Source organism: Arachis hypogaea, chromosome 15 (genome assembly GCF_003086295.3).
Source record: "Arachis hypogaea cultivar Tifrunner chromosome 15, arahy.Tifrunner.gnm2.J5K5, whole genome shotgun sequence".
NCBI classification, from domain to species: domain Eukaryota; kingdom Viridiplantae; phylum Streptophyta; class Magnoliopsida; order Fabales; family Fabaceae; genus Arachis; species Arachis hypogaea.
This window is the reverse complement of record NC_092050.1, coordinates 132342396-132403343: the sequence shown is the minus strand read 5'-3', so window position 1 is coordinate 132403343 and position 60948 is coordinate 132342396. Positions and strand designations below refer to the sequence as shown.

At 35.6% G+C, this 60948-nt stretch overlaps 2 protein-coding genes and 1 long non-coding RNA gene across 3 annotated transcripts in view; all 3 read left to right on the top strand.

Annotated features, from left to right (window-relative positions):
* Nucleotides 1–13137: 13137 nt before the first annotated feature.
* LOC140179543 (uncharacterized) lies at nucleotides 13138–15288 on the top strand. Its single transcript, XR_011873053.1, has 2 exons — nucleotides 13138–13456; nucleotides 15081–15288. It is a non-coding gene; the product is annotated as an uncharacterized lncRNA (long non-coding RNA).
* Nucleotides 15289–25956: 10668 nt separating this feature from the next.
* LOC112750742 (probable pectate lyase 3) lies at nucleotides 25957–30063 on the top strand. The gene is made up of 5 exons (XM_029292968.2): nucleotides 25957–26255; nucleotides 27897–27930; nucleotides 28253–28910; nucleotides 29116–29358; nucleotides 29536–30063. Exons 1-5 carry the CDS (start codon nucleotides 26066–26068, stop codon nucleotides 29752–29754), a joined length of 1344 nt encoding a protein of 447 aa, XP_029148801.2. The 5' UTR covers nucleotides 25957–26065; the 3' UTR covers nucleotides 29755–30063.
* A 29583-nt stretch (nucleotides 30064–59646) lies between these two features.
* Nucleotides 59647–60948, top strand: part of LOC112750741 (pectate lyase) — a 2603-nt gene continuing 1301 nt past the window's right edge. Inside the window, exons 1-2 of the mRNA XM_025799565.3 lie at nucleotides 59647–59999; nucleotides 60294–60948. The exon at nucleotides 60294–60948 is cut by the window's right edge and continues 3 nt beyond it. Of these exons, the coding sequence (XP_025655350.1) occupies nucleotides 59776–59999; nucleotides 60294–60948 (879 nt within the window). The 5' untranslated portion in view covers nucleotides 59647–59775. The remainder of the gene's footprint in view (nucleotides 60000–60293) is intronic.

Sequence of the window (60948 nt, the reverse complement as noted above, 5' to 3'; positions counted from 1 at the left end):
CAGAAATACGGACGTTACTATCAGGAAGACACCCACAAATTAAAAGTAGCGGCAAATTTATATGGTTGTGGTAAATTTATATGGTTGTGGTAACTACTTGTAACACTTTGTATTTTTGTGGCCAAATTTTGTGGAATTTTTAGACGATTTGATTTGTTTGTGGCTAATTTGAGATAAGTTCTCTCAATTACCAGAGACCCAATTATCACTGTGGCAAAATTAAACGATTTTTACTTTCAAATTCTGCGTTTAATTTTGTGTTTTCCTTCATCCCTCTCAAAATATTTTGATACAGTATACATTTTCTAAATTTAAATCCTAACCTAAGGTAAATTCGATTTATCAGGGTGCAGATTTTTTCAATTTTTTAATAATTTGTTTCTTCTCCTTCCTTTTGACTGCTACCACTAAAAAAAAGTATACTAATCGTTTGATTTTAGATGTTGACGATGATGTGCAATTTTCTCACTTCGTATGATTCTTAAATTTTGACATATCTCTTAATTATGTGTTTTTTTACTTAGTACTAACTATGATGATTTGGTTAATTTCTCTTTTTTTATTTAATAGTAATTTTTTAACATATTATTCATTACTTGTATAAAAATCAGATTGTAATATAACCAAAGAGACTAAATTATATACATATAATTTTATTATTTATATTTTTTAATTGTTATATTTTTTATTCGTGTTCTTCTTGGTCAAATACAGTTTCGTGTCCAATTTTACCGTATGTATTAATTTAAAGAATTTGATAATGGAATAAAATGATTCAATTGAAAATGAATGTTAAAATTATAAAAAGAATACATGTTTATCTTTGATAAGATAGCTCTAACTAATTTTAGAAAGTAAAATATATTTACCATGATTGATTGGAATAATAACTAATTTAATTACTCATTATTTAATTACTCACTATTAATTTATGGCAACATTAATGAACAAAATCCTAACTTTTAAAATTTAAAATATTAGTTTTATACCTATATTTTATTAATTTAATAAAAAAATAAATTAAAATTAATTTTATGGAAGTTCATTTTCTAACTATATACAAAATTTTTATTCTTTTTCAATCCAAAAGTATTAAATTCTTATGTTTTAAGTTTATCTATTTTAATTTTTATTGAACGAGTTCAAATTTTGCCCTTCTTCAAGAGTGCCCCTTCCCCAGCCTCCAATAGTCTCAGAAGAGAAGACTAAGCTAAGCCATTTAATTTTAATTCAACAAGTCAAAATTTTAAATTCTAATTAGTATGTGAAATTTTTGAAATATAGTTTAAAGTTTTAAATTTTGTAATTTGATATTTTTTATTAAAATTAAATTTTACTCTAAATTAAAAAGTTATAGTTACTTCATTAAACAAAATTCAAATTAACATCTATGATAAGATGAATGAAATTTTTAACGGCAATATTAAGCTCAATTTTTATTTAGTAGTCCACTCACCCAGTTTTAACAATAACTCCTACCCACTATTCTCTAAATTCCTTATTTGTTAGTTCCTGCAATTGATTCAAGTTTGATAACATGCAGTCAATCCCTTTCGTAAATAACGTTTTCTTTAGTTTCTCCAAATCGTAATTTCTTAACTCCTGCACTCAGATCAAGCTGGCTAACCTTCAGAACAAATCCGTTTCCTTCAATCCCTGTTTAGGTTCTGGGTACGATCACACCGAACGTTTTGTGGAAGAGCAGAGACTACGATTTGCAGTCGAGTACTGTCAGTTCGACTCGTCATAGAAGCAAACAAAATTGGCGGAATTTGATTCTACAGGCAAACCCGAAGATGACTTAAAGAAACCCTAAGTTGCTCCATTGCACCTCCTTCACCGTCACTCTCTCTAGAGGGCAATGCTATGAATCTTGCCTCTCTAAAACACTGTAATACGATGTAATACGAGTCTTGTTGTTAGTGGAGATGAGTGCGTTATCTGAGGCATGACCAGAAACGATGAATTTGGGTAACTCTTTTGAAAGTATGCTTAATAACTCTTTCCCAATATTCTTTGTGTAGGAACTAGATATGCGTGTATCAATGCTACAACTTTGGCTCTTGCCGGCGGTGCTGTGATCCCCATGCATGATCTTAAAACTTCAGTGCCGGATACCTTAATAGCACCTCTTTACTTGGTATGCATCTATTTTACGTTAACTTTTCAATTGGCTAAATTCAAGTTTGTGTTTTTTTTTTTTAAACTGCTCCACTTTTGATTTAGCTTTGTTGTTTTGTAATTATTAAAACTTGTACAAATATGGACAGATTTAAACTATGTAGAAGACAGTGCTAGAGACCTTTGATGTTACCGTTGGAATTTTGCCACCAAAGTTGGATAAAGTGACACTTCTTCAGGTTAATTTTCATGGCATCATTTTGTTTTTTATATTTCTTTTAGTCAACAATGAAAGTTAATTTTAGACCTTTTTTTGTTATTCCAATATGCCTTTTTTTTTGTTGCTGGCGGTAGATAGATTTTAAATTATGAATTGACATTTTGAAAAATCTTATGTAACTGACAACGGAAGGCTCCAAAGAAGCTGCAAATTACATCCAAGAAGTAAGTATTGTACCTTAATTTTTATGATCATTTTCGATAAGGTCAAATCATGGCCTATTAATTTCTTAGCTTAATTCCTGATCTATATCTTACTTAGCAGATTTTATTGGAGCGCACAAAACAACCGGAGTATTGATGGGGTGTATAATTCAGTGGCTGAAGTTATGTCTTTTTTGCTATTTACCTAAAAATATTTTTGCATGTGGGTTGTCTGTATAACAAGAAATGCAGAGCTTGATAAATTCATTGTCAGCTTTTAGTTTACTATATCATTTTAGCAAAGTTTGATATTTATTTTGTAATAATTTTATTTGAATTTTTTTTAACATTAAATCCATTTAATCTAGGATATTTGCTTTTCGATACTAAGTATTTTTTAATTTTATATTTTTATACTATGGATAATACGTATAGGAATGTGATTATTTTTTTAATATTATAAGATGTAATTTTATATTAAAGAGCATTTTTATTATGGTATTTTTTTTTAATTTAACTTTTATCGTTAGCCACGGAAAAAAGTGTGGCAAAAAGGCTCGGCCTGGTCAATTTTATTACAGGTAAAGTGTGGCAGAAACAATTATTTCGTTGTGCATGCTTTTATTTTGCCACGGAAAAGATTGTGTCTAAACGTGCCAAAGTTGTGGCTAACAAAATGTCTCCACGGATATTAAAATCGTGGCTATTAGAGTAAAAAACGTGGCTAATTAAAAACGCGTCGCCCTCTTTAGCCACGGATGTTTATTTGTTATGAAAGCATAATTGCCACAGTTTTTTAATCCGTGGCTATACCCCTTATTTTGGGTAGTGGTAGAGCTTTTGTGAACAATGTGAATAATGAGCTCTAAAATTAGCCCAATAAAGTAAAAATACACTAAACATCTAAATTGTCCACCTAAATCTTAATATTAGGATAACCATCCACGCAGCTAGTAAATTGAACATCCGGTATATCCATTGATCACATTGTTTAATATTTTCATTGTCTACCTATAATTTTCCTTTGAAATTTTAAAAGTTAAACTAGAGTAATTTTAAAACGGTGATGCTAGGTAGCTAAAGAATAATTACAATATAAAAATGTCATGTAAAAATTTTTATTCTTTTGATAAGGAAGTGACATACATCTTATCATTTATCCTCTTTATCACCCACTCTTTTGCTGTGTACTTGGAGTCATTAATGTTCTTTTCAAAATCAGTTTCAGTTTTTCCCAAATCAAATTCCTAATATCCCTCAATCATATTATTATCCATTAAAATACAATAATTTTTTGCAAAAATTATGGAAGTTAAATTAAAAATTTTTAACAACTACTATACAACTTATATTTTATATATAGATTATTAAAATATATATATATATATATAAAAACAAAAATTAAAAAATACATTTTTAAAAATAATTAACTCGTCATATTAAAATCAATAAATAAGCATACATATGAATATTAAATAAAAATATTAAAATAATTAAAATTATGACCTATTAATGCACATATAAGATAATTTGAAGAATACAATAAGACATATAGTTTAACATTTGATAATATTAATTATAAAAATTTATTAATTATAGACATTATATGTATGAAATTATGAATATTATAAGTACAAAATTATAGATGTTATTATATGAAATTATGGATGTTATGTGTATGAATTTATAGATGTTATGAGTAAATTTATCAATTGAATAAACTAATTTAAGAATTTGACATTTTTTTAAATTCAATTATGATAAAATTTAAAAATATTTGTGTTAACTTTATAGTTACTTATGCAATAACTAAAAAATGATATGTGTATGGATGTAATGTCTAATAAACATGAATTTAATTTTTAGATATTAGTTGTATGTAATTATGGATGTTATGTATATGAGCTTATGAATGTTATGTATATGAACTTAATACAATATAATTATAAATACATATAAAAACACAAAAAAGAAAATTAAATCAGTTTATTACCATACCTCATCAAAACTAGTGTGGTTTTCCATATTCTCAAAAATTGGTTGACTAACAATAATTTCGACGGGTGAGTCCGTCTGTTGTTCAAATTCTTCAACACCTTCTACCATAGGTACTGTATTAAGGTCGAATTCAAATGTCATACTATTTGCAATGATAAAGACGACTTCTTATAAAATTTCTTGGCCTATTCTAATTGTGCTTGCAATGGTATTAGAGTTGTGAATTTTGAATAAAAATAATTGAATTAACAGAAACAAAACCATATTAGGGTAGCTTTTAGGTTTTGTATCTCCATTGAATGATGATACAACTAGAAAATTGCTTATTACAGATGAATTTACAGACAGATTTGGTCTTCATTACATACAGATTTTTGATTACCGACGAAATTACCGACGGATTTTGTCCCTCTGTAAAAGCCTCGTTCAAAATTACTTACTGACAGATTTTTTTTCCATCGGTAATTTATCGACAGATTTTTCCTCGGTAATCATCCCCTTTATTTCGCTAAAAACGTCAAATTTTTCGACAGATTTTTTGTCGGTAATTTACCAATAGATTTTTTTCCGTTATCGACAGATTTTTTTTCGGTAATTGTTACTTCCATTTCGCTTAACTCTTCCAATTTTCTGACAGATTTTTCATCGGTAACTAGCGTCAGATTTTTCGTCAGTAATTGGAGCCTAGGAAAGCATTTCCAGCTCTAAATACGGACAAATTTTCTGTCTGTAAATCCATCTGTAAGGTAAAACATAATTTTTTTTAGATTTTTTCATTGCAAAATAAATTCTTTAGGTTTCTTTTCTAAATTTACTCCATCAAACACACTGTAAATTGAATAAAAGAATGCCAAAAATCACATAAATAAACATAATATTCATTACATCATACCTAATTAGCATTCAAGAACAAAAGGACTCATGATTAATTGACAAAGTATGCTAAATAAAACTATGGTATTGTAACTTAAATTTTCAAACATGATATACAGTCAAGATTTGCACAATTCCTATGTCTCAATTCGCTTACTTCTGAACTACATAGGTAGCATTTTGCAAACTTATCAACTCCAGAAATTTGGGTCATGTCTGCTTCAGTTGTGGCCTGGGAATAGTACACAGACAAAGAGAGAGAGAGAGACACGAGAGTCAAATACAAATAAGTTTCCTATCCATTTTGCAGGACCTTCATTCTTTAAATAGTGAGAAACGCCTCCTTTCAAGGTATACAAATTCTGAAATCTTTGCTGCCTGTGAAACAACATCAAACCAAAAGGCCGAAACTAGCATTGAAAAACGGGAAAACAAAGATGAAATATCAATTCCCCGTAAGTAGAATTGTTTTCCTAATCCAAAGGAGATATAGCAGGCAGGGCTCACATACTATTACTAGAATAAAGAGGTAGAATTGTATAAAGAGGTATACAAAAGCGGAAGAATTGTTCCACAAAAAAAAAAAGGCGAAAAAATTGTGCAGAGATCTGGAAGAGGCATATAAAAGTGTATTATATTAATATGTAACAATGGACAGATAGATATAGAAACCTTTTAAGTTTTAACCGTACCAGTGCTTCATAAGATACCAACTAGTTAAGCTACTTTAGATACATTTCCAAGCATTTATTTACTGCCCTCAACTGTTTATTACACTGAAGATGTAGAGCTAAAATTCAACTCAGTAGAACTCAGCTTTGAACAATGCATGCATATAAGTTATAAAATTGCAATTAAAAGTTGAAACTAATAATGTGAGTAATGTTTGTAAAATTGAGATATAAATATTGCAATTAAAACTAAGGGTTAAATTGAGGTTCGCATATAAGTTTAAAAACCAGCTTAAATATTGTCTCAAAGTTTTATGAGGCCAATAATACTTCTTTCAAGTTTTGACTAATATATAGCCAACAAAGTATGAATTTCTTATTTTCTCATGTGTTGGTTCTATATGACTACTACAAAACAGTTGATCACGTATCAGCAACATAGTAGTATATATCTAGAGTGAGTTATTAGCTTAGCGAGGAAGTGAATTGAGTCTTGAGTTAGATTAACCATAAATTCAAATCATGAAATGCTTTTTTAGAAAGGGACCTTACTATTTACGATGTCAGGTTCTAAAGACTTACACTTTCGCATCTATTATTAAAGAAAATAAGAAGTCCAACATAATAATAGGAATGTTATATTCACCATTTCGTATTTACACGTTTTGTATATATTGTCTCTTTTAGTATATAAAGTGAAAGGGAGACAAACAAAAAAATGTAAATTGGAAGAGAAAAGGATTAAATTAGAACTATTCAGATTAGTATAGAGTGATCACCTCCAAAGTTTGTCCATCAAGGACTATATCCATATGGTGGAAGCACCAAAAATCAACCCCAAGTTTGTCTATGAATTCAAAGTTTGCTCTCACTGTGTAGTAATCTTATATGCACTAGCTATTATATTATATATTAATGCCCTAAATCATGGCATAAGAGATTCATGAAATCATAGATTAAATGTAAGAAATCAGTAAATACCAAAGTAAATAAATAAATAATTATTTTTGCTTGTAAAAACTCATAATATTAACAAATTTATTTAAAATAATATTAAAAACATCCCCCTTATTTATTGGTAGTGCCTACTTTTGCTGTTGCTATAGAAATTAGAACTAGAGAGAACCAAAATTAGAACCAGAAACAGAACAAGAAATTAGAAAAGAAGTAAGAACAAAATTAGAACAGATAGAACCAAAAATTAAAACCAAATTAGAACAAAACCTAAATCCCTAACAAAAAATCAGTACAGAAATCAATGGCAGTGAATTGGACAAGATGCGACAAAGCTCGACGAAAAATGACAAACCGGAGGAGAGGCGTCAGTGTTAGAATATACTGGAGAAGAGGCTGGCTTCGAAGTGGCAACTAATGCTCATAGAAGTTAGAATACAGTGTTATAGTAACTAACGAAATGAAATACATGCTTATATGAATCTTTTTCAGTCCATCCTTCGTGGAAGCTATTTTACTGTTCTCCCATGATGAAATGGATGAAAGCTTCTTTTGAGTTCTGCGAAATAAATTGATCCAAATCAGCAATAAATAGCTTGTTAGTTAATATGAAGAATGACATAGCTTTAGGTCTTACTTGTTTTCTGCTCTTGATTTCTCACTTTCTTCCCAGGCTTTGATCATTGACATCCTCTTCTCTGTTGCAACTCTTGCAAGCACAGCATCTGAATACAATCTTAGCATATGAAAATAAATCCACATAAAAATAGAATTCGAGATTCATCCACATACACTGATACATACCTCTGTTGACAGAGCCCTCAGAGGGTTAACAAAGCAAAGTAGGATAAACCTAAAATTGGCATAGAAATTGAGCCCTACACAACAGAATCGCAAAATCAGAGTATACCTGAAATTCACGAAGGGAGCAGACACAACGAGAGCGACGGTGGAAAGAGCTCGTGTGACGATGGCGATGAGAGCGGCGACGGAGAGAGCTCTGCGATGATGGCAACGAAGGGAGCAGACGCGACGAGGCAGTGGCAGAGAGAGCTCGTGCGACGTAAGGGGTGACGAAGAGAGTCGTGCGACGCGAGCGGCGGCGGCGGCGGTGGGAGAAGCTTGTGCGACGGAGAGAGTGAATGAAGGGCCAAATTGAAAGCTCGTGGGAATGAATCTGAAATTTCGAAAATTGTGTTAAAATTAGGGCAATTAAAATTTGGGATAGATTTAATAATTGATTAAGACGGAATTTTTGTCTGTAATAAATTTGAAATTAAAATCTTAATCTTACAGATAGAATTTGTCGAAAATATTTTAAAAAAAGTTTTAATTTTTTACCAACAGAAAATGTGTCGGAAATCCATTGGTATTTCTGACAGAAAAATTCTATCTAAAAAATTTATTTGTAATATATTATTTTCTAGTAGTGGTTGATTGGGTAGAGTGAATGTTCAACCTGCAACCTACTCTATCCACTGCGAATTAAATTTGTAACCCTACTAATCGAATTGAATCGAATTAAGTATACGCAGGTAAAATATATATTGACATTTCTATTCACACCAGCGCTAACCAGCGCTAATAAAGTATGATTTTAAATTAATTTGATATGTGTTATTGGCATTCATACTCGTGCTTATTTATTAATTATAATCCGATCAACTAAAAATCTTATTTAAAAAAATTACTTCATATTTTTTTATATTTTATTTTATTTTATGACAATTGGTATGTAAGTAAAAATATGAGTACATAGTGAAATTAGTAAAAATGTATTTAATTTATATTCGTAACTTTACATACATAATATTTATAATTTTATATTTATAATATTCATAATTATAATTATATATATATATATATATATATATATATATATATATAATATGTCCATAATTAATAAATTTTTTCAATTAATATTTTCAATTTTTAATTATATCTTATTATATATTTAAAATTATTGTTCCCACACGTGTGCTAATGTGTCATAATTTTAAATTATTTTAATATTTTTTATTGATATTCATATGTATGTTTATTTATTTATTTTAATCTTATAAGTTAATAATTATATTTAAAAATTTGTTTCATAATTTTTTGTCATATTTTATTTTTTAGTTTATATTTTATAAAACTCTATATATAAAAATATGACTTGTATAGCAAAAGTTGTTATAATATTTATAATTTTATATTTATAACATTTCTAATTTTAAACATAAATATTTATAATCAAGGAATCTAGACGAATTTGTTTATTATTTATTTTGCAGGTACAAATCAACAATTTTTAGATGTTTCTAATTTTCAATAATTGTGACTAATCGAATTTGAGATATTTAAATGCTTTTATAAAATATGTTATGGTGATTTGAGAATATTTTTTAGGGTTAATGATATAAAGATTTGGAATTTTCGTTTGTATGAAAAATTGTATAATTGTGGTTGTAATAATAAAAGATAGTTTTTTGGATTTGATTCACATAAAATTTAAAATTAATTCTTGGTATAATTAAGTGAAACGAGACATTTATAAAAAAATTAATTGTGTTAATTAAATCAAAAAAATAATTTACATTCTCTTATAAGTGATGATGATGATTATTATTATTATTATTATTATTATTATTATTATTATTATTATTATTATATTGTTTATGGTTTTTTGGCTAAGTAGCATTACTGAATCTAGAAAGTTGGTTGGAATCATCCTAATATAATCAATTTAATTCTCTCAATCTAATCAAACACACACCCACAACAAAGTGAGGTCGTTCTAGATTTTTTAGTAGGTTAACTTACATCTACTTATCTACTTAATATACTAAAATTGAATTTCTCCCAACTAATAAAGGAGACGTGTCGATCTCTCATGACTTCGTTTTTCCTTTAAAATGAACTTTCCTATTCTCTATTCTAAATTATTTTATAAAAATTATATTTATTATAATTATATTATAATTAATATTTAATGATTAATACATAATTATACTAATTTAGGAACATATATTTATTTTTAGAAAGTACTATTTTCATGTAATTAAAGCATTCTTCTCTCTTCTAAAATTATTTTTAGAAAAATATCTTTATTGTAATTATATTACAATTAGTATTTAATGAATAATGCATGATTATACTAATTTAGAAAAATATCTTTATTTTTAGAAAGTACTATTCTCATGTAATGAAATCACTATTCTCTCTTCTAAAATTATTTTTAGAAAAATATCTTTATTATAATTATATTACAATTAGCATTTAATGAATAATGCATGATTATACCAATTTAGAAAAATATCTTTATTATAATTATATAAAATAATCTACTTAATATACTAAAATTAGATTTTCCCCCAACTAATGAAAGTAAGGTGTCAATTTCTCATGAATTTATTTTCTTTTCAAAATAAAGGTACTATTCTCTCTTTTAAATTTATTTTAAAAAATATCTTTATTAGAATTATATTACAATTAGCATTTAATGAATAGTGCATAATTATATATACTGATTTAAAAAATATCTTAATTATAATTATATAAAAAGTGAAACATAAATTTATAATTCTAATTGCTATAAATATGATACTAACGTTCATAGTGGTAAATTGATATTGTAATAATTAATTTCTATAATTATTTTTGTACTACTAAAGGCTATATATAGTGTTTCTTTGTGGTTAGTGAGTCTAAATCTAAGAATCAAAGCATTTTTTTTCTAATCTGTTATTCTTTTTTTATTGGACAATTGTTTCTAAGGAGCTTTGTAGGTCAAGTTCAAGTGACATCCCCTCTACGTTTTCTACATTTGTCAAAAAATATTCGAAGTAGAGCATATAATGAGATCGAATTTTCTCAATTTAGGTTCAATTTTGAAAATTCGTGCCAACCTTAAAGATGCAATTCAAAGATTGGTACTATTTTAAATTTTTTCTCTTAAGCTTTTTGTATTAAAAATAATTTTATAACATATTGTATTTTTTTCAGAAACTACCGGTCTTTTGGTGCATTAATGCAATGCCATTGAAGAGAATAAAAGTCAATTTAATTTGACAATTTTAACAAGAAGATAGTCTGAATTTGTACCGATTCTAAGTATTCGATCTTATGATGTTATTTCGGTTGGTTGTTACGAGAATGACTCTAATCTATACGTATCTAAGGATTAGAATAGATTAAATATTATTTAAATAATTTAGTTCTGATATTAGTAGTTGATTAAATTAGTTTTAGAGAAATTTAAATTGTTGTCTCAATTTATATATTATGACTTTTATGGATATGTTATTTTTAAACTTTTTAATATGATTTTTTTAAGTTTGTTTTCTTTTTTGATATATGTATCACCTTTTTTTTTGTATTTTAGATTAGTAATGCAATTATTAAGAGAAATGTAATTCATCAATAAATTAGAATGATTAAAAGTTTAATTAAGATTAACTAACATCTGTTTTAGACACAAGATTGATTAATTAAGATTAAGGTGTGAAAAAGAAAAAAGAGTCACAATACGTGATTATGCTTTCTTACTAATATATAAAAATACGTGAAAGAAAAAAAATTAAAATATCATTATTTAAAAAAAATTGTTAATCATACATATGAAAAGAGATTAGAAAATATACATGAATATAAAAAATAAAAAATTATTACTCGATTGTAGAATAAAAAATAATCATATATATAAAAAAATAATCATAACAAAAAAATAATGAGCATATGTGACTTAAATTTTTATATGTACAATTAATATTCTATTTAGTCAACTAATTAATTTAATCAATTATTTTTTAATTTATTTTTTTGAATTCAATAAATCAAATAATAAAATCAATTATACTAATTATTTGTATTAACTAACTGATTTGATTAATTCTTAAAAATATTTTTATTTAATTTATTTTATTTATTTAAATACATGAATTATAACTGATTAGTTATTTAATTTTATTACGATAAATATCAAATTCTATTTCGAATATAAAAATATAAAATTTTATTCCTTCCATTTTTATTTTACCACTATAAAAGATCATATATGCTAGAAGAAATTATCATTCATTTACCAATTACTCTTTTATTAGGTAGCTTTTACAACAATTTTTTTCTTCCTGTGAGGCATCGTCGCAAGAAGGCAACTATCGTGGACACAAACCACCACACACTCTTCAACTCCCGTGCTCATCATTCAGAGCAATATATGATGTTATCCATGAAGTATTTATAGACTATGGTGTTATTATGTATGCATAAATAAAAATTTTCATAATTAAACTTAAGTCATTTACCTGTTTGTATGGTATATTATAGTGTGAAATTACTTTCAATTTGTGTTGTGCAATGATATTATGGTTTAATTTAAGCTTTTGTTTTAGAACTGTGTTATGATTTTATCTCATCTTTTTCTCTTAGATATCAAGTTAATGTATTTTTATTTATTATTATTGAAACAGATGTTGTAAGACCCCAGGTTTTTGAAAATTAAATAATTAGCTATTTATGAGTTATTATAATTGTTGAGTTTTGTTTTTAAAAAAATTAATTCTAACAAAAATAATTAAATAGAATTTTAGGATTATTAAAGTCTCATTCAATTATGACTTATTCTATTAGTTTAAAATATTTATTAAAAACTATTTTAATAGACAAAATATTTAAATTAACTTTTTTTTTTTATTATTATTATTATTATTATTATTATTATTATTATTATTAAAGTTTAAAAGAAAAAAAAAAAGAGAAAAGAATGGCCGAAGCCATTAAGAGAACAAAGAGAGAAATAGAATGTTATTTACTATGCTTATTATACTTACTATGCTTACTATACTTACTAATATATATATATATATATATATATAAAACCAATGAGGTATGTCCTTTTTCATGACACCTAACCCTTTTCTTAATAAAAGCTTCAGCACTAATCCATTCTTTCTTTTAAATCATGAACAAGTCAGTTAAGAAACAAAAAGAAAGGAAACGTGGCTTGTATATATATAACACTTTGACACCTAATGAGTTTTAGTATTACAAAATTCTCATTCAATACCCTTAGCTTTTAATCACATTCATCTCTTTCATATCACCGAATGAAGGAAAGAAAAAAAAAAAAGAGAGAAACACCGTGAGAGAGAGAAGAGAACGGAAACCATGGAACCGTGAGTTTCTAACTTCGATTACTTGCGATCCGTAACTCCAATAAAAAATCTAATCCGGTAAAAGTGTTCGTATCTTTTTCCTCTATGCGTTGACATTATTTTTGTTCGGTGGAAGCTGACGGTAACATAACTCTCCTTCCTCTTGAGTTCGGCCAATTGGAGTTCTAGGAGGCACAGACGATTTCTGACGCTTTCCTCTTCAGCAGCTCGATTAAAAAGTTTTTCCAAAGTTTTTGTTGATTTTGATTTCGTATGAAGGTAGAGGATTTATTTTAAAATTAATCGTTTAAATTTATGAATGCCATTGAAGTTTAGTGAGTAATTGCAAATAATTTATAGATGTCTTGCGTGATTAATTGATGAATTGGTTGAGTTGTGACTGAAAAAAGTAATTAAATTAGTGTTCTTGTTAAATTGAAAGATGATGAGTTAGTTATTAAAGAAATTGTTATGTTGATAATGGTTGAATGGAGTTGGATTTGAGATTAGTTTGGGAAGTTAGGAATCTGAGGGAGCCCACATGGGTAGTAAAGTCCAATTTTAAGGGAAAAAGTGTTTTTGTTTTGAAAACCTGATTTAAATATGTATTTACATTAAGAAGTGAACTTTATATTAAAAATCTGATTTACAGGCTTATGGTGGGAAATGATTTTGAAATTGAACCTGGTTAGCTTTTAAATTTATAAAATGATTTGGCATTGGATTTGGATTGTCAGATTTATCAGGAATGGTCTTTGAGGATCGAAAATGATTTGGTTGGGACCCTTGAAGGGTGGCAAAGTCCGAATTTTAGAGGAAATGCTGCAGAAATTTTTATAAAACTTCGAGGCTTTGCTTAAAGCGTTAATCAAAAGAGAATTTGATTTAAAACTCATTCTATTTGGTTTTCAACTTAGCAGGAAAAGTTATGTTTTAAGTTTATTCTATTGAAAAAAGTTTTTTGTTTAAGTAATAACTTGAATCCAATTTATTAAGGAAAGGAATTTTTATTAAACGTTAAAGAAGTTTGGCTATCTAGGAACTAATGTTTTGGGGTATGATAAGTGAAGGAATATGTGGTGATGCGGAGGTGTAAATAATAATAAGGTGATGCGGAGGTATGTATAGTTAAGCAGTGATGCGGAGGTATGAGTATGTAATTGGTGATGTGGAGGAATAATGAAAAGTCATGAGTGGAATAAACAACTGGTAGCATATTGTATGTTGAATGGGCATTTGTGCCAAATTGCTAATGCGAAAGGGCCCGCCTAACGGATAGCCTGAGATTGCTAAAGCGGGAATGTTCGCCTAATTGATAGCACTGTTTCTTACTGTGATACACGTTATTATGATGAGGCCTAATTGACACGGGTAACCGTGATGCCAAGGTGTCTAATTGATACAGTAAAGAAACCATATTCGGGGTTCGCTCCGAGTAACGTCGGGTTGCGGGTAGACAACCGACGCGTTAGGGATAGACATGCATCATGTTGTTTGTACATTTGCATTTGATTGCGCTTGCTTGTCTTATTACTTTGTGATTGTATTGTTTGTCTTGTTGTGACTTGCTTGTACATTGAATTGAATCTCTTACTTGCACTACTTGTTTGTGAGTGTATTAAAGTAATTACGAGTTGACATTTGACTGAGGATTAATATGTGGCTGAGAGACAGAAAGTGTGACTAATTTTATATTTAAGTTTTGTTTTGAGTTAAGAGATTTTAAAAGGAGGTAATTAATTATCTAAAGTAGAACCAAGAGTATTTTCTAAGGGTTTGATAAAAATATATTTTTATTGAGTAAAGTTAATTATTTGCATTTTATTTCATTACTTTTACGGCATTCCTATTCCCTACTGAGAACGTGTAGTTTGTTCTCACCCCAAATCTTACACCCTTTCAGAGACTCAGGTTCGGAGATTCAGTAAAAAGCTGCAGACGATTAGTAGATTTACTTGTGATTCCTGTTGTTTTTATAGAGTTCCCTCGCCCTTGTTGTTTCAGGGTTTTTATTTTATCCAGAGGGATAGGTATTGTATTTGAGTTTTACATTGAATTTAATCGTATAACCTCTATTATTATTAGTAATTATGTGATTATTATTATTTGAAGATCTTTTGTTATGTGATTTTTAATTACTAAAATCTTTTTCTGAAATTTTCTTAAAAACGGGAGCGTGATATCGACGTAAAGGCTCAATATTAAATAGTTAATAAGGAAAACAGGTTAGTAATGCCTTACTTTTGGCACGATCATGACGTGCTAAAAGTTAGGGTGTTACAGATGTGATATAAAATTTGTAAAAAAAAAAATAAAACTCTCACACTCAATTTATTTTATTGTAGTCTTTTATCTCTTCTATTTCTTTTTATTTTATTCTTATTCATTTTATTTTCTTTTTAAATATCATATAATTTATTATAATTTATACCAATTAATTAATTATAATTTATTATATCAGTTAGTTTAATTCATTAATTTATAATATGCATGATAAAATAGATTATTTGTTACTTATACATTTATTCTTCTAAAATCTAAATCTGAATAATTATATTTTTAGTTTTAGTTATGAACAAAATATTATTAATAATAAATAATAATTAACCACTCATACTTTTAATCAAAGTATTTGGATGATTTTTATATTTATTAATATTAATTGTTGATTATTTTTCGTCAACAAATTGTATTATAATTTTATGTTAGTTCATAATTGATTAATGATTAATATTCATGAAGCTATGTTATTCTAAATTTTATATTTTATTTAAATGTATTTTAAACACAAAAATGTGTTATTTTTAATAATATCATACTTTTACTTTTTTTAATTATTCTAAATAAATATTTTATCAAATACTAATTAAAGTCATCCTTGCATTAGCTTTTACTAATTTATTATCTAACTATTATATAAAATTAAAATTGCATTAATGAATTTAATATTAAAGTTAATTTGGCTTTTTATTTAGAGTATTTTTTAATTTTTTTTAGTCTAATCAACCAAAACTATTCAATTATAAATAGTCACTTCTATCTTATTTTATATTATTAGCTAATTAAAATTACTAAAATTTAATAATACAATTCTGTTTTATATTTTTATATTTAGTTCAATCCATCTAAGCTATATAGTAATCATTTTAATTTTTATATTTTATAATGTAATACTACATACATTAATAGTAAAATAACATAGTAAATTTTCATGTTTTAATATTAAATATATAATTAATACATACAAAAGTTTTTAAGCTTTTAAATCAATACGAATCATTGTAAATAATACTTATTTATGGCATAAACAAAGAAATACAGAATCTTAAGTTTTGCATATAAAAATTTAGAAACATGTTATATGTACAAATGTAATTACATAGTATTATTTTTTTTAATGGTGTAGACCAACAACTCTAATATTATTTCACGGTCAAATTTAAAAAAAAATCGTAATTTTAAAGGTAGTAAAAAAAATAACAAAATTAATCAAAAAAATAGTTAACTTATATTATTCTATTAATTTATTTAATATATTAAATTATTTTTATTTATATTAAGATTAATTTTAAATATTTTAAAATAAAAAGTATAATTAATTATAATTTACATCTTAAATTATGTTGAGTACATGATATTCTATTGTGCTGCTAAAAGTAAAAATGAGATAACAAATATAATTTTATCTCTTAATTCAGTATATTTATTTATATTTTATACTTTTTTATGATTAATTTTGTACGGTGTTGATATATTAAATAAAAATACCTATTATAATAACAAAAAATGAAATAAAATTTCAATCGATAATTTTATATTCTTTACTTTTTTTCAGTTTTATTTTAGATTTTAATTTATTACTAAAAGGTAGTGAAATTCTATTGATACTGAAATAAAGTTGCAAAAAGGTCCATAGGGTAGAATAAGTAAAATAATGTGATACCCACATTACAATATCCAAATGAAACAACCTAAGATCTAAAATGTTTATCTTTCTCTTTCTTGCCGTCTATTATATTATCGATTCTATTATATAAAAATCAATTTTTTACATTTAATGATAGAGTCAACGTAGCATGTTTTTGAGAGTGTTTCTTAATTTATTTTGTTTAACTCATTAAATACAATTCATTATGATGCATTAATTATATCAACTAATTGATTTGATTAGATATTTAAGTATCACACAATTTAAAATTATGTATATTGATTTGATTTTTATGATATATAAATTTAAGGAATAAATTAAAATAATATAATTTATTGCTTATTTAATTTGAATACAACAAATACAAAATTAATTTAGTCAAAAGTTTATTATTTTTCAATCTTCTATACATAAAAATGACAAAACAAAATTGTAAAAATAATTTTTTTATCATTTTTCCTATTTTAATTTTATTTTCTTTGCTTTTTTTATGCGTAATTTTATTTTACATTAACTTTGTATATTTAATAACAAAATATACTCATATTGATTCTATCATATAATAATATATTTTTCTCTTATGTTAATCAAATAATTTCAATAGTTATCAACTACATCTAATAAAATGACTGAGAAGTGAGAACTACGATAAGTTAAACCCAGGTTCAAAATGCTGAAATGAAGGAAAGAAAACAGTGGATATATGATTAGAGAAAAATATATAAAAACGAGAAATATACTAAAACTGGATTTTTCTTCCAACTAATAAAAGTGAGGTGTCAATTTCTCATGAATTCATTTTTTCTCTAAAATGAAATCACTATTTTCTCTTCTAAATTTATTTTAGAAAAATATCTTTATTATAATTATATTACAATTAACATTTAACGAATAATGCATGATTATACTAATTTAGGAAAATATCGTTATTATAATTATATAAAATCAATATTTAATACATTATCAACTAATAAAAGTGAAGTGTCAATTCCTCATGAATTCATTTTCCCTCCAAAATGAAAGCACTATTCTCTCTTCTAAATTTATTTTAGAAAAATATTTTTATTATAATTATATTACAATATTACAATTATATTACAATTAGCATTTAATGAATAATGCATAATTATAGTAATTTAGAAAAATAAAATAAAGTCCAATAATTTATCTTTCGACTGCACACATATGTAGAATAACTTTTAAGAATGAGTCACGTATAGTAAATACGGTCGATAATTGTAAAACTGTATACTAACATTGATATAATATTATTTCAGGTATATGTTTTACAGGTATCGAAGAAAAGTGTTGAGTTATTTTTTAGTGAGTTTAAATTATTTGTTGTTTATTAGAGAATTTTGTGCATTAGAATTCTCTAATAATTTATTATTTATTTTGAGCTGATGTTGATATGTTCTTAATTGACAGTAAAATAACATATAAAAATTTGTTAGTGGGTCTAAGTATTACTAGGTTATTTATGGTCATATTGAGTATATATGTTTGATTTATTAAAAAAAAGTATATTACTAAAATTAATTAATAACTATTTTAGAGTTAATACATTTAATACTAGATTAAGAAAAAATAAATAATACATAATATGTTATATTTTTATTAATAAAATTATTATAATTCAAAATAATCTTAACAAAAGAATTTAAAATTATAATTTGAATCTTATGACGTGCATAGGACGGGCTATTACACTTATTAATAAGAAAAGTTTACTAGGGTTTCTTGACCAAATTAATAACGTCCTTACCAATCAACCGTTAAAAAGTAGAACGTTGGATTAGAGTTATGTCAATTAGGTCAATTTAACCATTTTAATTAATTATAATTAATTAAGGCCATTTGTGTAGTTCAAGACTAATTTAGGTCATATTCTCAAGACAAACAACTAAACTATTTTATACGAGTGCCAAAGTGAGTAGCTTATCCCATCTCACTTGTGTCAAAGTCTATTTAAAAAGGGTTATGCTAGTGTACATTAAAATTAGCTATCAAAATCAGCTATCAGTATAAAATATATGTTGAAATATAAATACACATTAAAAATGAATTAAACCACACATATATTTATACACAAATATATTGGTGACTAATTTTAGTGGTTGATTTTGATGTACAAATAACATTTCTTATCTAAAAAATAAGATGGACTGATCTTTTTCTTCATGTAAAATGAACTCAAAATGCTAGCCAATCTTACTTTCTAGTTGATTGGCAGGTCGATAAGCTAGTCCACTTAATATTTTAAGAAAATAAAATTAATTAAAATTAATAAAAAATAATAATTAAAAAATTAAATACAAATAAAAAATAATCAAATTATAATACAATCTTTTTATTTTTTTTAAATTTTAACTTTAATAGAATTATTTAAAATAATATATGTTAATAAACTTATTTTTATTTTAATAAATAAATCACATAATTTTAGCATATATATATATATATATATAATAGTAATATATATAATTTTACATATATATTAATGTTCTTAATTATTTAAAATTTTATAGTCATTTTTTATATATAATTTTTGATGTAGAACATAAATAAAAAAAACTATAATTGATAGATATACAATATATAAAATTTATCTTTTTTTAATATTTTTTTAATATATATAAGTTCTAATTTATTGATATACAAGTATAGATTATATTCCTATTTTTTGAACCAGCTCGTGAGCTTTCATTGAGCCGAGCTTGAGCTTACGAAATAGGCTCGATTATGTTCCAATTATCACTTACCGTCCTTATCTTTTCCCAGCCTCCGGCCCAAAATTCACGGCCTCCGCCCCAAATTCACAAATTTAATATACATATTTCACAAATCAATAATCATTATCCAATTCATCAAATTTCTCAATACACCAAACATGCAAATTCACACAATCTTAACCCAATCATTAATTTTCACAACATATCAACTATATATATATATATATATATATATATATATATATATATATCAATACCAACCAATTTCACTATCCAAACCTAATCCTAGGGGCATCTAGCCTAGGATTTCATACTACATTATACGGTACTTAAATGAAACTAAAACCGTACCTCTTGGAAGTTAAAATCAAGCTCTCAACCTGTGGAGTTTCACCAAATCTTAGCTCTAAGCTCAAGTCAACACTCCCACAAGCAATATCCAAGTTCCAAAAGGGTATCCAACAATCTAATACACACAATTTCATACATACTTCAACTTAGGGTTTATAAAATTCATGAATCACAAGGGTTTGAGGATTTCTTACCTTAACCCACGAAGTTAGTTGATGAAATTCACCAATGGCTCATACTAAAGCACCCCTAAATAACCAAAACCACAAAATTTCTCAAAACCCAAAGCAAAACTCAAAATTTAGGGAAAAAAAGCTGGGCATGAGTTTCAAATTTTCTTACCACAATACCTAAATAAACTTGAAGAGCTTGTCGAGAGTGATGCGTGGCTGCAAACGACTCGTCGATTAGAGTTTCGTAGAAAAAGTTATGGCGATTTGAAATTTTGAAAGTTAAGGGTTTTCTCTTCTCACCTTTCTTCTTCACATTTTCAACATTAAAGGGAAAAATGAGTGTGTGGTGGCTTAAATGGCCATTAGTTATGGCTTACATATGCCGAGCTCGGGCCCAATTTGGGCCCGGTTCACATATGTGGTCCGTTTGGCCTAACTTTGTGCCAAAATCTTTAAGATTAGCATTTTAATGTGTGTTTTAATTATTTTTACCATATCAATTACCCATTTTAACTTTTTAACCTTTGTACTAAACATTAATTTTCTCAACTGCAGTACCAGACAGATCTTAGCCGGTACTAACGGTCAAAATTCTATTTTGTGTTTTTATGCAGAAAACTATGTTTTCCGACTCACAAAAATTGAATGAGTCTAATTATCATATCGAAACAGTCAAATTATGATGGTTAAATTTTATAACCATTTTTGCCCATATTTAATTAATTACTTAATTACTTACTATTTGACCAGGTTTTACACCTTGGTTGAATTTAGAGCTTCCTGGGAGTGGACATTGGACTTGGCGCTGGGCTTTGATGAATTTTGAATCCTTGGGAGTTGGAAAATTACTTGAAGTCAGGCTCCGAAGTTGGGCCCTGGGTGCCCAGTGTGTGGAAGTTGGGTGGTGTTGGGCGCCACTTTTCAAAGTTAGGCACCAGCCCATTTCGACCTTCCCAGGTCACGAAGGCGCCGGGCTTGGATGGAGGGAGTTGGGCGCCCAATTGGGCATTGGGCTTGGAGGACAGGGCATCGGGCTTGGAGGCAGGCGGGAGTTGGGCGCCTGTTCCTGGCACTGGCTTCCCTATGCTGGTGCTGGGTTGGCCTCCTGAAGTCTGACGTCAGCTTTGTGTTTCTTCTCCTAGGAGTACTCTTGTGTTTTCTTGTTTTAATTCTTTTATCCTAATTATTTAAAAATAAATCCTGAAAGCACAATCATTCTAAAACAACTCCAAACATATGACTAGTCATAAAAAACTTCACTAAAAACATAAGAACTTTGATTTAAACCTAAGAAAACTATTCAAAACAAACCTTAAAAACAACTAAAGATATATACCTCGGCATCATAACACCAAACTTAAAACTTTGCTTGTCCTCAAGTAAAAGAAGAGTAAAGAGAATTTATCTTAGCAAAAAGAATTGAAGAGTTGCTAAATTAAAGTCCAAGTAAAAGTGAGGTTTACGATAATCTCCATGATTACATGAAGACTTTTCTTTCCTTGATGAATCTTGAATACTTAGGAATCAAGAATATTCAATTCAAAAACTCAATTCTGGACTGTATTATGAGAATATTCTTAGAATTATATGACCTTGAAAGTAGGTACTTAACAATTTAACCAGGGAAATATGTTTGAAGTCTTTGACTATAAGTGTTTTGTCTCAAGGAAGCTCTTAATAGGTTTTCGATCGATAATCCCGAGCCAATTGGCCCAAGTTATCGGGCGATAAAGTACCCCTTAGATTTAGTCACCCAAGCCTCTCCTTGACATAATTCACTACAAGCACATAACTAAGAAATTATTCATCCAAACATAGATACCTAGAGCCTTTGGACTTTGAATGCTTTGTCTCAAGGCAACTCTTAATATGGACTTTCAATCGATAATCTCGAGCCAGTTGGCCCAAGTTATCGGATGATGAGGCATCCCTCGGATTTACTTACTCAAATCTCTTCTTGACACACAAGTATCATAGGTACATAACTGTGCTCCAGTCATTGGTACTCAAAGCCTTATTGTTTTTGGATTTTTCGATATTTCCATACTTTTCTTTTGAACTACTTCAAAGAGTTAGACGTTTGGATTCTCATAATATTTCTCCAGAGCCTTTGTTTTTGGAGATTCTATCTCTTTTTCTTCAAGATTCATTCATATACTTTGAGTCTATGAGATATAACCATAATTTTAAGAACCACCACTTTCATTTGAACTTCCTTTTTATTATTGAAAGTCTTTTCATTCAGAAGAACTCCTCTTACACAAGTAAAGTACTGGAGAACAAGTACAAAGAAAATAGAAGAAAACAAAGAAAATAGAAGCAGAAAACATGATGCAAAGGAACATAAAGAAAGAAAGAAAAAAGAAAAAAAAAGAAGAAAAATAAAAAAACAACTAACCTCCAAAAAAAAAAGAATCAGATTACCAAGTTCAATTTTCATCTTAATACCTTTTTCATCCTCTGTCTCGACTTCCACCTCCGGGTCCGAGGACTTTTTGCGTGCGTTCTTCTACCATTTAGAGGCCTTTGTTTTCCTCTTAATCACGACCACCTAACTTAGAGATTTGTCAGAATCTTAAGTATAAATGTTTTAAGTTATATGAAGAGGCATTTGCATTGATGGATGATGAGCGAAATATTGGGAAGATGACATTTAATCATAGTGGTGATTGAAATAGAAGAAATCATGCATGCAAAATTTTGAAAAACTAGTTTTTGAATTTGAATTTAAAACTCCATGAAGTAAAACTATGAATGAAGATACTTGAAAATCAACATAAGCGAGAAAGAATGCTTCGAAGGCGCCTGGCTTGAATATTTGGCACCAAGCTCCAGGTGAACTTCCTTCATGGGCGCTTGGCCTCAAGGAATGGCGCTGTGCGCCAGCTTCCCTAGGAATGGAATCCTCTATTAGAGTTAGGTGCCCAAGCGTGGCGCTGGGCACCACCCCCTGGGAGTTGACTCTCTCCATTTTCTTTATTGGCGTCAGGCCTCAAGCTTTTTGTTTCTTCACAGTTTTTAAAATTAACTAAAGAAAAAAAATGGAGAAATAAGTAAAGGATACAAATGGGTTAGGTTGCCTCCCAACAAGCGCTCTTTTAACGTCACTAGCTTAATTATTGATAGGATGGTAGTTAGGTCGATTTTTGTCGATCCATTTCTTCTCCCAGATATGGCTTCAATCTCTATCCGTTGACTACGAACTTTCTCCCAGTGCTTTTCTCTATTATTTCAATATATCCATATTGAGACATTTTACTTATTGTAAATGGTCAAGACCACCTTGTTTTCAACTTTTCGGAAAATAGCTTCAACTGTGAGTTGAATAACAAGACCTTCTGTCCCAGTTCAAAGTCTTTTGAAAGGATTTTCTTGTCATACTACCTCTTTTACTAAAGAAAACCATAATTTTGCTATGCTTTTAAAGCGTGGCCAAAAGTCTGAAAAGCGTAGTGACAACTTTTTGCCATGCTTTTTTAGCTATCGGCATGCCACACTTTTGTCGATTTATTGGCACGCTTTATTTTTTACCACGCTTTTATTGATTATCACGCTTAAAAGCATGGCCATATGTGTAACCCTGTAGCGATACTTTTAAAGCGTGGCAATAACTGAAGATATGGCTACACTTATAAAGCGTGCCAATAGCCAAAGATATGGCTACGCTTTTGAAGCACGCCAATAGCCATAGATTTTGCTACACTTTTTGAGCTTGGCTGTTGATGACTACAATACCATGTGACCACTCTTTTTAAGCATGGCTATAAGTTTGTTGAGTAACCTATTGTTCTCCTTTTTTTTAATTTTCCTAATAAAAACCTTGCAAAATTCATATATAATCTTAAATCATAGTTTGGAAGAGTAAACTTGTTCAGTAACCAACCCAACTTACATAAACTTGTCACTAAAAAAATAGACTTTAATCATGACAACATTCTAACAAAGTACCAAAAGTCCGAGTCATAAACAAGTTTATATATGAATTCCTAATACATGATTTACAATTCTAACAACTATCACATATTTACTTCAATTCCTTTACATACTTCATTACAAAATATCAAACTTCATATTCGTGTGATCATCCCCTGGCTTTCTTGCTAGCATATTCCTTCCCCGTGTAAACCCACCTGGAGTCTGATGTTTTCCTTCGCTTCTGGGCAAGTTATCCTCTTTTATACTCACCTCTTTGAGCAAGAACTGTATAGAAATTTGAATTCCAGTAATAGTCATCTCACTACTTGTTCTTCTATCAAATTTGTCTCCCACAAGACACAAAATTCCTCCATCATTGTTCTCAAGTAGCTCATACAATATAATGCCCTGTATCTGGACTATAAAAGACATAACTCCATCAAGTTCATTTAATATCCTCACCCCCTTACTCACTGCATCACTTTACTCATTTTTACTTTATTAAACAAACACCATTGGTTCACAAGGGACTTAGTTTGTTTCCATGCACTCTCATAAGATATAGTCATACCCTCAAAAATCTTTTGATTTATACTACTCCATACAATACACATAATAAGAAAAAATACAACAATCCACTTCTTCTTTCTCATTCATTGTACTTCTTGCTCTAACCGATTCTCAAACCACACCGTAATCTCCATATGTCCTACCTAACTAACATTTTCCTAGTTTCAGCTAACCCTCATAACTTATAAGGAATTGGCAATGTAGAAAAAAGGTGGTTTACCATTCTTGAAGCCTTGCCATAATATGCAAATGATTCCTCGCCCTGTTTTATGATATGCCTCCTTACTAGCTTGTCTTTAATATTCGCTACAATAGTTATCACAAAGCGTGACAATATTTCAACTATAGGTGGAACCAACCCTTGTCATATCCCATTAAAGATACGTTTCAGTTCTGGTACTCCATGCATTCTTCCTTTTGCTGTATCCATAAATGGTTTTATCAAGTATTTACCATCAGAGTCAAAAGTCCATACAACTGTATTTCTATTACTATCACACCAAAAAAACACACTCCAATATACTTTGTAACTCTCCTACCACCATTCTCTCCCTATCAATTTTGTATAGTTACACTTTGTCAATTCGTCTTTTCAATAAAATAGTAAAAATTTTATGTTTTTTATTTAATATTATTTATTTATGGTTATATATTACTATGTTTTATAGAATTATACTTATGGGGCTATTTGCCAAAAATCATATAAATATGCTGATTTATTTTTAAATATTTAAACAAAAATTAATTCATGTCCTGAAAAGGTAAACAAATAAATAGAAAATAAAAATCAAATTAGCAAAATCAAAATCTTTCTCTTCATACGTGTTATCAATTTATAGGTTTTAAATAAAAAATACCATCCTTTTTTTTGTTGTTTATAACAATTAAGGAATTATTACCTTTTGTTTCCTTAATGGTTATAAAAAGAAAACGCTACAATTTCCCCTCTTTCTATATATAGAGTTTTATGTAAATTTAAACAATGCTCCGTATTTTTCTATAACTTTGTCACAAATTTAGCTTGTGGTCTTGCCTTGTTTTACTATAATCGTTCATGACCTTGTCATATTTATTACCATGTACATTGTTCAACATTTGCAAGAGCTTTTGCATATTTTGCAAAATAGTTCTTCCCAATTCGCTAAGGTATTGGCTTTGCTTTAGCGAAATTGGTATCGAAAAGCCAAACCCTTTGGCCATAAATCAATAAAACAATATTATGGCAAAGGTGTACAACTTGTTCCTTTCTTTGTGTTTGGCTGCCATGATACCAGCCTTCCAAGCCAATATCTTTGAGAATACTACATATGCGAAACAACATATCAACTTGGTTGATAATCAATACTGGAAAGAAAGGGCAATAATTGCTAGGAAGCTTAGCGAAGAAGCATATTTTCCTGATCCACATGTGTTAGGATTTGGTTGAATTAGTCCCACATTGCTTAGGATAGCAAATGGAGTGGGTGGCCTAGGCTATAAATATGAGGCTAAGTTCTCCATTTGTTTTTGCACCAGTCAGAAACACTTTAAGCTTGTATCTGATTTTTCTTTTCCTCTGTACTCTTTGATTAGAGAGTGTTGTGAGGTGTAGTTAGATATTTGCTTTGAAAGAGTGTGGGTGTACTGGGGTGCCGGTGAGAGAAAGAAGTCTATGTGTTGTAACAATTTTCACATAGTGATATTCTCTGGTTGTCATTTGACAACGGCCGTGGTTTTTTCTCCGGTAATTGGAGTTTCCACGTTAAATTCTTGTGTTGTGATTGTGTCTATTTTATTTCTCTGTCAAAGGTGTTTTCTCAAGGGGGAATTGTGTCTTATTCCCAACAAGTGGTATCAGAGCTTCGGTTCGGTGGGATTTATTCTTAGTATGCTCTGTGGTTGCAGCCTAGTCTAATCTCTTTGGTTGCTGTTGTTGTTGCTGGAAGGCAGTGTGACTCTGTGAGAGTGCAGTTTGAAAAAGGTTCTGGCTAAGGAAAGACTTGGTATTTAAGTGTGTCCATTGTGACCCACCTCTCTTTCCTGGGGACCCTTCCTAGTGCACGGTCTACAGTTGAGTTATAATATTCCAGTATACGGTTGCAACAATGTCAGGATATTCAAGTGCTGTGAAGCTTGAAATAGAAAATTTTGATGGAAGAATCAATTTTGGCTTGTGGCAAATACAAGTCAAGGATGTGTTGATACAATCAGGTTTGCACAAGGCGTTGAAGGAGAAGATCTCTGGTTGCTCTCTCTATGAGAGAAGATGATGTTCTCTAGAAGACAAGAAGTATCCTCATGGTATTACCGCACTGCCATGGATAAGGATGAGTTGTGGCAATCAGGTCCACAATTGCACACGGGCATTGGTTGGCGTTGAGATGCAAGGTGTGTGGCGGAGTTAGGTCGATGGCTGAAGAACTTCCAGGAAAAGCCAATTTGGAAGTTGCACCATGAATTTTCAGCAAGGTTTCGATCTGTACCAAGGCGAAATGCTTGGAGTGGTCTAATTCCAAGTGAGTATACTTTCATGGTGGAGTATGATAGTTCTCTGAACTATGATTGTCGGTATAGACAATGGCAGCAAAGAATTGTCGGTGTTGACAATGGAAGCTGAAGATGTGTGACTATTTCAATCAAGGTGGAGATTGTTAGGATTTGGTTGAATTAGTCCCACATTGCTTAGGATAGCAAATGGAGTGGGTGGCCTAGGCTATAAATATGAGGCTAAGTTCTCCATTTGTTTTTGCACCAGTCAGAAACACTTTAAGCTTGTATCTGATTTTTCTTTTCCTCTGTACTCTTTGATTAGAGAGTGTTGTGAGGTGTAGTTAGATATTTGCTTTGAAAGAGTGTGGGTGTACTGGGGTGCCGGTGAGAGAAAGAAGTCTATGTGTTGTAACAATTTTCACATAGTGATATTCTCTGGTTGTCATTTGACAACGGCCGTGGTTTTTTCTCCGGTAATTGGAGTTTCCACGTTAAATTCTTGTGTTGTGATTGTGTCTATTTTATTTCTCTGTCAAAGGTGTTTTCTCAAGGGGGAATTGTGTCTTATTCCCAACAACATGCACTTTCTAGAAACTTCTCATCTATTATTACTGAGTGAGTATTCTCAAATTATTACATATTCAGTTTCGTGTGGACAAGTTTTTTCATAAATACAAATTTAATGGCATGTCGTTTATCACCTCAATACTATTTCGAGTCATCTTCTTAGTATTTTTTATACAAATTCATTTTCTAACATAGCATTTTTGTCGTTTCACAAATTCTAACTTAACATATATCAGATTCACAACAATTAACATTTTTTTTCTTTCACAAGTTCAACATAACATATTAATTCGAGAATATATGATTATTAGTATATCTATTATAAGATAATAAACTAACTAATGTCTATGATATTTTCGCGAAAAAACAGAGACATAGGTGGTAGCAAGCATGTAAGAAGGAACTTGAATGGTCAAAGGGCAGGAGTTACATGTGAGGCAACCAATAACATTGACAGATGTTGGAGGTGTGACCCCAATTGGGCAGATAATCGCCAAAAACTTGTAAATTGTGTTCAAGGTTTTGGAAGAAATACTACTGGAGGAAAGGGAGGTCCAATCTACATTGTTACTAGTCCTGCTGACAATGACATGGTTAATCCAAAACCAGGTACCCTTCGCCATGCAGTCACAAGAGATGGACCTTTGTGGATTATCTTTGCTCATAGCATGAATATTAGACTCAACCAAGAGCTCATGGTGTCTAGTAACAAGACCATCGACGGAAGAGGAGTTGATATCTACATTACTAAGGGTGCAGGCATCACCCTCCAATACGTCAATAATGTCATCATCCATGGAATCAAGATTCATGATATTGTTCCGGGCACCGGTGGACTTATTAGAGATTCTGAGAGTCATTTTGGATTTAGGACACGCAGTGATGGTGATGGAATCTCCATCTTTGGTGCCAGTAATATTTGGATTGACCATGTTTCCATGAGAAAATGCTCTGATGGTCTTATTGACGCCATTATGGGATCCACGGCTATTACCATCTCTAATAGTCATTTCACAGACCATAATGATGTAAATGATTACTTTCAACTGTTCTCACACTATTTTATTTTAATTATTTTTTTTAATAATTATTTTATTTTAAAATCAAGTCAATTAAACAGTTCTTTTGATACTTATAAAATATTCTTGAATGAAAATTATCCTAAAATAAAGAATTATTTTGTCTTTTGTTGTCTTATTTCAGTGATTTTATTTTGTTTTATTTGTGATGTAGGTGATGCTCTTTGGTGCCAATGACCAACACACAATTGATAAGGTGATGCAAATCACCCTAGTTTTCAACCACTTTGGCAAGAGATTAATCCAAAGAATGCCAAGGTGCAGATTTGGATTTGTTCATGTTGTCAACAACGATTATACTCATTGGGAAATGTATGCCATTGGTGGTAGCAGTAAGCCTACAATTATTAGTGAAGGAAATCGGTTCGTGGCTCCTGATAATAACAATGCTAAAGAGGTATGCATATACACATATATATTCTCTTTTTTTTTATGCATTTATATTTTAGTATTCTATTTTTCTTGGTGAGTTTATCCTCCACTTATAAATGTGACATTTAATTAACATGTTTACAAGCAATAAAAAAGTCTACGTGAATGAATTTTTTCATTAACATACTAATAAATGATGAAGGTCACGAAGAGAGTAACCAATGATGATTGGAAGAATTGGCAATGGAGATCAATCAACGATGAGTTTGTTAATGGAGCATTTTTCGTACAATCTGGACCTGAACTAGTAAAGAGGCCATTCTCAAGCAAGGACATGATTGCAGGAAAGGATGGTTCATACGTGCAAAGACTTACTTCCTTTGCTGGCTCCCTTAAATGTAGAGTTGGTCAACCTTGCTAGTCATTCATCGTTATCTCTACTTGCACAATTTTCTACCTGATGCACGCACAAATTGAGTTTTGGCAAACAAGTGAAAAGGAAAAGGGCAAAAGGTGCAGGGATATATGCAACATGCTATTCTACTAATGTGTGATCATTTTTCTTGTTCTATAGCCCATAGGATTAAAATTGAAAAAAAAAGTTTAAAATTATTGTAAAATTATTTAATTTTGTCTTTTTGGACTTTGAGTTGAAATTCAATCATTCTTTTTGCAGCCTAGGCAAGGGATATTGAAATATATCACATTGCTTATTTTTTTCAGAAGTTAAGGATCATTTGGTAATTTATTTTTTAATTTGGTTATTAAAATATATTCGTAGAATATGATATAACCAACCTTATGAAGATTGGAGAAGTTAATATGGTATAAAGATTAAATGTTGAAAATAGATAATGTCATATCTAATACAAAGATAAAAGTTTTACTAGTAATAAATAACTATGATTAAGAATTTAATTCCTGATTGTATTATATGTGTTTGGTTTGAATAATCTAAACAATGAAATAATTGATTTTTAGTTCTTATTCAAAGACTTACTCATTTTCATATTTAAAACTGACAGGAACTCAAATTCTGTAAATAATTTACGAAACTTTAAAGCGCACTCGTACCTACCTTAACTAAGTGAGAAAGTGCCAATTCCCTTATTGCATTGATCCCAATTTTCTTTCCTTTCATTTTGACCTCACTTATTTTTCGACCTCCGAAATTATAGAATGGTACTAAAGAGGTGAAAGAAACTCATTGTCTGAGTTAGTTTGCATAAGCTTTGAAGTTTGCTACAATGTAACCCTTCAACTTTCGTTTTTTTTTTTTTTAATTCAAAGCCTCTATTCATAGGGTGTATCTCTCCAATCAAGACATTTTGCAGCATACATATTGAAGAAATACACGCCTAGCTATCTCAAATGTCCCAAATATGATTTAAAAGGACCATAAAAAATGTCTCACTTAACCCGATGAAGAACGAGCCTTAAACCTTTTGATTCAGTTTGGTTCTTATTTGTTCAAACGAAATTGACCCTTTACCACCCTTAGAACTAGGTGGAAGAAAGGCTTAAATTAGAATAACAGATATAGAAGGACAATGAGAAAATAGGGAAGGAAAACCAGGTACCCTTTAGACAATAACATGGTTAATCCAAAATCAGGTGCCATTCGCCATGCAGTCATAAGGACTGAACCTTTGTAGATCATCTTTGAGCGTAGCATGCATGTCTATTAGACTCAACCAATAACTCATGATGGCTAGTAAAAAAACCATTGATGGAAGATGAGTTGATATCTATATTACTAAGGGTACATGCATCTCCCTCCAATACGTCAATAATGTGATAACCCACAGAATCAAGATTTGTGACATTGTTGTTGGGATTGTTGGACTTATTAGGGATTATGAGACCCATTTTGGGTTTAGGACACGCAGTGATGATGATAAAATCTCCATTTTTGTTGTCAGTAATGTTTGGATTGACCACGTTTTTATGAGAAAATGCTCTGATGGTTTTATTGATGCTATTATGGGATTCACTGTTATTACCATCTCCAATAGTCATTTTGCTGACCATAATGATGTTACTAATTACTTTCAACTATTTCCATATTATTTAATTTTAATTGTTGTTCTAGGAGTATTTTTTACAAATTTAATGGTTTTATTTTCAGTTTTAATAACCTTTCAATTAAAAATATATACAGTATTAGTTTAAATTTATAACCTTTTCTTTTTTATATACTTTTTGTTATTTAATTGAAAATTGAAAAATCAAATTAGTATATCACTCTTTATATAATTATATAACATTAGTAAATGACTATATCCTAAAATATAGAATTATTTGTGTCTTTTGTTGACTTATTTTGGTTGTTATATTTTATTTTATTTTAGTTGTGATTAGGCGATGCTCTTTGATGTCAATGACCAACACATAATTGATAAGGTGATGCAAATCAGCCTAGCTTTCAACCATTTTGGTAAGTGATTAATCCAAAACCTTGCAAATTCAGATTTGTGCATGTTGTCAACAATGATTATACTCATTGGAAAATGTATGCCATTGGTGGTAGCAATAATTCTACAAGGAAAAGTATAGGTAACCAACAACATTTTTAAACAATATGTGAACAATGTGAATTAATAGGGTTAAAAGAGTAAATTAATTTTAAATTTAATTAATAACATTAAATTAGGATGTAATGTACTTTTATTTGATTCGTGATTATTCATATTGTTTAAAATGGTCATTGTTTACCTAGCATTTCCCATCCTACGATTATTAGTGAAGGCAGTCGATTTGTGGCTCTTGATAACAATAATGCTAAAGAGGAACGCATATATATTCTATGGTCAAGTATAAATCTTATTTTTCTAAGTTTGAGGGCACATTATTTCGAGAAAATCCTCAAAAGTTAGAGCTATTGGAGCCTATAAATATTTTTATATATTAGTTATTTTGTTTATTTTTATTATTATGCACGCATTTGTATTAGGGTTAAGTACGATTTCGGTCTCTATGGTCTAGATAAAAAATTATTTTCATTTCCAACATTTTTTTATATATAAAATTGTCTCTAAAATTCAATGAAGTTTTAAAATTGTCCTTTTAGACAGATTAATTTTTTAAATGACAAAAATAACCCCCTCTCTCTTCTCACCACCACCACCCCACTCACTATCACTCCATCACCATCTAGATCACCCGACCCACTACCACCCTATCACCATCTATTTATGAATCCAACAAAAAAAATTCAACCTTCAACAACAACTTCAAAAAAATCAAAACTAAAACAATAATTCATCACCAAAACCATCATCATTAACAAGAAACAAAAAAATCATCATCATCGTCAAAATTCAAAACCATTAATAAAACTCAGAACTAAAATTCTTTTTCTTCCATTAACAAAACTCAGATTCAATTACAATAATAAAAAACTCCCAAATTTATCTTCAATTACAAGAACCAAAAATCCATAAATCTAATTACCTAAAATAGTCAATAAAACTCAGATGAATTGCTTGTGATCCCCTTCGATAGAGCTGAAGGTTTTGATCCCGCTAGAAACCCATGTTGCAGATTTTGCACACAAATCTGTTTGTTGCCAATAAGGTCTTTGGAGACAAAACAATTACCTCTGCATCTGGATCTGTAAAATGAACGGTTATACATATATTTTAAGAAAAAAAATTATAATAAAAACAGAAGAAGGAAGAAAACAAAGACTTTTTTTTTCAATTTTTGTTTGTACTTGGCACTCCTGGAAGGTTACGCCTTTTTTTTTTTTTTTTGCGGCTGATTTTGAAGGTACTGTCTGATTGTCAGAGGAAGAGACACTGCTGGAGGATGCGAGAAACATGACCACTACCACTACCTCCCCGACGACGAGGAGAAACATGAGGGTGAGGGCTAGGCGCGTCATGGGTAGGTGAGGGCGAGTGCAGCGAGGCTAGGGTGCAAGTCACGGTGTAGCGAGGGCGAGGGCCAAGAGATGGCGATGGCAAGGTGCGGCGAGGCGAGGGCGAGGGCGACAGGGAAGCTTTCTTCTCTCCGCTTCTCTCCTTCTCTGTCTCTGAGTTTTTGCTTCTCTCTCTCTAAGTTTTTGCTTCTTTCTCTTTGTGATGGAGATAATGATATTGAGCTGAGGGTATAATTATCCGAAAAACGATTTTAAAACTACGTTAAACCTTAGGGACGATTTTGCATGCAAAAAAAGGTTGAGGATGAAAAAAATTTTCGACCTAAACCATAGAGACCAAAATCGTACTTAACCCTTTGTATTATTTGTACTCATGTTATTTTTTATTTCATAGAATTATCATTGCTTCTTATTTATCCATACATACATAGCTTTTAGTGCTCTTATTTTCTTCTTGATTTTATTATCCATTTGTGTGTAGGATATCTAATTAGAGAGCTCAAAATAATATCTTTTCTTTTGCATTACATGGAGTTTTATCTCATGTTGAATCTAATAAAAATGGGAGAGAATTTTTTCATCTAAGATTCTTCATACAGAATTTGATATTTTGTTGAATAATTTGGTGAAGGTAACAAAAAGAGTAACCACTAGAGATTGGAAATCATGTCAATGGAGATCAATCGGCGATGAATTTGAGAATGGAGCATTTTTTGTGGAATCTGGACCTACCATGGCAGCCAATAAGTCATTCTCAAGCAAGGATATGATTATTGCAAAACCTGGTTCATATGTGCAGAGACTTACTCGCTTTGCTGGCTCCTTTAAATGTAGAGTTGGTGAAGCTTGCTAACCAATCATCCTTGTCTCTACCAAAAGAATTCTCTAGTTGATGCATGATGCTGTCTTATAATGTATTGTTGTTTTTCTTATTCAATTGTTCATATGATTAAAAAGCTTTTGCAAAAATATTGAGAATTATTGTAAATTTCTTTAATTTTATGCTTTTGGATATATATTTTTCATTTTTTTGACCCAATAACAATGAAAGACCATATGATAGCTCCCTTGGTAGACCCCTTTAGGTGTAAAAGTCATTGAAGACTTTATACGTACATTTCTACTAAGTTACATCTCTACGTACCAAGTGAACTTTCTTTTCATTTAAGTCCATATTGTAGTTACCATCTAATTCAACCATTCACTAAACTTGCAGCTACTCTAGAACTATGCTATAGACCATTTCTTTTCTGCTTTCCCTAAAATTTCATTAAAATTACCCTAATAGTAATGGTAGCTTATTAAATTTCAGTTTCTCTAATTCTTTTCAAAAAGACCATTTTTTTGTCCAATGTGTAGTGTAGTCCATAAAGAACGCATATGATACATTTGAAGTTCTTTTCTTTAATTTTTCCTTTAATTGCATTCCACATTATTTTCCCTTGAATTACTTGTGTATTCACCATAGACTGATTATCCCAGGCACAAAATTCTCTCGTTCGTGGTTTACAGCTTCAATTACCTCCCACTCCGACCCATTCATTCCCCCATCACCTTATATGCTTTCCACAAGTTGCTTATTGATACAATATTTTTAGTTTTTGACCCCCTTAATCCTCTAGTTTTCTAAAAAAAAAGTCTCATTTTTACCTAATTTAGTAGTATTTTTTCCTCTTTCCTCTGAATAACAACTACTTTTGGTAGCCCTCTACTTCTTTTGCCTTAGTCTCTTCTCAACAATCTTCTTAATTATCTTTAGTAGTATCTCCATCTTCACATATGTCTTTTGTCGATGTGGCTTTGTTCTTCCTCTTTGCCTTATAATTATTAGTCCAACTTTTGGCCATAAGAAACTAATTAGTAAAAAGAAAATATACGTACAACGAAGACTTTTAACTCTAAGTGTATCTAATGCAATAATGATCATCGCTTAGTCTAAGAAGACTCGAAAAAAAGAATATCTAAAGTTCTTAGATCTTGTAATCTAAATGAATGCGTAGCTTGAGAAGATTTGAGGAAAGAATATCTAAAGTTCTTATTAGATCCTTGTAATAGGAGTCAATGTTTAGTCTAAGAATGCTTGCGGAAAGATTATAAAAAATCTTAGACTGATGGATCTGAGTTGTGGTTGTTTGAGAATGTTAATAAAAGATATCTTGTAACAATACTTTACATAGTGAAAATCTCAACTATTATTTGGATTGGGCATAGACAAGTCTCGGCCAAACCAGTATATATATCTTGGTGTACTTTCTTCTAAACCCATGTCTTTACTTTCCGAGTCTTTCTTTGCTTTGAACATACATAAGAAATCAGGTTTTAACAAATAAATAACTTAAGGTTATCTTTAAATTAATTCTAACTTAAAATTTCTCTGTCTCACAAGCCAGAAAGCTTGTTAAGCATTCTTGGTTTTTGTTTATTTCATAAAAAGTTTTTAAACACAACTTAAACTTAAGTCGTTTCAATTAGCATTAAAGCCCATTTTGTAAGAAGTTAAGCTTCTTAATAATGATTGTTGAGACAAAGATCCACAATGGTCAAGTCCTCAAGTCATGTTGATTAAGGTTTATCTTAGGCCACCTATGTTTGAAGGTGGCAACGATCCATATTGAAGCAACAAAATGATTAATTTAGTCCACTAGTTTTATCACGTGGGATATGATTGTGTTCGGTAGGCCGGGTACCGGACAATTCGGGTTAAGACCCTGAGGTCAACGTTTCGGATGGTGGAGAGACTCGTCTGATCGTGGTTTCCTGGTCCCGAGTGAGCGAGATCCCGAGTACTTTGGATGGAGAGGGGGTGCCACCTGCAAAGACACTCCGACGCCTTTGTCAGAATATGTGCAGGCGGTGAGGAAATGGTGTGTGAATGTCACGTACCTTGGGGGAGAGCCAGTCTCCCCTTATATACATGTCAGTAGTGGGCCCTTCCAGTGAGCAGGCCCACACCCTCAAAGGTGTTGTCCCACGGCTGTGTGCGAGCCGTACGGGACGCGTGTCCGGGTCGGGTGGAGGACGCACCATTGGGCCGGCGAGAACTCGGGTCGGGTTGACCCGCGTGAGTTTTGGGCCAGGCCGTAACAGTGCCCCCGACGCGTCAGCGATGGCCGTGGGGGCCATTGGTGGCGCGTGATGTTTACACTCGTGCGTTGTCGCTGGGTCGGCGGATCGTGGGAGGGACGCGTCTCTTGTGCGCGTGTCTCTTGATCTGCTGTGGCATCTGTTTGCCGTTTCGTTCTCCGCGCTGGGCATTTAATGCTCATAATGATTTGAAAAAACCCGTGCGCAAAGACTATCTTGCCCCTGCTTCTTTTCGCGCTTTTTTGGGGGTGGTTTTTAAACAGTTTTCTCCCTATCCACCTCCCACTCTTATCATTTCTAACTTCTTTTCTCCCTAACATCCAAAGCTTCCTGCGCGAACTCCTTCCTGCTTCAACTTCCAGCCCAGATTTCCTTCATCGTTCCAGGTAATCTTCTGGTTTCTTTCTTCTGGTATCTGCGCTATGCTCTGTTGTTGTGTGATTTGTTGTTTGCATCTATTGCATGGCTGGTTTTATTTTTGTTAAGAGGTTTTTCCAGTGTTGGGATAGGTGGGTTAGGGAAGGGGTACCATTCCAGGATAGGCTTTTTTGGGTGGTTTGTGAGGTAGGCGTAGTTTTTAGCCGTATCTGGTCATGATTGAGTTGAAAAGGCGTAGTTTCTGAGTTTTTTCGGGCTCCCGACCTCATAGACTAACGGAGTGGTACCCCGCTGTAGGTATGCCTCGCGTCGTCTCCCGGTCTTCCGGATCCGCTGCGGCTTACGACCCGTATGCTTGGGTGACTGACGATATAAGGAGTTCACCCAACCAGATGGACTTGGAGGAATTGACGGAGTTCCGGCAAGCCGGTTACCTGTGTGGGGGTACTGAGAGGAGGCCAACTACGAGGCCATTGTCCCGCTTCCTCACGAGCGTATTTATGAGCTCAATTTTCATTCTCCTCGCGTCCCCGATTGGATCTGGTTTTACAAGTCCATGTTCACACAAGTCGGTGTTCGGATCCCGTTCTCCGATTTTCAAATGGCGCTGCTGAACCGGATATCCGTCTGTCCGTCTCAACTTCATCCGAACAGCTGGGCTTCGATCCGCTGCTTCGAGATGGTCTGCGAGTACTTAGAGCTACCGGCGTCGGTGGACGTTTTTCTCTTTTATTTCAACCTTACCAACCCCTCCAAACAGGGGAAAGCAAGAAAAGGGTTTCTTTCTTTCCGTGCTGCCCAGGGTAGGAAGATTTTTAGCCTTTTTGAGGATTCCTACCATGGTTTTAAAGATAAGTATTTCAAGGTTCGTCCCGTCAAGGGTCGCCATCCCTTCTGGTTGTCGTTAGAGGGGGAGCGCCTTATCCAGACTTACTGGAGCTTTGGCGCGGGGTCGAATCCTTTTGTGAAAGTGTCGTACAAGAGGTTGTCGGCTGTAGATAAACAGATAGCGAACGTTCTTCTTGCTATCTTTGAAAAGAATCCCGTGAACCCCCACCTTCTCATGGGTGAACGGGAGGCCGGCCGGAGCTATATTCGTGAGTTGCTTTTCTTGTTTGCATATGTTTCTTGCTTTTTATGTTTGTCGGTTTGACGGCTAACGTTCTTGTTGTTTATCGCAGTGGAAATGTCTGCCACCGTGACTGGTCTTGAGAATTTGATGAAGACCTTTTTTGATGCTAGTGATGATGAGAATGCCGAAGAGAAGGACGCCGGCAAGTCGGAGGGTCCGTCAGGGGAGAAGGAGGGTCAAGCTTCCCCTGCTCAGGATACCGAAGCGTCGGGAAAGCAGGGCTTAGGGGGTCAGGCTTCCCCTTTTCATGAGGAGGGACCTGCCGACAGGCAGGCGACTCTCACCCCCCAACCGGATAGCGACGTGGAGCTTATCCACACTCCTAAGAAGCGAAAGATGTCTTCTAGCCCGGAAGGGGTCCTTACCGTAATGGAGAGGAATTTTGACGCTTCTAAGTTCATTGACTCCCAACTGATACCGGGGACAGAAGAGCATTTTCATGCAACCGAGCTGTCCGGGCAGGCGAGGTGGATGTATCGCACCTTGCTTCGTGGGGCCGTGATAGCTCGGAAGGCCGAGTTTGAGTTATTCGGTATGGAGGCGCTTCGGAGGAAGCTTGAGTCTTCTGTTAAGGCGAACAATGATTTTAAGGCTCAAGTTGAACTCCTCCAGGGTCAGCTGTCCGAGATGGGGGGGAAGCTTAATGCTGCTGAGGAGAAGTCCTCGTTTGTTGCGGAGAGGTTGAAGGCGTCCGATGAGACCGTGGCCCGGCTTCTTGAGCGTGAGATGACATTGGAAGGTCAACTGAACGCCGCTCAGGGTCGGGTTGTCGCGTTGGAAAGGGAACGGGAGCAGGCTATCTCGGAGGCGAAGGCCGCTAAGGCAGAGGCCGTTGAGCTTAAGAAGAAGCTTAAGGTGGCCAAGGAACAAGGGAAGAATGCCATCTTGATGACCGAGGACGCCCTGAAAGCTCAGCTGAAGATTGCTGCTCCTGATTTCGAGACGTCGTCAATTGGTGTTTTCAAGACTATCCAAGACGGGAAAATTGTTGATATGCCGAGGAAATGAAGTCTCGTAACTTAGGATATTTTGTAGCACATTTGCTGAACACCCTGTTGACACTTTGTCGTTTTATTTGTCTTGAACAATTTACTTGTCCGTTCCGTATGTTGACGCTTTATGAGTTATCGTCGTTTGATTGTTATGATTTTTGCTTGTCTCATTATTTTGTCATGTTGCCGTTACCGTGTTACCGTTTACTCTGGGCGGGCTTATTTCTTGTGCCCGTCTCGCCGTTTTCGCGTTTGGCAGCAGTTCGGACCGATTCGGTCGCGTAGTCGTCGAGTTGGTTAAGGCTTATGAGTCGTCTGGCTCCCGGGGTGATCAGTCCCGGGGTGCCGTTTTAGGTTTTGGTCGTGAGAAACAGACATGAAGTAAGAAAGTTTTAACAATTGAGAAATTTGAACAAGTGAAAACTATTCGTCAGTTGGGCAAGTATTTGACAAAGTAAGCAAACAAGATGAATTAATCATGTGGACAGGGCAAATATTAACTATTTGGCTAGACTCCCTGGTCGGTGAGCCGGTGGATCAGGAGTAGAACCTCTTTAGGTTACCTGCGTTCCATGTTCTGGGCACTTCCTTGCCGTCAAGTTTTTCGAGTTTGTAAGCGCCCTTGCCGAGTACCTCCCTAACCCTGTAGGGACCTTCCCAGTTTGCCGCCAGCTTGCCTTCCCCTGGGGTCGGGACGCCGATATCGTTGCGTCGTAGGACGAGGTCCCTTTCTTCGAAGTCTCGTTGGAGGACTTTTGCGTTGTAACGCAGGGCTATTCTTTGTTTCAGCGCCGTTTCTGTTAGGTGAGCGATCTCCCTTGTTTTCTCGATCAGGTCTTTCTCGACCCCTTCGCTCATGCCCGTGAGTAGTAGTCGGGGGCTTGGTTCGCCGATTTCAACTGGTATCACCGCGTCGACCCCGTATGTTAGGCGAAAGGGGGTTTCCCCCGTGGCGCTTTGCTCGGTTGTCCTGTACGACCATAGGACGGAGGGGAGTTCGTCGGCCCAGTTTCCCTTCTTACTGTCTAGGCGCTTCTTTAGACCAAGAAGAATGACTTTGTTTGCGGCTTCTACCTGCCCGTTTGTTTGGGGATGTTCTATTGAGGAGAACTTTTGCTTTATCCCCAAGCCAGAGAGGAATTCCATGAACTTCTTGTCGGTGAACTGGGTCCCATTGTCTGAGATAACGACCTCCGGGATGCCGAAACGGGTTATCACCTGCTTCCACATGAACTTCCGGCAGTTGGGGGACGATATCGTGGCTAGCGGTTCAGCCTCTACCCATTTGGTATAGTAGTCAATGGCTACAATGAGGTATTTGACTTGTCCTGGGCCGACCGGGAAGGGTCCCAAGAGGTCGACTCCCCATTGTGCAAAAGGACGTGTAGTCGTTAGCGAGCTTAGCTCGGAGGCTGGTGCTTTGTGGAAGTTGGCGTTTTGTTGACACTTCGTGCATTTTCTGACAAATTCCTTCGAGTCCTTCATCATTGTTGGCCAGTAATAACCTGCTCGGATGAGCTTCCTTGCTAGGGCTTTGCCCCCGATGTGGTGTCCGCAACACCCTTCGTGGACTTCTCTGAGCACGTAGTCCGTTTGGTCAGGGTGTAAACATTTCAATAGGGGCTGGCTGAGTCCCTTTTTGAATAGTTGTCCTTGTATGATTGCGTATCTGGCCGCCTCCCTTCTTAAAGCTTTGGCTGCCTTCTCATCTTCGGGCAACTTGCCGAGTTCCAGGAAGTTGGTAATGGGGTCCAGCCATGAGGGGCTCGACTCCGTCAGGTGGAGGGCGACCGTTGGTTCCTTCACCATGCCTTGGATGAGCGACCGGTTACCCGATCCTGGCTTTGTGCTCGCAAGTTTCGACAAAAGGTCTGCTCGTGTGTTCTTTTCTCTTGGAACGTGCTGGATAATGACCTCTTGGAATTGGCTTGTCATCTGCTTAACCTTTTCCAAGTACTTTTGGAGGAGGGGGTCCCGGGCTTGGTAGCTTCCGTTTATCTGCGAGGTGACGACTTGGGAGTCGCTGCATACTTCGACCCTCGTCGCCCCGACTTCCCGAGCCAGCATTAGTCCGCCTAGGAGAGCCTCATATTCTGCTTGGTTGTTCGACACGGGGAACTCGAACTTGGTCGATTGCTCATAGATGACCCCTGCTGGGCTTTCCAAGATGACCCCTACTCCTCCGGACGTTTGGTTGGAGGCTCCGTCCACATGGAGCCTCCACCGTGTGCCCGTTTCCTCGGGAGGGTCGCCCGTTACCTCCACCAAGAAGTCTGCCATTGCTTGGGCCTTGATTGCGTGTCGAGGCTCATACTGTAGGTCATATTGTGAGAGCTCGATGGCCCAGGTCATCATCCTACCAGCCAAATCAGGTTTTTGTAGTATTTGCCGAATCGCCTGATCTGTCCTCACAACTATACGATGACTCTGGAAGTATTGTCTTAACCTTCGGGAGGATACTAGGAGCGCCAGCGCCAGTCTTTCCAGTTTGCTGTACCTCAGCTCTGGTCCCTGGAGTGCCCTGCTCACGAAGTAGACGGGCTGTTGTGTCCTTGCTTCTTCTGTAACGAGGACCGCGGCAAGCGCTTCCTCGGTTACTGATAGGTAGAGGTAGAGCGGTTCTCCGGCTCTGGGTTTCCCGAGGACTGGTGGTGCCGCCAAGATTTGCTTGAAGTGGTTGAATGCCTCTTCGCACGCTGGTGTCCATTCGAACGTCATTCCCTTTCTCATTAAATTGAAGAAAGGTAGGGCCCTTGCTGCCGATGCGCCGAGGAAACGGGACAAAGCTGTCAATCTCCCAGCAAGTCTCTGGACGTCTTTGATGCAACCCGGACTCTTCATTTGGAGGATCGCTTGGCATTTTTCGGGATTGGCTTCCACTCCTCTTTGAGTGATCATGAAGCCCAGGAACTTTCCGGCCTCCATGGCGAACGCGCATTTGAGCGGATTGAGCCTCATGCCGTGTTGTCGTAGGGACGAGAAAACGTCGTTAAGGTCGCCTAGGAGATCGTCAGGTCGGGCAGTCTTTGCGAGTATGTCATCTACATAGACTTCCAATGTTTTGCCCAGGAGTTCGCTGAATATCTTATTCATCAGCCTTTGGTATGTGGCTCCTGCATTCTTTAGACCAAATGGCATTACCTTGTAACAATAGATGCCCCCTGGCGTTATGAACGCCGTTTTTTCCTCGTCGGGTCGGTGCATCGGTATCTGATTGTACCCTGAGTAGGCATCCATGAAGCTCAGGTATCTGTACCCTGCCGCCGCGTCGACAAGCGCATCAATATTAGGTAGGGGGTAGCAGTCCTTGGACAAGCCTTGTTGAGGTCAGAGTAGTCCACGCACATTCTCCACCTCCCGTTGTGTTTTTTGACTAGAACCACATTTGACAACCAGGTCGAGTAATCCAGTTCCCGGATGAATCCCGCTTCCCCACAGACAGCGCCAATGTTCGGTAGGCCGGGTACCGGACAATTCGGGTTAAGACCCTGAGGTAAACGTTTCGGATGGTGGAGAGACTCGTCTGATCGTGGTTTCCTGGTCCCGAGTGAGCGAGATCCCGAGTACTTTGGATGGAGAGGGGGTGCCACCTGCAAAGACACTCCGACGCCCTTGTCAGAATATGTGCAGGCGGTGAGGAAATGGTGTGTGAGTGTCACGTACCTTGGGGGGAGAGCCAGTCTCCCCTTATATACATGTCAGTAGTGGGCCCTTCCAGTGAGCAGGCCCACACCCTCAAAGGTGTTGTCCCACGGCTGTGTGCGAGCCGTACGGGACGCGTGTCCGGGTCGGGTGGAGGACGCACCATTGGGCCGGCGAGAACTCGGGTCGGGTTGACCCGCGTGAGTTTTGGGCCAGGCCGTAACAGTGCCTCCGACGCGTCAGCGATGGCCGTGGGGGCCATTGGTGGCGCGTGATGTTTACACTCGTGCGTTGTCGCTGGGTCGGCGGATCGTGGGAGGGACGCGTCTCTTGTGCGCGTGTCTCTTGATCTGCTGTGGCATCTGTTTGCCGTTTCGTTCTCCGTGCTGGGCATTTAATGCTCATAATGATTTGAAAAAACCCGTGTGCAAAGACTATCTTGCCCCTGCTTCTTTTCGCGCTTTTTTGGGGGTGGTTTTTAAACAGTTTTCTCCCTATCCACCTTCCTCTCTTATCATTTCTAACTTCTTTTCTCCCTAACATCCAAAGCTTCCTGCGCGAACTCCTTCCTGCTTCAACTTCCAGCCCAGATTTCCTTCATCGTTCCAGGTAATCTTCTGGTTTCTTTCTTCTGGTATCTGCGCTATGCTCTGTTGTTGTGTGATTTGTTGTTTGCATCTATTGCATGGCTGGTTTTATTTTTGTTAAGAGGTTTTTCCAGTGTTGGGATAGGTGGGTTAGGGAAGGGGTACCATTCCAGGATAGGCTTTTTTGGGTGGTTTGTGAGGTAGGCGTAGTTTTTAGCCGTATCTGGTCATGATTGAGTTGAAAAGGCGTAGTTTCTGAGTTTTTTCGGGCTCCCGACCTCATAGACTAACGGAGTGGTACCCCGCTGTAGGTATGCCTCGCGTCGTCTCCCGGTCTTCCGGATCCGCTGCGGCTTACGACCCGTATGCTTGGGTGACTGACGATATAAGGAGTTCACCCAACCAGATGGACTTGGAGGAATTGACGGAGTTCTGGCAAGCCGGTTACCTGTTTGGGGGTACTGACGAGGAGGCCAACTACGAGGCCATTGTCCCGCTTCCTCACGAGCGTATTTATGAGCTCAATTTTCATTCTCCTCGCGTCCCCGATTGGATCTGGTTTTACAAGTCCATGTTCACACAAGTCGGTGTTCAGATCCCGTTCTCCGATTTTCAAATGGCGCTGCTGAACCGGATATCCGTCTGTCCGTCTCAACTTCATCCGAACAGCTGGGCTTCGATCCGCTGCTTCGAGATGGTCTGCGAGTACTTAGAGCTACCGGCGTCGGTGGACGTTTTTCTCTTTTATTTCAACCTTACCAACCCCTCCAAACAGGAGAAAGCAAGAAAAGGGTTTCTTTCTTTCCGTGCTGCCCAGGGTAGGAAGATTTTTAGCCTTTTTGAGGATTCCTACCATGGTTTTAAAGATAAGTATTTCAAGGTTCGTCCCGTCAAGGGTCGCCATCCCTTCTGGTTGTCGTTAGAGGGGGAGCGCCTTATCCAGACTTACGGGAGCTTTGGCGCGGGGTCGAATCCTTTTGTGAAAGTGTCGTACAAGAGGTTGTCGGCTGTAGATAAACAGATAGCGAACGTTCTTCTTGCTATCTTTGAAAAGAATCCCGTGAACCCCCACCTTCTCATGGGTGAACGGGAGGCCGGCCGGAGCTATATTCGTGAGTTGCTTTTCTTGTTTGCATATGTTTCTTGCTTTTTATGTTTGTCGGTTTGACGGCTAACGTTCTTGTTGTTTATCGCAGTGAAAATGTCTGCCACCGTGACTGGTCTTGAGAATTTGATGAAGACCTTTTTTGATGCTAGTGATGATGAGAATGCCGAAGAGAAGGACGCCGACAAGTCGGAGGGTCCGTCAGGGGAGAAGGAGGGTCAAGCTTCCCCTGCTCAAGATACCGAAGCGTCGGGAAAGCAGGGCTTAGGGGGTCAGGCTTCCCCTTTTCATGAGGAGGGACCTGCCGACGGGCAGGCGACTCTCACCCCCCAACCGGATAGCGACGTGGAGCTTATCCACACTCCTAAGAAGCGAAAGATGTCTTCTAGCCCGGAAGGGGTCCTTACCGTAATGGAGAGGAATTTTGACGCTTCTAAGTTCATTGACTCCCAACTGATACCGGGGACAGAAGAGCATTTTCATGCAACCGAGCTGTCCGGGCAGGCGAGGTGGATGTATCGCACCTTGCTTTGTGGGGCCGTGATAGCTCGGAAGGCCGAGTTTGAGTTATCCGGTATGGAGGCACTTCGGAGGAAGCTTGAGTCTTCTGTTAAGGCGAACAATGATTTTAAGGCTCAAGTTGAACTCCTCCAGGGTCAGCTGTCCGAGATGGGGGGAAGCTTAATGCTGCTGAGGAGAAGTCCTCGTTTGTTGCGGAGAGGTTGAAGGCGTCCGATGAGACCGTGGCCCGACTTCTTGAGCGTGAGATGACATTGGAAGGTCAACTGAACGCCGCTCAGGGTCGGGTTGTCGCGTTGGAAAGGGAACGGGAGCAGGCTATCTCGGAGGCGAAGGCCGCTAAGGCAGAGGCCGTTGAGCTTAAGAAGAAGCTTAAGGTGGCCAAGGAACAAGGGAAGAATGCCATCTTGATGACCGAGGACGCCCTGAAAGCTCAGCTGAAGATTGCTGCTCCTGATTTCGAGACGTCGTCAATTGGTGTTTTCAAGACTATCCAAGACGGGAAAATTGTTGATATGCCGAGGAAATGAAGTCTCGTAACTTAGGATATTTTGTAGCACATTTGCTGAACACCCTGTTGACACTTTGTCGTTTTATTTGTCTTGAACAATTTACTTGTCCGTTCCGTATGTTGACGCTTTATGAGTTATCGTCGTTTGATTGTTATGATTTTTGCTTGTCTCATTATTTTGTCGTGTTGCCGTTACCGTGTTACCGTTTACTCTGGGCGGGCTTATTTCTTGTGCCCGTCTCGCCGTTTTCGCGTTTGGCAGCAGTTCGGACCGATTCAGTCGCGTAGTCGTCGAGTTGGTTAAGGCTTATGAGCCGTCTGGCTCCCGGGGTGATCAGTCCCGGGGTGCCGTTTTAGGTTTTGGTCGTGAGAAACAGACATGAAGTAAGAAAGTTTTAACAATTGAGAAATTTGAACAAGTGAAAACTATTCGTCAGTTGGGCAAGTATTTGACAAAGTAAGCAAACAAGATGAATTAATCATGTGGACATGGCAAATATTAACTATTTGGCTAGACTCCCTGGTCGGTGAGCCGGTGGATTAGGAGTAGAACCTCTTTAGGTTACCTGCGTTCCATGTTCTGGGCACTTCCTTGCCGTCAAGTTTTTCGAGTTTGTAAGCGCCCTTGCCGAGTACCTCCCTAACCCTGTAGGGACCTTCCCAGTTTGCCGCCAGCTTGCCTTCCCCTGGGGTCGGGACGCCGATATCGTTGCGTCGTAGGACGAGGTCCCTTTCTTCGAAGTCTCGTTTGAGGACTTTTGCGTTGTAACGCAGGGCTATTCTTTGTTTCAGCACCGTTTCTGTTAGGTGAGCGATCTCCCTTGTTTCCTCGATCAGGTCTTTCTCGACCCCTTCGCTCATGCCCGTGAGTAGTAGTCGGGGGCTTGGTTCGCCGATTTCAACTGGTATCACCGCGTCGACCCCGTATGTTAGGCGAAAGGGGGTTTCCCCCGTGGCGCTTTGCTCGGTTGTCCTGTACGACCATAGGACGGAGGGGAGTTCGTCGGCCCAGTTTCCCTTCTTACTGTCTAGGCGCTTCTTTAGACCAAGAAGAATGACTTTGTTTGCGGCTTCTACCTGCCCGTTTGTTTGGGGATGTTCTATTGAGGAGAACTTTTGCTTTATCCCCAAGCCAGAGAGGAATTCCATGAACTTCTTGTCGGTGAACTGGGTCCCATTGTCTGAGATAACGACCTCCGGGATGCCGAAACGGGTTATCACCTGCTTCCACATGAACTTCCGGCAGTTGGGGGACGATATCGTGGCTAGCGGTTCAGCCTCTACCCATTTGGTATAGTAGTCAATGGCTACAATGAGGTATTTGACTTGTCCTGGGCCGACCGGGAAGGGTCCCAAGAGGTCGACTCCCCATTGTGCAAAAGGACGTGTAGTCGTTAGCGAGCTTAGCTCGGAGGCTGGTGCTTTGTGGAAGTTGGCGTTTTGTTGACACTTCGTGCATTTTCTGACAAATTCCTTCGAGTCCTTCATCATTGTTGGCCAGTAATAACCTGCTCGGATGAGCTTCCTTGCTAGGGCTTTGCCCCCGATGTGGTGTCCGCAACACCCTTCGTGGACTTCTCTGAGCACGTAGTCCGTTTGGTCAGGGTGTAAACATTTCAATAGGGGCTGGCTGAGTCCCTTTTTGAATAGTTGTCCTTGTATGATTGCGTATCTGGCCGCCTCCCTTCTTAAAGCTTTGGCTGCCTTCTCATCTTCGGGCAACTTGCCGAGTTCCAGGAAGTTGGTAATGGGGTCCAGCCATGAGGGGCTCGACTCCGTCAGGTGGAGGGCGACCGTTGGTTCCTTCACCATGCCTTGGATGAGCGACCGGTTACCCGATCCTGGCTTTGTGCTTGCAAGTTTCGACAAAAGGTCTGCTCGTGTGTTCTTTTCTCTTGGAACGTGCTGGATAATGACCTCTTGGAATTGGCTTGTCATCTGCTTAACCTTTTCCAAGTACTTTTGGAGGAGGGGGTCCCGGGCTTGGTAGCTTCCGTTTATCTGCGAGGTGACGACTTGGGAGTCGCTGCATACTTCGACCCTCGTCGCCCCGACTTCCCGAGCCAGCATTAGTCCGCCTAGGAGAGCCTCATATTCTGCTTGGTTGTTCGACACGGGGAACTCGAACTTGGTCGATTGCTCATAGATGACCCCTGCTGGGCTTTCCAAGATGACCCCTGCTCCTCCGGACGTTTGGTTGGAGGCTCCGTCCACATGGAGCCTCCACCGTGTGCCCGTTTCCTCGGGAGGGTCGCCCGTTACCTCCACCAAGAAGTCTGCCATTGCTTGGGCCTTGATTGCGTGTCGAGGCTCATACTGTAGGTCATATTGTGAGAGCTCGATGGCCCAGGTCATCATCCTACCAGCCAAATCAGGTTTTTGTAGTATTTGCCGAATCGCCTGATCTGTCCTCACAACTATACGATGACTCTGGAAGTATTGTCTTAACCTTCGGGAGGATACTAGGAGCGCCAGCGCCAGTCTTTCCAGTTTGCTGTACCTCAGCTCTGGTCCCTGGAGTGCCCTGCTCACGAAGTAGACGGGCTGTTGTGTCCTTGCTTCTTCTGTAACGAGGACCGCGGCAAGCGCTTCCTCGGTTACTGATAGGTAGAGGTAGAGCGGTTCTCCGGCTCTGGGTTTCCCGAGGACTGGTGGTGCCGCCAAGATTTGCTTGAAGTGGTTGAATGCCTCTTCGCACGCTGGTGTCCATTCGAACGTCATTCCCTTTCTCATTAAATTGAAGAAAGGTAGGGCCCTTGCTGCCGATGCGCCGAGGAAACGGGACAAAGCTGTCAATCTCCCAGCAAGTCTCTGGACGTCTTTGATGCAACCCGGACTCTTCATTTGGAGGATCGCTTGGCATTTTTCGGGATTGGCTTCCACTCCTCTTTGAGTGATCATGAAGCCCAGGAACTTTCCGGCCTCCATGGCGAACGCGCATTTGAGCGGATTGAGCCTCATGCCGTGTTGTCGTAGGGACGAGAAAACGTCGTTAAGGTCGCCTAGGAGATCGTCAGGTCGTGCAGTCTTTGCGAGTATGTCATCTACATAGACTTCCAATGTTTTGCCCAGGAGTTCGCTGAATATCTTATTCATCAGCCTTTGGTATGTGGCTCCTGCATTCTTTAGACCAAATGGCATTACCTTGTAACAATAGATGCCCCCTGGCGTTATGAACGCCGTTTTTTCCTCGTCGGGTCGGTGCATCGGTATCTGATTGTACCCTGAGTAGGCATCCATGAAGCTCAGGTATCTGTACCCTGCCGCCGCGTCGACAAGTGCATCAATATTATGTAGGGGGTAGCAGTCCTTGGGACAAGCCTTGTTGAGGTCAGAGTAGTCCACGCACATTCTCCACCTCCCGTTGTGTTTTTTTACTAGAACCACATTTGACAACCAGGTCGAGTAATCCAGTTCCCGGATGAATCCCGCTTCTAAGAGGCTGGCCGTTTGCTTGGCTACTTCGTCCGCCCTTTCCTGCGACATTTTCCTCCTTCTCTGGGCCACTGGTTTGGCTCCTGCCTTTACGGCCAGGTGATGCGACATGAGCTGGGGGTCTATTCCCGGCATGTCGGCAGGTGTCCAGGCAAAGAGATCGGCATTAGCCCTGATCATCTCCATCAAAGGCTCCTTTATTCCGTGCGGGAGGTTTCTGTTTATGAATGTGAATTTATCGTCCTCCTCACCGACTCTGAATTTTTCCAAGTCTCCTTCTGGCTCTGGCCTGGGCTTGTCGTCTACCCTGGCGTCCAGGTCGGCCAGGAAAACCCCTGACGCTTCCTTGGATTTTTTCCTGAGGGAAAGGCTAGCGTGGTCGCAAGCGACCGCCGTTTCCAAGTCGCCCCGGAGGGATCCCACGGATCCGTTATCGGTGATGAACTTCATCACCAGTAGCTTCGTACTGATAGCTGCCCCTAGGTCGTTGATGGTCTTTCTCCCCAGGATGATGTTATAAGCCGTCGAATCTCGTAATATTACAAAGTCTGCCATAATTGTCCTTCGTCTTTGCCCTTGTCCCACAGAGGTCGGGAGTGTGATGATTCCGTCTGGCTTGATGAAGTGGTCTCCTAACCCTACCACACCGTGCTGGTGGGTCGTCAGGTCGGAATCTCTCAATCCCAGGGCATCGAAAACATTTCGGAACATGATGTTTGAGTCTGCCCCCGTGTCTACCAGGATTCGTTTGACGAGAACAGTTCCGACCCTGGCCGTGATGACCATGGGCGGACTTTCCGGCACTTCGTCAAACCATTGGTCCTCCGGGCCGAAAGAGATAGGTGGGAGACCTTTAAGACTTCTAACAGGTGGGGTGGAGACCGCTAAGACCTTGGCATCTTTCTTCTGCGCCGATTTCGACCTCGGGGCGGTATTCCTGGCCGTCACCACGTTTACCACCGTGAGACCGTGGTCGTCACCCTCTGGCTCCTGTCGTCGTCTTGTTGGTCGGGATCTGTCCTCGTTGTCGTTGTCCCGGTGGCGTCTCCTTGGTTCCCTTATAAGGTGGGAGAAGTCGGCGAGTTTGCCGTCCCTGATAGCTTGCTCGAGAGCATCCTTTAGGTCAAAGCAGTCTTGGGTCTTGTGCCCGTAACCCTTGTGGTATTCGCAGTAGAGGTTCTTGTTTCCTCCCGTCCTGTCCTTCAGTGGTCGGGGCTTCGACAGTATCCCTTTTTCTGCTATCTGTTGGTAAACTTCAGTGATCGATGCCGTGAGGGGGGTGTAGTTGGTGAACTTCCCAACTCGGGGGAACGGTTTGGGTGGTTTACTCGGACCGCCGTCCCTGGCGTGTTCCTTTGGCCTTTCTCTGGCTTCGAAGTGCCGGGATTGGTTGTAGGCGGGCTGCCGTTTATTGGCAGCCACAACCCGGCTGACTTTCTCGTCATTGATGTATTCTTTGGCCACGCATTGGATCTCTTGCATCGTCCAGACGGGCTTTGTGGTGAGGTGTTTCCTGAAGTCCTCATTCGAGAGCCCGTTCGTTAAGCACAGACTTGCCACTGAGTCCGTCAGACCGTCAATTTCCAAGCATTCGTCATTAAAACGGTCCAGGTACTTCCTGGTCGGCTCTCCGGGTCTCTGTGTCACCCCCAGCAAATTGATTGGGTGTTTGGCTTTGACGATCCTGGTTGTGAACTGAGCCAAGAAGGTGCGGCTGATGTCGGAAAATTGGGTCACCGAGCCTTGCGGGAGGTTGTTAAACCACCGTATTGCTGGGCCCGCTAAGGTGACCGGGAAAGCGCGACATCTGACCTCGTCTCCCACCCCTTCTAGGTTCATCCTGGCCTCAAAGGCCGTCAAGTGTTCCAGGGGATCTTGCGTTCCGTCGTATTTCATGTCTGTCGGTTTGTCGAAGTGTTTTGGTAGTCGGACCTCGAGTACAGAGCGGTGGAAAGGGGTCGCTCCTATTATGACGGGTCCTCGGGCAGTTCTTCTTGACTCATTGTTCTCGCGGTGGGCTTCCTCGTCGCCCCTGTTCGACGCGCGCCGCCTTTCGTGTCGGGCGTAGATGATGGGGTCGCGACTTCTCCTTCTGGGGCGTACTCGCCCCCCAGTGCTCTCCGACTCGTACTGGGGGCTCGGCGTGCGTCTCGAGCGGCTCCTCGAGCGGGAACGGGTGGGACTCCGTTCCGGGGAGCGTTGATCGCGCTCTCTTTCTGCTATCCGGCGCTCTAAGTCCTGCATTCTATGGCGTAGTTCTTGCATTATCCTGGCGTGGTTCCCACAGACGGCGCCAATGTTCGGTAGGCCGGGTACCGGACAATTCGGGTTAAGACCCTGAGCTCAACGTTTCGGATGGTGGAGAGACTCGTCTGATCGTGGTTTCCTGGTCCCGAGTGAGCGAGATCCCGAGTACTTTGGATGGAGAGGGGGTGCCACCTGCAAAGACACTCCGACGCCCTTGTCAGAATATGTGCAGGCGGTGAGGAAATGGTGTGTGAGTGTCACGTACCTTGAGGGGAGAGCCAGTCTCCCCTTATATACATGTCAGTAGTGGGCCCTTCCAGTGAGCAGGCCCACACCCTCAAAGGTGTTGTCCCACGGCTGTGTGCGAGCCGTACGGGACGCGTGTCCGGGTCGGGTGGAAGACGCACCATTGGGCCGGCGAAAACTCGGGTCGGGTTGACCCGCGTGAGTTTTGGGCCAGGCCGTAACAGATTGAAAACAACAATTACGTACCAACTCACATAACTAAAATCATTGTTCCCAAAAATAGGTGTCAACCAGAGAGTTAAAGTATAATTGAAATTCAAAAGATCAACATTTTGGATTTTTGGTAAGTATACATGAAAGGACAATATTCACATACATATTAATAATGTGCATAGAATACAGAGAGAATGTATAACAATTATATTTTATTAATTTAAATATTTATAAAAAGCAAAATCCACAACACATACCATTCACTTTATTTTTTCTTATAAAATATTTGAAATGAGATATTTAAATTAGGATAAATGACTATTTACAATTAAGAAAAATAGAATAAATAAATGAAAAAATTGACAAAATTAATTTTTGATTTGACGGTGTGACTACATATAGCACTATAAGAAAAAAGGCCTGTAACCACGCTTTTTTTTTGTTATGCTTTAAAAGCGTGGCCATAAGGGTTTAATGGTCACGCTTTTATGAGGATGGCGATTGATAGAGATTTGGCCATATTTTTTCTTGCTATGCTTCAAAAGCATGGCGAAAGGGGTCAGTGGCCATGCTTTTATGAGGTTGGCAAATGATTAAAAATTTGGCCACGCTTTTTTTTTGCTACGCTTCAAAAGCGTGGCCGAAAGGGTTAATGGCCACACTTTTATGAGAGTGGCGATTGCTTCCTGATTTGTGCACAGTTCTTTTTTTGCCACGCTTCAAAAGAGTAGCGATAGAGAACAACAGGCACGCTTTTGAAGCGTGGCAAAATAAATTCGTTATTGTGACATTTTTAGAGTGTTCGTTTCCTCTAACTCTTTTGGCACACTTCAAAAGCGTGGCCACAAGGTTAAAAAAAAAAAAAAATAGGTTTTTCATCTTCAAAATAATGAGATCAGAGCTACATTTATACATACACACAACAAAGAGCCATAATGGCATAATGCTTTCTTTTTCTTCGAAACACACTCTCCTTCGAAACAATGGGCTGAAAATCTTCGAAGAACCATAACAAACACTCTCATCGCCGGCGCTCACACTCTCTCCTCTATCGCATTGCCTCCGTCTGTGCTCCCTTTTCCGGTGCTCCCACCGTCGCTGCTCCGTCCGTCTCCCCTGTATGCATTAAACCGCTAACCCTCCTTCGGTGGTGACTCCCTCTGGCAAGGCTTCCCTCCTCGACGCTCACTCTCTCTTGCAAATCCTCCATCGACCTTCCCTTCCGTCGCTGCAAACCCTTAACCTTTCGGCGCTGCAATTACGGAGCTGTGAAGGGAGCTGGAGCTGGACGACGCCGTTTTGGAGGAGGCGGAGTTGTGCTGTGCGCGGTGCTAACGAACGCCGTGGAGGTGCAGGATAAGGAAGGGCGCACACTGGGAATCGCGCTTTATGGTCCGGCGTTCTCTTGGATCAACCACGGCTGCTCCCCCAATGCCTGCTACCGCTTCATCTTCTCTCTTCCCCCTCCTTCTTCTTCGCAGGAATCCAAGCTTCGAATAGCTCCATCTTTCTTTCGCGGTTCTCCTGATTCACAAGTACTTCATCAATAAGTTTCTTCAATTCTGTCTTTTTGCTTCTATGCTTTGATGAGATAGGAATTGTGCTATTTTTTTTAAGATAGATAGTGGGTTTGTACTATTAGTAATCATTTTCAAAAAGGTCTTCATACATTTGTATTTTTATTTTACATTTAAAAAATAAATACGAAATCTAGCTTGGGTTCACCGCTAGTTCCCTTTACCCTTGTCACTGGTTCTACTTGTCGTCGCTTCTGGCTCGTGCTTCGTCATTGTTTGCTCGCCATTCGTCACTGCTAATTCCCTTCCCCTGCTTGTGTTTAGATTCTTCATTACTTAGTTAATTAATTTGTTACATTAGTAGGTACTTGATTTGGGGTTTTACATTTTAGATAATTAGTTTGTTGATTGGCTGATTTAGTAATTAGGTTTTAAATTTAGATTGTTAATTTAGTTTGTTTATTGATTGACAAAACATTTGGAGGGAGGGAATTTGTGATGCTGAACTGAACACCCAATAATTGTTGCAGTTATCTCAGTTGTTGATATTCGTTGTTATGACTCTTCCTTCTTGAAACATTGACACTACCAGCCATTGACTAAGGAGACCTACCCTGTGATGATGCATTTGGGATTTTCGAAACAGGTGCAATTGCAATAGGTGTAGGAGCAATTGCTGCATTTGAAACACTAATAACTAGTTGGTATACAAATGCATTGTAAATTTATTAAGTCTATCGCTATTTTTTCTTTTTGGAAAATTCTATAGTGTGAATTGAATAAAATTTCCACAATATAGATCATATGTGTGGTCTGCTTCCTTGGATAGCAATTCTCGTTTTTCTTGATCAATTTTCATTTGGCCAACCTAAGCTGAATTTTATATGCAAACTTTTCTGTTTCATTTTTTTGTTAAATGACATTTCTTCTGTGTTTATCATTTTTGTTTATTTCTCTTTGAATCTTCTGTATTTAATGTTTTTTACCAGAGTCCTTATTCAGTTCATGCACAACTTTTGTTGATTTACTTTCCTATTGATCTTGAGATTTTTTAATCTGAAAAGGATCGCTGGAAGTTGTTATATATGTAGCATATATGGTTTATCTTATGGTGCATGCATCCAAGTAAGTAGTTTGGCTTTTGAGCTTTTAATAGAAGAGTACTTTAAGTAAGCATTTTCTAGTTGGAGCACTGAATCTCCATTAAGGCACTAACTGAACCATGAAGAATAACCAGTTGGTGGTCAAATGCACAATCATGTGCATGATTTTTTTTTCTTTTTTTTTTGAAAGACTTGCGAGACTTAATTGTATTTTTCTCTATTTCAAATATCAATTTTGTAGTATTCAAACAATTCTCGCCAAGTAGCATATCATCCACTTTGTGCTCGTGCTGCTGGTCTTTGTGTTGAGGTATTTGTTATTTGTTCTTATTCAATATACCATGTTCTATTGATTACTCTGTTTGACAAAGTGTGGTGTTAGCTTTGATACGATAATTAACTAAAAGTTTGATTTCTTTATTATTTTTATTTTTTATTATTTATAGCTTGATAATGAGGACAGGCTCTATCTACTTTCTGTTGATGATGATGTAGAGAAGTGCATTCAAATACCATGTTGATTTTTGGTTATCATTGCTTCTAGTATTTAACAGGTTATGGTGGTTGATGCTGAGGCATACACCTATGATGATGAGGTCATCAAAAAAGCTGAAGCAATGGGGAAGCCTGGCCTTATAAAAATCAATGCAAAACAAGATAGCTTTATATTCACTGTGGAAACTACTAGAGCCATAAAAGCTTTTCAGTTGTTAAATGCCACTGAAATCCTGAAGCAGAAGCTGGATGGTGTACGTCTATCTGAGGACATAGTGGAGGCTGATGATCAGTTTGGTGAATTGGGTGCACATATGCGAGGAGGTTGATCAAAATTATTGTTTGATAGCATGACAAAGTTGTTGGAATTGTAATTCATATATTAGGAATACATGTGTAGTTGTTATGACTTTGATTTTTGGTATTTTGTTATACTATCATGTGATTAAACACTTTTTTTGGTGACAAGTTTATGTATGTTGGGTTGGTTGATTAAAATTATTGGTCATTATCTAAATTTTAAAATTATCTATGAATTTTGTAAGGTCTTATTACGAAGATTAAAAAAGAACCATAGGTTATTGAATAAACTTTTTGCCATGCTTTAAAAGCGTAGCTGTATCTCACGCTATTGGCACGCTTTAAAAGCGTAGCCATATCTTGCTATTGGTACGCTTTAAAAGCGTAACCTTATCTGGCATATATGGCCACGCTTTTAAAGCGTGGTAATCTTTAAAAGCGTGACAAAAAATAAAGCGTGTCGATAGGTCACCAAAAACGTGGCGATAGAGCTACCAACACTCTTGCAGATGTGACCCTTTCAAAAACGTACCAGTCGCTCAAAACGCGTGACAAAAAGTTATCGCTATGTTTTTTTTTCTTTTTTTCCATACTTTAAAAACGTAACAAAAAATTTGTTTTCTTGTAGTGTAGTAAAGTGGAATGTGAAACTCAACCAATATATACTCTTCTTGTAAATTTGAAAAAACACGTGTCATTGATGATAAATATTAAATAGAAAACAAAACAAAACCAAAAATAAATAGATGGAGGGACTATTGCTAATTATGATGGCGATGGTTTTATTGGCACATATATATATATATTTATATATATATATAGATGGAGGGACTATTGCTAATTATGATGGCGATGGGTAAAAAACATAAATAAGCCAAGGGAACTGAGAAATTACGCCAAACTGGAAATTGCTTCACGAATGAGCTAAAACACATTACTATACAATTCGAATCAGGTTGGTTTGAACTACAAAAACACATAATTCGAACCAAGGTAGCTCGAATATTGATGGAACAAGTGATGCATGTAATTCGAACCTAGTTGGTTCGAACTAGGATTGAGAGTAATTCGAACTAGGATTGAGAGTAGTTCGAATTACACGTTTGAACGCTTCAACAAGTAATTTGAACCTAGTTGGTTCGAATTAATCAAAGTTTGTCTCGAATAGTAATTCAAATTATGCTGTTAAAAAATCAATAATTTATTAAAAAAATTTATAAAAAAATTAATAATTTAAAAATTAAAAAAATATATATTTTATTTCATACGTTTAAAAAAAGCTAACAAAATATTTAATTATGAGACTTTTTTAAAATATTAATGAGCTATCAGTTCGAATTCCATACAATACTTTTCTGTCCATTTTTAATAGCTCATGAATATTTTTTTAATAAATTATTTTAAATTATACTACAAATAATATTTTATCCTATGCAAAACAATTAAAAAAAATGGCTTAAAAAATGTTAGGAGTACTATAAAAATTTGTAATGTTCTAATAACTTAGGTAAATACATGAATGTACTCAAATTTTAAATAAAATATTCTACATAGTCAATAATAATTTAGAAATGAAAGAAAATATTTTATTCCATACAAAATAATTAAAAAATATATTTTATTCTAAACAAAATAATTTTAAAAAATGGCTTAAAAGATGTTATGAGTACTATAAAAGTTTGTAATATTCTAGTGATTTAGGTAAATATATGATAAAAATATTTTTTTTTTAATTTCTAAATTATTAGTGACTATGTAGAGTATTTCTTTAATGTCCTAAGTCATTAGGACATTACATATTTTTATAGTACTTCTAAAATTTTTTAAGCCATTTTTTAAATTATTTTGCATAGAATAAAATATTTTTTTGTAGTATAATTTAAATAAATTTATTAAAAAATATTCATTAGCTATCAAGAATGGATAGAAGAGTATTGTATAGAATTCGAATTGCTCACCATATAATTTGAATTAGAGTGATTCGAACTTCCACATGCGTAATTCGAATCATGTAATATCTCACCATATAATTTAAATAATTTTATTAAAAAATTATCATGAATATTTTTTAATAAATTTATTTAAATTATACCAAAAAAATATTTTATTTATGCAAAATAATTTAATTGGCTTAAAAAATATTAGAAGTACTATAAAATTTGTAATGTCCTAATGACTTAGGACATTAAAGAAATACTCCACATAGTCGCTAATAATTTAGAAATTAAAAAAAAAATATTTTTATCATGTATTTACCTAAATCAATAGAATATTACAAACTTTTATAGTACTCATAACATCTTTTAAGCTATTTTTTAAAATTATTTTGTATAGAATAAAATATATTTTTTAATTATTTTGTATGGAATAAAATATATATTTTTTAATTTTTAAATTATTAATTTTTTTAATAAATTTTTTAATAAATTTTTTTAATAAATTATTAATTTTTTAACAGCATAGTTCGAATTACTATTCGAGACAAACTTTGACTAATTCGAACCAACTAGGTTCGAATTACTTGCTGAAGCGTCCAAACGTGTAATTCGAACTCACCTAGGTCGAATTACTCTCCATCCTAGTTCGAACCAACTAGGTTCGAATTACATGCATTACTTGTTCCATCAATATTCGAACTACCTTGGTTCGAATTATGTGTTTTTGTAGTTCGAACCAACCTGATTCTAATTATATAGTAATGTGCTTTGGTTTATTCTTGAAGCAATTTTCAGTTTAGCAAATTTGCGTAATTTCTCATCTCGCTCAACTTATTTACGTTTTTTACCGTATATGCGTATTAGCTCATCAAGGATAGATTAGAAAAGAAGAGAGAAAGTAGATAACGTGCAGATAATTATATTTTCAACAGAAATAATATGCGATCAATAAAAGATTTATTATTTTTGATTAATATATTTAACCAATTCTAAATATTAAAGACTGATTTTTAAATTATAAATTTTAAATACTAATAATACAAAAATAAAATGCTAACTTAAAATATTGATTAATATTGATAAAAATTATTGGACTCCAATTATTTCTCATGTGTGAATGGGATAGCTAGGTTTATATATATGCATTGTTTGGATAAATAATTTAAATAAATTTTTTGGAAGAAGAATTTAAAGTATAAGACTTTTATTAATAGCAGTTTATAAATAAATTATTTTGTATTTAGTTTTTTAGTTATAGAAGTACTCATCTAAAAGTTATAACGTTTGGATAAATAATTTAAAAAATACAATTTTTTCACAAAAAAATGGATATTAAAATAATGATGATAATAAATACTTTTCAATATTGAATATTGATTTTACATAACCTAATCACTAATATTACAATCGATTAAGCAATTAATTCTTTATTTGTTCTGTTATTAGTTCTATTTTTCTAGCGCTTTCAGCATTCAGTTCTTTCCACGTAATATTATTAGAAATTGGCTCTTCTACTTCACCTCACCGATAACGGTGTTCTTGTATGTGGTGAATAGTAACAAAATTCTAATTCACAAAAATCTTGATGGCAATGCCAAAGAAATTTATTGTGTAGTTAGTGTTTGCTGTTTTATTGTGTATGATATGGTAGTGAAAATAAAAAATAAATATAAAATGTGTGTCAATGTATATTTTGTTACTATTTTTTATTTTTTTTACTCTTATTAGAACTCCTTTCTCCTTTATTAGGGTCAAGAACTTGCTATAACTAACTATAAAAATAAAATCACATGTAAAATAATAAAATTAAAACTGAGATTTCATACCACACACAATGTTAAATATAAATTTAATAATAAAAATAGAGTGATAAAATGATAAAAAAAATACTTGAAAGGAATATATGGAGTAGGTGGTTCAGATGAAACATTGTCTGAAAATGGTGGTGGAGGGTCAATACTTCCAGCAGATGAATCATTACGTGAAAATAGTGTAGAAAGCGAGTGCTTCTAGCAGATGGAACCTTGTGTGAAAATGGTGGTAGAAGGCCAGTATTTCCAACAGAAACAGAAAATATTTTTTACAGAGCCAAAAATAAAAGTAAATTTTTTTGTTTTGAAGTCAATTTTTTTTCACGGAGGAGTCATATATTTTTACTTTTTTAAAAAGTTATAAATTAACTTTTTAAAAAGTTAAAAGTTTTTCTTTAAAATAGTACTAAGCATGTGGTGACTTTTCGTAATTCAAAAGTAAAAAGAGTAGTTGCGAGAACTATTTTTTTTTACTTTTGAATTATAAAAAATTAAAAATAGGTTAATGAAATATTCAATTTGATTTTATATTTTAATACTATATTTTATTTTACTTTATTATCTTGATTCTGAGAGATAAAAACTTGTAATAATAGATAAAAAAACAACTTAAAATTTTGGCTTTCTATCTATTTAAAATATTCTAATGATACAAGATTTTTATTATTATTTTCTTATGTACTAGAAAAAACATACTGTCGCCAATGAGTTATAGCTCAAATGACATAGTCTTTCCATACTCAATTAAGAGGTTGCGGATTCGACTCTCCTATCTTTGGTAAAAAAAAAAAAAAAAAGAAAAAACATAGTGTCCCCACACGTGCAGACACATGTGCACATATATAAACACACACATGAAACAAATAAAAAATATTAAGTTAAAATAAATTAACAAAATCAATATTTTTTTTGCATACGTGTAAAATAGGTTTTTAATTCAAGATGTATATCCCAATTTCCATCTTGACTATTACAGACAGTATTACTCCTTTCTTTAAGGGTTATTAACGGAAAAACATACACGTTTTTTCCTATAAATAGAGTTTTATGTATAATTAACCATTATTCCGTGTTTTTCTATAGCTTCACCACAAATTTGGCTTGTGGTTTACCATCTTTTACTATCACCATGCATAATCCTGCCATATTTATTACCATGTGCAACGCCATATACATTTGCAAGAAGTTTTGCACATTTTGCAAAATAATTCTTCCCATTTCGCTAAGGTATTGGCTCTGCTTTAGCGAGATTGGTATCGAAAGCCAAAACAGTACCCTTTGGCCATAGAACAATAAAATAACACTATGGCAAAGGTGTACAACTTGTTTCTTTTGTTGTGTTTTGTTGCTGTGATACCAACCTTGCATGCCAATATCTTAGCGAATACTACGTATGCGAAACAACATATCACAACAATTGACAATGAATATTGGAAAGAAAAGGCGGCAATTGCTAGAAAGATGAGTGAAGAAGCATATTTTCCTGATCCGCATGAACTTTCTAGAAATTTTACCTCTCTTATTACTGAGTGAGTATTCTCAAACTATTATATATTTAATTTCATAGGAACAAGTTTTTTCATGAAGATAAACTTAATGGAATATTTTTGGATACTTCACAAATATTTTCATAAAAACAAATTCCATTATTTATAAGTCTTATTATCATTAATTTTTATAATATAATGTGTATTTATAATAGTTAACATTTTTTTCTTTAACATGTGCAACATAACATATTGATTCTGAGATTATGTTAATTATAACATCTACCATAGGATAATAAACTAAACTTTTTCTATTTTATTTTCACAAAAAAACAGAGACATAGCTGGTAACAGCCATGTAAGAAGGAACTTGAATGGTCAAAGGGCAGGAGTTGCATGTGAGGCAACCAATAACATTGATAGATGTTGGAGGTGTGACCCCAATTGGGCAGATAATCGCCAAAAACTTGTAAATTGTGTTCAAGGTTTTGGAAGAAAAACTACTGGAGGAAAGGGAGGTCCAATCTACATAGTTACTAGTCCTGCTGACAATGATATGGTTAATCCAAAACCAGGTACCCTTCGCCATGCAGTCACAAGAGATGGACCTTTGTGGATTATCTTTGCTCGTAGCATGAATATTAGACTCAACCAAGAGCTCATGGTGTCTAGTAACAAGACCATCGACGGAAGAGGAGTTGATATCTACATTACTAAGGGTGCAGGCATCACCCTCCAATACGTCAATAATGTCATCATCCATGGAATCAAGATTCATGATATTGTTCCAGGCAGCGGTGGACTTATTAGAGATTCTGAAAGTCATTTTGGGTTTAGGACACGCAGTGATGGTGATGGAATCTCCATCTTTGGTGCTAGCAATATTTGGATTGACCATGTTTCCATGAGAAAATGTTCTGATGGTCTTATTGATGCTATTATGGGATCCACAGCTATTACCATCTCTAATAGTCATTTTACAGACCATAAT

Coding starts and splice junctions, on each gene's coding strand:
- LOC112750742 (XM_029292968.2), top strand. CDS start 26,066: ATGGCAAAGGTGTACAACTTGTTCCTTTCTTTGTGTTTGGCTGCCATG. Junction 28,911..29,115: donor ATTTCACAGACCATAATGAT/GTAAATGATTAC, acceptor TTTGTGATGTAG/GTGATGCTCTTTGGTGCCAA. Junction 29,359..29,535: donor ATAATAACAATGCTAAAGAG/GTATGCATATAC, acceptor TAAATGATGAAG/GTCACGAAGAGAGTAACCAA.